General features: G+C 38.1%; 4 protein-coding genes across 7 annotated transcripts; 2 read left to right on the top strand and 2 right to left on the bottom strand.

The window, feature by feature from the left end:
- Window positions 1-2,219: 2,219 nt before the first annotated feature.
- Window positions 2,220-5,602, top strand: nhlh2 (nescient helix loop helix 2). Its single transcript, XM_026913011.3, has 2 exons — window positions 2,220-2,692; window positions 4,111-5,602. The coding sequence occupies exon 2, from the start codon at window positions 4,133-4,135 to the stop codon at window positions 4,505-4,507; it is 375 nt and encodes a 124-aa protein (XP_026768812.1). The 5' UTR covers window positions 2,220-2,692; window positions 4,111-4,132; the 3' UTR covers window positions 4,508-5,602.
- A 6,044-nt stretch (window positions 5,603-11,646) lies between these two features.
- vangl1 (VANGL planar cell polarity protein 1) lies at window positions 11,647-35,682 on the top strand. 3 transcript variants are annotated; one of them, XM_026946463.3, is made up of 9 exons: window positions 11,647-11,748; window positions 18,219-18,400; window positions 19,345-19,477; window positions 27,692-28,126; window positions 29,238-29,413; window positions 30,052-30,185; window positions 32,995-33,130; window positions 33,335-33,569; window positions 34,264-35,682. In XM_026946463.3, the coding sequence occupies exons 2-9, from the start codon at window positions 18,339-18,341 to the stop codon at window positions 34,522-34,524; spliced, it is 1,572 nt and encodes a 523-aa protein (XP_026802264.2). In that variant the 5' UTR covers window positions 11,647-11,748; window positions 18,219-18,338; the 3' UTR covers window positions 34,525-35,682. The 3 variants fall into 3 exon arrangements, with proteins under 3 accessions (XP_026802264.2, XP_053090405.1, XP_026802255.2); XM_026946454.3 differs by having other exon boundaries at window positions 11,731-11,848; XM_053234430.1 differs by lacking the exon at window positions 27,692-28,126 and having other exon boundaries at window positions 11,655-11,748; window positions 34,264-35,681.
- A 2,474-nt stretch (window positions 35,683-38,156) lies between these two features.
- casq2 (calsequestrin 2) lies at window positions 38,157-46,135 on the bottom strand. 2 transcript variants are annotated; one of them, XM_026947779.3, is made up of 12 exons: window positions 45,978-46,135; window positions 45,511-45,878; window positions 43,413-43,497; window positions 42,956-43,056; window positions 42,722-42,833; window positions 42,306-42,379; window positions 41,787-41,917; window positions 41,535-41,580; window positions 40,857-40,911; window positions 40,649-40,749; window positions 40,469-40,543; window positions 38,157-38,665 (listed from the first exon to the last, which is right to left on the bottom strand). In XM_026947779.3, exons 2-12 carry the CDS (start codon window positions 45,745-45,747, stop codon window positions 38,405-38,407), a joined length of 1,278 nt encoding a protein of 425 aa, XP_026803580.2. In that variant the 5' UTR covers window positions 45,748-45,878; window positions 45,978-46,135; the 3' UTR covers window positions 38,157-38,404. The 2 variants fall into 2 exon arrangements, with proteins under 2 accessions (XP_026803580.2, XP_034160246.2); XM_034304355.2 differs by having other exon boundaries at window positions 45,511-45,758; window positions 45,978-46,121.
- Window positions 46,136-48,227: 2,092 nt separating this feature from the next.
- Window positions 48,228-48,599, bottom strand: LOC113526235 (potassium voltage-gated channel subfamily E member 2). The gene has a single exon (XM_026913105.2). The coding sequence runs from the start codon at window positions 48,597-48,599 to the stop codon at window positions 48,228-48,230; it is 372 nt and encodes a 123-aa protein (XP_026768906.1).
- Window positions 48,600-52,126: the final 3,527 nt, after the last annotated feature.

Below are 52,126 nucleotides of genomic sequence, written 5' to 3'. Positions count from 1 at the left end.
GTGTGTGTGTGTGTGTGTGTGTGTGTGTGAGAGAGAGAGAGAGAGAGAGTGCTAGTGTCACTGCTGTGTAAAAATAAAATTGCAAATTGTAAAGCAGCCACCAAATATTCTCTGGTTTGATGAGAATGAATGAATGAATGAAAAAAATAAAGTCAAACATTTGGAATAGCAAACAAAAACATATACAGTAACTGGTCCATTTACAAAGAAAAGAATGATGTTGGATTCTCTCTTTTGGCTGGAGAATTTTATGTTCTTAAGGAATGTCTGTAAAATCTTCTGAATGACCTGAACTAGTGTAACCTCAATTTCATTCAAAACTGATTGTCTGTGTGGGGCAGAACCTTCCTCTTACAGTTCTTTCTCCATCTCCCTCTATCTAACTCAGTCTCTATACTCTCTTCTTCCTCTAACCTTCTCTGTCATAGGGCGTTTTTGTTTTTTTTGTATTTATGTGTGTATTTATGTCGAGTCGTCCTGTTTGGAAGGTAATCAGCTGAACCTTGGCAGGCATTCAATACATTTGATAAATCTGATGTCATTTTTATGCTTAAAAATAATCATTTACAAATGTATGTAATATCATAGACATTTATGTCTTTGAATTATTATCAGTAGAAAAATTCCATTTGGACGTTTTTTTCTCAACTAAAGCAAAAGTTGCGAGAAAAGCTCTGCAGTGTTAGTGAGTGCCGGTGAGGTCAGTGCTTTTGCTTAGTATTCCCAAAATATGAAATAAGAATAGTACAATTTGTCCTTAGAGGTGAAACGCTGTGTAAAGTGTGTAGGGAGTTTAAAAATGAGAGCCGACTTCAGTAAACTGTGTTTAGAGTTTGCACCATTGAGTTTTGGTTATTTAGAAAAGTGCAATATTACTATATTAGCATTGTTCAGTGGTAAATGATCACTCAGGATCCAGCAGATCATATAACCATCACTGCACACTTGCAGGTTATAATGCTTCTGTGAGATGCTTTGGCTGTTATGAGACACTTTTACTAGTGATCTTACTGCTACATTTTCTCCACCCTTTTTCTTTTTTCACTTGCATGATAGGGTAGAGCTGACAGTTTATGCATAATTTATTCGCACAGGTTTATTCCACCCTGTGCTGTTGTCCTGTCTAGCTAGCATGCACTGTCCTTAGGATTTACTGTAGATTTCTGCATATATTTGCACTTTATGTAGTCCTGTGTACAGTACTGATGCATTATTTTGTTTTGTATCATGGTCCTGAAGAAAGAACATTTTGTTGCAATGTGCAGACGTTATATAGAGCAGTGGTTCTCAATATGAGGCCCCCCAGGGGTCTGTGAAGCATTGCCAGGGGTCCTTGATTTCTTTGCCTATTTTACTGGTCACTTCAATGGAATGATTTTAATCCAAACCTTGCTAACTCAAAAGCAAGTAGCTTATAAATAATGCCAAAGGTTTGGGAACAAAAAAGCTCTTTGGCTCCAATGATTAGCCAGAATATTATTATTATTCTTTTTAAAGTGGGTAAATAATGAATCTAATATTTAAATAATTCATAAAATAAATCTGTACTGATGGGGTCTGTGAATTTATTTCACAGCTGAAGGGCTCCCTGGCTACAAAAAGTTCAAGAACACCTCATAAAGAAGAATGTCTTTAATTGAAGACAATATCTTCACAAGATAATGATTAGATGTGGAGTGTTTAACTATTATTATTATTATTATTAATATTATTATTATTATTATTATGTTAAAAACTTAAAGCCTAAGAAAGTTTCAGCGATTTGCACAGGAGCGCAGGTGTAGATGGCCATGACCTGAGCTCAGGTGATGGTGAATGTTGCGGGAGGCTCCTGTAGCTCAGGTGTGCTTCCATATAATTAGGAAGCAGAGGTGCTAAAATAGACTCTGAGGTAGAACATTAAAAAAGTTTCATGAACAGTACTTCGAAAGACCATAAAACCTTTGCATATCCTCAGAGGATCTATTACCCTAGAACGGCTAAATCCGTGCGGATTGTGGCTGCACGAGGTGTGTGTGTATGTGTGCGTGTGTGTGTGTGTGTGTGTGTGTGTGTGTGTGTGTGTGGTGGGGGGGGATAGAAAGGGGTGGGGAAGGAGACAGTGACTCTGTGTGTGTGTGTGTGTGTGTGTGTGTGTGTGTGTGTGTGTATGCGTGCGTGAGCGCGCGCGCCCCAAATGTATTCAAACCCTGCTGTCTCCCCTCACCCCTCACTTTATTTTCTTCTCTCGAACCGTCAACACCAAGTCTGGCACGCGCTGAGTCTGTGTGTGTGTGTGTGTGTGTGTGTGTTCTTCCCCTAACCGGCGTCTCGCGCATCACTCCAGCATCCTGTAGACAGAAGACAGCAGCGTGTGGAGTTGAGGAGACTCCTATCTCACACATCTTTCAGTTTTGCTCTCTACGCGGAAGGGTCAAGCGGCAGAAAAGCATCATCTCTCAGCATGCTCTACAGCTGACAGTGTGCGGCGTCAGGATCTTCCAAATGCGTGACTGCTATAAATAAACGCACCAAACTTTGCTCATAAATATGTTCCTGGCCATATGCTGAATTCAGAAATGTCATATAGGTCCTGAGGAATGGATGGGATGCTGAAGAAGATCCAAATCCACTGACAACACCAGAATAATCCGCCTGCTTTCTCCTGCTCTGCTCACACTCAGCATCATATCACAGCTGCTGGAGGAACAAGGTGAGCACATTCTTCTTATTAATCTGAAAAACTCATTGTTGTAGACAGTCATGAAGAACTGTCATTATGGCACTTAAGGATCTATCGGCTAATTGTGAAATATCGCGTTGTTTTAGGAAATATCACTTGATTCTCAGCGAGACTGAATCGCACATGAACTCAGAGATGCTGTTTTATATGCAAGAGAAAAAATCTCACTACAGACAGAAAAAAATAGCACCTACACTTTCATTCGTGCTTAGAAACACTGATAAGGACTTATCCTGGTCCTGGCGACTTGTCGTGTGTGTAGCCCCGTGTACTGCTTCCTGCACACCGCACACTCCCGCACTCAGCAGCAGGCTTTCCCGCACAGCTGCGTGCTGTTCACAAGAGGAGTATATGCTCAGCTCCTGTGTGCGTGCAGGATGGGACCCACAACGACAGATGGCCAAGTGTGCTTTTCAGCTCGCTGAGACTAATTGGTTTTCCATTAACTTCAGTTAGGTCTGTATTTATAGTGGCTATTAGAAATGTCAAGGAAAAATCTAACTCCTAACAGTAAGTCAGATTTAATGGGGATAAGTGGTCAGAATCATCAAAAACAATAGTGAAAGAACACAAAATGAAAAACAACTGAATCTCATTATTCACTGTGCCTGTCTGAAATAGTTAGCCTAAAGCAACACAAGTTTCCTGAGCTAGGAAAAATAATAATAATAAAATAAAAATAAAATAAAATGAAATGAAAAAGACACTGAATCGAACAAGTGGGTTACTTAGAAGTAGCTTTCCTTTCTTTCTTTCTTTTTTAATTCCTTCCTTCCTTCCTAATATATAAGTGTCAACTTTTCCTCAGTTTCTCCCCTCCTTCCTAATCTATTACTGTTAACTTTTTATCATTTATATATATGTAGCCTAAACCCCTTTCTTTCTTTCTTTCTTTCTTTCAAATCTATTAATGTTAAACTTTCGTTATTTACATATAAGTAGCGTAATGTCTTTCCTTCTTTCCTTCATATTCTCTCTCTCTCTCTTTTCTTTCTTTCTATAATGTTAACCTTTCATCAAGATGTAGCCTAAACATGTCTTTCTTTCTTTCTTTCTTTCTTGATTGATTCCTTCCTTCTTCTTCTCCCCTAATCTGTTAATTTTAACTTTTCATTATTTACATATAAGCAGCCTAAGTGTCTTTCTTTCTTTTTTCTTTATTTCATTCTCTCTCTCTCTCTCTCTCTCTCTCTCTCTCTTTCTGTTTATTCTTTCTTTCTTTAATATGAACCTTTTATCAATATGTAACCTAAACATATGCATTTCTTTCTTTCTTTCTTTTTTAAATATGAACTATTGTTAATTATTAAACTTGTTAAATAGTATTATTATTATTATTATTATTATTATTATTATTATTATTATTATTATTTCACTCGTCCTCGCAGGTGTGATTTAGGGCTGCGCTTGATGAAGATGATGCTGAGTCCGGATCAGACCGATCCTGAGCTGATGTGGACTCAGTCGGACCCGGAAACGGTCCTGAACGTCATTAAAGTGGAGTGCATGCCTGAGCAGTCTCCGCTAGCAGACGGGAAGCAGCGCGCGCTCGCGCCTCCCGCACTGACCCGCGAGGAAAAGCGGCGGCGGAGGCGCGCGACCGCCAAGTACCGACTGGCCCATGCCACGCGCGAGCGCATCCGCGTCGAGGCCTTCAACGTGGCGTTTGCTGAGCTGCGGAAGTTACTCCCTACACTTCCGCCCGACAAGAAGCTCTCGAAGATAGAGATCCTCCGTCTCGCTATATGTTACATATCTTACCTGAATCACGTGTTGGACGTGTGAACGAACTGGAGAACATATTAAACATTAAAAATCATTTTCAATCTGCAAGACTATTCTGAGGACAGGAGTAAGCTCTAGATAAGATCTGTTTATAAGAGTCTAGTTGTCATATGCCAGCTGTTAGATGTAGACTACAGTGTGAGGTACTCAGAGTAGGAATAGCAATATCCACTGAGGATGAGTGCAAGATATTTAAGTGTGAAATGGCCTAAAGTTAATGCTTTAAATAATCACCTCAGATGAATATGGGTTTAGCATCAGGAAGACATGACACAGAGTAGAGCAGCCTGAAGTGCTGGAAGCATGAGGAGTCTTTATTTTAACATGTTATTTATTTTATGTTTGTGTTGTAAACAGATTTATGTGTGGTTGTGTTATAAAGTTGGATAATTTATTTCATTTTTAATTAATTGTTTGATTGTGCTCTTAAACTAGGCCTATGTGAGCTGTTTACTAAATGTACAGTTATTTATCTTGTAAAGTGATTGTGTTTAAGGTTTTGTTGTTGCTCTAAGCTTGCACATTTGGATAGTTAATACTACATTAGGCCTTTGATATCAATGAAGGAAGTGATTACATTGCGGTTGATATCTACATGGCAACAAGATGCACTTCCTCTGTTTACAAAGTGCTTACGGAGACATGATCATTTCTTTATATAACTCTGTGTAATATAGCCTAAGAAAGGTCTCTTTGGGGATTAAGCAACCTATTGTCTAGACAGAATAATTGATTTCGATAATCGATAATGGGCAATGCAAAAGAATGCAATATTATCTAATGCCACAAGACTATGTAAATTCAAAAAGACGCTTTCTCTGCAGCGAGCAAAGGATAAAGTTGTTTATTTATTTTCTTTTACAGACAAGCTATTTTCTATATATTATTTATTTATATTTTCATTGTGAGTCTTAAATTTTATGGTACAAAATGTTTCATATAGGCATTATATCCAAAGATGCCCAATTCAGGGCCTTAAGTGTCATTTTGTATTGCAAAAAAAAATTAGAATTTCATGTCTTGATGGAAAAAAAAAAGATAATTGAAATGAAACATTCAATCCATTGTGTGTGGTTACTGCTAAACTGGGTAAATGGCATAGAAAGATTCCACATATATTATGTATATATATATATATATATATATATATATATATATATATATATATATATATATGATGCATATTCGTGTAGCTTAATTTTACCTGCTTAATTAATTTTAATTGCCTTATAAAACATTAGTTAGTGTCACATGCGATGACATATTGAATATTGAATGAATGATGAATATTTTCTTTTCTGGAATATTTAGAGAAATCCTAAACAGACAGTTGTATAGCAAAAATCCTCTGGCTTTAAAAGTTCATTCAGCACATACAGCATATATTTAAAATAGATATACAAACACTATAATATATGTAAAGACTGGTATAGATAACGTCATTTAGGGTGCTTTGTCAAGATTCCGAACGCAAGGTACTCAAGGTATGACGGTAAACCTTTTAACTAGATAATAAACAGGTGAAAGAAAAAAGAAAGAACGTGTGCTTAAGACTCTTCTCCCCATTCCAATGATTTTAATGTGATAACCTATTGCATTATGAGGAATGAGCAAACTGGAGAGACAGAGACAGATAGTGTGAGAGTGACCTGTTTAATGTTCTGTATGACTCACAGCTCTCCTCCGCCTATTCATTGTTCTGTCTGGACCAACAACCCCCTTAAACCCCCGACACACACGCACTCATGCTTGTTCAACATTACACAAAAAGTCTTGATTTAACATGAAAATCAAACTACCACACTAACTAAAATATGCACATAAAGACAGAGAGCTTGAACGCTAGATTCCCTGTGGAGGTGTGTATAGGCCTGTATGGGGATTGTGCTGAGGCCCAGTGTCCTGCTGTAGCACCATATGCCAGTCAGTCTGTTTAGGCCTCAGCTCATGCAGTGTGCAGGTAGCCAGTGTTCATGACCCCGCATGCAAACAGGCAATCTGTTCCCTCTGTGAGACTGTTAAAACCTACGCATTGCTAATCTTAACATCCATATGTTCCTCAACATTTTCAAAGTAGGAATCCTACAGTGATATGTTTATCTTAATCTCAGTTGGACTACGGCTCCCTATCAGACATGTGCAGAGGTAAGGCATGTACAGCCTATACGAAGTAGGACCTCATCCAGACATAGATACACAGCTGCCTCCTCTGTTCTGTCACTCCTTAAAACGTGGTTGCTCTTTTGATACAGAAGTGTTGAATGTGTGTAGACAGCAGCAAACCTGATAGCACCTGGCAACTCTTTCAGCTGCCTCAGACTACCTAAACCTTTCATCAACTTGAGCGATTCCTTGGGAGCTCCTTTTATCACTTCCTCTCCTCTTTATAGGAAGTAAGCTAGGCTACATGGAAATATCTGTCTAGAAAGAGTTACATGTAGGTAGACCTGCATGACCCATAGGCTAAAGGCAAAGTTTGCTTCAGCACAGTCCCTTTTGATGGAAAATGATGTGGAAAAGTACCAGTGCTCAAAAATAGATGCAATTAAACAACCTAAGAATATGTCTGATTTCTTTATGCATGTGACCCCGTGACAGCTGTACACCTCTGCACTACCCATCTGACAGGAAGTGAAAACATATTTGTTACTTTCTTCCTTTGGAGACTCTGGTCAGAGGACAGCATGGTGATTCAATACATAGCGTTGCTTTCTCACAGCTCTGGGTTCCCCGATTTGATCCTGAGCTCTGGGTTAATGTCTGTATGGAGTTTCTGTGAATGTTTTCTTCATGTCCACATGGATTTCCTCCAGGTTCTCTGGTTACTTCCCATCACCCAAAAACATGCGGGTAGATGGACTGGCTATGCTAATAGTCCTGGGTGTGAATGAGTATGTGCATAGTGCCATGTCCTGGACTGGCATCCCATTAAGAGTGTGTCACCACCTCAAGTCCAGAATTCACAGGATAAACTCCAGATCCACCTCAATCCAGACCAGTATAAAGCAGTTACTGAAGATGAATGAATAAGTATAGTCAGGGAAGTCATTATAATGTATAAGTATAGTCATTGTAATGCCTTTACATTTAAAAATTAGCTATTTGCTAATCCTTGTTTTTTCTGCAAACTGATTAAAATGTAGCCTCATACCCAGTGTTCCTGGGAAAAGTCTCCCTGACCAGGATAAAGCTGTTACTGAAAGTGAGTGACTAAGCTTCAGGGAATGACATACACAGGCAAAATGCAGGCCTTCATATTTTGACATTGTAGAAGAGCAAAATCCCATAATTGCTATTAGATCTAAATAAAAGCATGTATGCACCCATCACTCAGTCACTGCATTGTGCCCTTCGTGTATTATTTTTTATGGAAAACATTGTAGTAGGCTTGTTCTCTAAAACCATCCTTAGTCTGTGCAATGCTGGCATCTGGACCATTTATGGTATTTGGCAGACACCCTTATCCAGAGCAACTCACATTTATATAACCAAGCAGTTGAGGGCCTCGCTCAAGGGCCCAACAGGGGTAACATAGCAGTGCTAGGATTTGATCTCACCACCTTCTAACTAGTAGTCCAATATCATAACCACTAACCTACCACTTCACCAGTAGCAGAAGTGTCATTCATGCTTAGAAGTGACTTAATCTGTAATCAGGTCACCATTTTCCAGCACTATTCATTGTCTTCCCATCCCATCCCATCCCACGCCGCTTCTTCCATCTAAATGCGCATTTTGGAACCAAATTGCCTGAACATCGTTCTATATCAGTGAATGGGCTGTATGAAATTGTATATGGTGAATAAGTAAGGAGGATTGGGAGATCATTTTCCCCCTCAGTCGTCCCGCCGTGAAATATGATTATACAGTAATGAGCTGTCATCAGGGCTGTAATAGAGTGGGCAAGGAGTCAAGAGCTACTGAACACGCGCGTCTATATGGCGCCATCTGCTGGTTATTAGAAGGAACTGGCGTTGATATGTTCTTTCTTTGGACTACCAAAACTGTAGTTACAGCAAACTAAAACAAAATGCCTGTATATAGCCTTATGCAAACTGTGTAAAATAAAACAAAGCACAAAGCAAAATTAATGTTTAGAAGAAGCTGGAAACACGAAAGAAACTTTCATTTAGCTCAGTGATTACTGACCATAAATGCACAAGTGGTGCTTTTGTTTATAAAAAAAAAAATTCAAGAGCAATAAAAACTGAAAAATGGCAGTACCTTGGTTGGATGTGATTTGATGTGTGTGTGTTTGTGTGTGTGTGATCGAGCGGACCATCCAGGGTGTATTCCCACCTACGCAACCCTGACCAGGATAAAGAATGTGTGTGTTTGTGTCTGTCTGTGTGTGTGCGTGTGTGTGTGTGGGTGTGTGTGTGATTGACTGGACTATCCAGGGTGTATTCCCACCTATGCGACCCTGACCAGGATAAAGAATGTGTGTGTGTGTGTGTGTGTGTGCATGCTTGTGTTTAGTTTCTATTAACTCTGACTTAGAACAAGTCAGAGCTTGTCAATAAGTGGACACTTAACAGGATAATTGTTAAACAGCACACAACGATCTCCACAATTTCCAAAGAACTGAATCAGCACTTCTGTAATCCAGTCTCCACCAAATTCTCTTAGAGCATGAAGTTATACCAAAGCCTCTCAAAACCCATCACATAACACACAAAGACACCTGGTGCATAAAGCACAAAATCTGATTGTCAGACTGATCTTTAAGTGTGTTTCACGATACTGATTTAGTTTGGTGTAAATTTGTCCCCTTTTCCTACATCCTGATGCATTTATATTAAGAAAAGGTCAAAGGATTCCTTCTATCCACAGCACCAATATCTACTGACTGTTCATTTAGTGGGTTGTATCGGCATAAAGAAGTGCTGATGCTTGCTTTACACTTAAATGGCTTTAGGTGTGAATGAGTGTGTGCAAGGTGTCCTGTACTGAAATGGAGTCCCATTCAGCATGTGTCACCACCTCGTACCCAGGGTTCCCCGGATAAGCTCTGGATCCTCCATGGCCTGGATAAGCGGTTGGATAAGCAGTTACTGAAGATAAATGAAATGAATGACTATGTTCTGGGAAGAAAATGCTCATTTAATGCCAACACTTTTACAGTTAGCTATTTGAGTGACTGTTATGAAGCCATTTTACAGGACCAGACACACCTAATAATACACTGTAACCTCATGATGAACACCTTCATTCAAGATGTTAACACTCATACAGATGAACACACACACACACACACACACCTTCCTTTGCCTTCTTAGTCACAAGACCTATACATCACTGAACCTAATGGGAAATTCTGAAACTGAGCATGGAGGATGTTTCCACCATGTACATCTCTTTAAAACTGGGGGCTTTTCATGTATGATGACATTCCAGAGAATGTAAAAAAAAAAAAACTAGGTACATCATATTAACTGAAGTTATGCTGATATATTGTTAGATTTTATAAAGTCCTCTATACTCTTTACTTCCACATATAAAAGAGATTTTTTTGATACTTTTAGAGATTTATTTTACCTGCATATAATTAAATAATTTTATAAACATTATAAATTACATAAATCATTAAGTTATATATTATAAATTTTATATAATAAATTTTATATATTATAAATAATAAACTCTTTAGTACTGAGAATATTTGGGAAATGATATTCCATTGTTTCCCTACACCAAGGTTTGCAGTCATCTGTTCCATTTCTACAATCTTTTTTGCGTTTTAGTTTAGGATGAAGTTTAGGATCAGGGCTGGTAGAAGGGGCATGAGGAAGGAAGTGAGAGAGAAAAATGGACCTGATAAGCTTCGCCTTCCCTGCGGATTGTCTGATGTTTAAATACTCTTTGAGTTTGATAGCTAATAATTTATAATTGTTATTAAAAAATGCTAAGAGTCACATAAATAACCCCAACGACCCCACTTCTCCCAGAATCATTCAAACTTCAAACCTAATGCATGTCCAGGTCGATCCAGAAGGAAACCTTTGTTGTATACAGCAATGGCCATAGCGGCTACTCCCTGTGAGAGCATCATGCTTAATTTTTCTATTTAAATGATTCAGTTAAGGCGTAGGGCATTCTCACCCTGTCATTAACCTATTCTCCAACCTGATAAATGTGTGTGTGTGTGTGAGAGAGAGAGAGAAAGAGAGAGAGAGAGAGAGAGAGAGAGAGAGAGAGAGAGAACTACAGTCTTCACTCTCAGAAATAAAGGTACTTTTCCTTGTTGCTGGGGTGGCACTTTCAAGTATACTATCTGTTTTTAACTGTTTTAAGTATACTCTGTTTTAATATGTAATATAATATAATATCTTTTACTTGGGAAGGTGCGTGTGGTGTACATTTAGAGTAAATCTTTAAAAGTACATCAGTGGTCAATAAGGTCCAATTATGTATATTCATATTCACTATATAAGTATAGTATATTCATGTTCCCAGGTCATAGTAAAGGTACAAAAGAGTGCCTATGTTAGCACCATCCCAGTGAAAAGGAAAAGTACAGTTTGGTACCTGCTGAATGTGAGGATAAACAGAGGATAAACAGGCCTAATGGATAGAGAGTCGGCCTTGTAGCCCGAAGGTGAACCTGAAGGTTGTGGGTTCGAGTCTCAGGTCCAGCAGGGATTGTAGGTGGGGGAGTGAATGACCAGCGCTCTCTCCCACCCTCAATAGCACGACTGAGGTGAGACCCTTGAGCAAGGCACCGAACCCCCAACTGCTCCCTGGGCGCCGCAGCAAAAAAGGCTGCTCACTGCTCCGGGTGAGTGTTCACTACTGTGTGTGCACTTGGATGGGTTAAATGCAGAGCACAAATTCCTAGTATGGGTCACCATACTTGGCCACACTTCACTTCACTATTTCTCAATTGCAGAGGATCACACACACACTTAACATTTTTGCTGTAACAGCCAAATGATCAGATAATGATCAAGCCTTTCAGCAGCCAAGGCAGGTGTGTTAGATCACACTAAAACACAGACATCATGTGCAAGTTAAAGGGGTCAGCAGAGGTCATCCCTGGTGTGTGCAACGCTCCAGGCAGTAGCTTCTGTCTCCAGAATATTGAGCAGCAGTGTGTTAAGCTTGCCTACCTGCAGAAACACAGCCACTGCAAAATGAGTCTCACAACGCCTAACTAGTCGTTCATTTCTGCGCGTGCTGTTATCACTCCCTCTAGCGGGAAGTAGAGGTATTACACCGCCCATCTGCTCAGAAAGAAAAAGGTGCGCTGCTTCAGTCCGGTCCGTATGTGTGTGTACAGAGGTGATTTCTGCTTTCAGAGTATTTGTGTTTATTTTACAGGGATGTTCCTGAGGCGAGAAGGTAAGTGTAGCTTTCTTAAATCGTTTCTATGACATTATTCTTTGTAAGCTAGCTTGGTTACAGTCTAGGCTGCAATCACCTCTGGAATATTAAGCAATGAACAGGATGCCTATTGTATCTGTACTGTTATTACAGGCTGCTAATTTAATCTACTAGAGCTGATATCTCACCGTTTGGAGCCTGTAACATGAACTACAGACGCATGTATGGCTTGGCATGAAATCTGCGTTTGGTAATGAACGTGATTTTCACGGCGTCTTATTGTAATTTTTGTGGCCCCGTTTGGCGCGTCTCAAAGCGCATCTATTGCAATAAGTAATGGCAAAACAGCACGCCACTTGAGATGCAATGTGTCATGCAATGGGTTCATAGAAATGCGTTTTCTACCATTCTGGTGCAGGCTAATCTTGCGGCTTTTCCCCGCAGCGGGTGTAGCGCGAGCTGATCGGGTGTTCCCCTCCCGCGCGCGCTGCATCCGCTGTTTATTTCCCTACACAGACATCCATATGATTATTGTGCACAAGAACAATGCTTTCACAGGAGTGCATGGGTTTGGGTGGTGCGCTCTGCGTCTCAGGAAAAAAAAGCTACAGTTCAGGACTGGGAACACCACAGAGATTGATTTATCACTAGATATTTGCTGTGTCTCCTCTTCTGAAAGGCACACTGACTGCTCAGCAGATGTTCAGTTCTGCTCAGGCAGCAAGAGAGGCACCCCAGAGGTTATGAGGTGCAGGTAAACGGGATCAGACTACAGTTTTTTGTGAAGCATTCACAAAAAAAAAAGCATGGGGCAAAGACTTCTTTTGTAAAGATCACAGATTTTTCCAAAAGACAAGTTTTATCAAACTCTGCAGCTGTAAGAAAGGAGTGCACGTGCACACTCTGCAGAGTGATAGTGTATTATCTGCATCTGAAGTAAATGGACCTTACACTTCAAAGGTTGTTGAGCTGTAATTTTCCATCAAGACATGTGTGCTAATTTTGCCCCAAGCAGAGAGCGAGAAAGAGATTGATGTAAGTCATTACCCAGCCGTTGATGGTCTTAGGGGGTTAACAATCTCCGCCATCATGAATTCTGCAATCACGTCTGGTGCAAGTTCACCTTCAAATCAAGTGGCATGTAATCTGATGTGTTCCAGGCTTGGTGAAAGAATTCTTTAGGCTCCACTGTCCATCTCACATCACAGCTAGGTAGATGATTTGATTTAATGATTTAATGGTTGCTAATAAAACTTGAATTTGAAATTATTTCATACTTCAGTTTAGTGAGTCTGGGCATAATATTGTCTGGAAGCCAAGGCTATGGAGGTTATTTGCAAGAGGAATGCTTTTTTTAATGTCACTGGTGAGTTGTATTAATCAGATTTCTCTCTGAATATATATGCACACAAATAGCTGTGTCTGTCCTTGTGCCAGCCTAGTTTATCCTGAATCACCTGTACTGATCACTTAAACCTCAGGCTTCTCCATTATTTGCAGATATTGTGATGGTTTATTAGCAGGATCTGAAGCAGGACTGAAGTATGTGCCTGTGTACTCAAACAACAGATGCATTCTTAATGTGAGCTGAAGTGTAGGCTTGGAAGCCCACATTATTGCACAATTTATCATTCTACCCCGTTTAACACACTTGATTGAACTCATTAGCTCATTATCACTGGCTTCACAGGCTGAATTTGGTGTGTTAGAAGAAAGAGAACACAAATCTCTGTGGACTGTGCTCCAGGACTTCTGTCTATTGGTTCTTTCACTGACCTGTATATACAGAATATGAGCTTTCATGCAGGACAAAAGTGAATTGTTTCCCACTAATTGACAGTAATGTCACATTCTCAGGCACACAGATGGGATTTGGAATGCAGCAGAACACCACATAGCACACAACTGACCTAAATTCCCTTCCCCAGGGAGTGAGTGTTTGCCCTGATCTCAGAACAGTCATGCACAACATCTGTGGAGCTCCACTGTTTAACTTTTCACTTTCTGCTTTAATGTTTGTGTATTGGTATTCCCTCAGTCATCTGAGAGTTGTCTATGGTACTTCTGAGGAAATCCAAGAGGATGTGTAATAAATAATGGCCAATAAAGCAACCTGATATAAGAAAATAATGGATGAGGCGGATGCAAAGTGCACCACAATGCAAAGTAATGTGGTGATGTATGTGTCCAGTTTGTCCAACATCAGAATGCTGCAGAGAGCATTATCTCATTTATACAGGGCAGGACGAACCATAAATTCATTGACTAGCCCACTGGAAGAGTCCAAGCTCCAATGTGTTTGCATGTTATCCGTCCCAGAGCTCCAATTAATAGACTAAAAAGCAGCTACTAATGTACTTTAACTCAAAGGCTTTACAACCTAATTGTGTGTATTAGTTCACACTGAAAAATACAGACTCCATAGGAGGGGTGACTTTATGTAGCTATAGTCTTTATGCTTTCCTGATAATGTCTTGAGTGATCAGAAGGCAGACAATCTTTGGCTAATATTTCAGCCATGAGCTTTGGTGTTCTCTTTTCTCAAATACAGTATCTAATTCTGAAGACTATCTTAATTTTCACTTAATGAAGTGTTCAAACATGAGGTGACTGTTGTGCTAGGATTAGAGTTATATAACATTTTTTATACTGCACTGTGCTATGTTATACTTTTGTCACTGATTCCATGCCCAATTTGTTGTCCTGATTCTGGAAAGATTGTCTAGCATCCCTTCAAGCTAATTAATATGCCTAGTAAAGATAGTTCCTACCAGCAACCAGACCACATCCTCGGTTTGCATGAGTACTGCTGCAGGTGGCAGGATTCCGAAAAGAGTCAATCGATCGAGAAATATGAACCACCAGACATCTCAAAGGAAAACTTTTCTTTGGAAAAGTCAGTATAGAGTATTTTTCTTTTTCTGGTGGTTGGACCAGTGCAGAAAACAAAACAAAAATGCCAGTGACAGTTATATCAACAGCTTACTGAACCTGCTTGTTCACTGGGTAGCTGTGCTTCAAAAACAGATATGTAACCTGCTTGCCCCAGGCACCCTGGCTAGAGATATGTCCACCCCTGCGTATACCATGGCTACTTACCAGCGTTTTAAAGTGAAAGCTTTGTATGCTTCACCTTTTCATAACCGAATAATATATAAATGGCAAATTCTATCATTTTATTTGGCTAACTTTCTAGACCTCCTTACATCAGTAGTCAACCCCACACACTCCCGGCTTCCTTGTCAGAGAACATGAATAATTGATTTCTGCTATGTGCTGGCACTCTCACACATGCTGACATAACACTGATTTTTTTTCCCCAAAAGCCCAGAAAGCTGCTGCATAACAATTTTCTACTCTTACCCCTCATTTTCCTGTACACATGCATACCACTGGTGGGAACTGGAAAATTGTTTAAATGATTATCTGTCACTACAGTGGTTTCCACAGCTATTTTTTTGTACTAAATGTTACAGCAAAGTGACAGATTAACCACATCAAAGCCACATTGTACTTTGCCAAACCCTTACTGAAGTTTGGATTCAGAACTGCTTAGTCAGAGGCCTGGCTTAAGGGGTGTGTTGTCTTTTAACCTAACAGTATTTTGTATATTGTGACACTGTGAAATAGCTAATAAGTAAGCACCAGTTAGAGCTGATGGGCTTACTCTTTTATTTAAAAAAAAAATGCCAAGAAAAAAGTTTAGCATAATTCATGTGATCTACACATGCTAAAGAGATTTTCATTGGCAGTGCGTTCACTCACATTATAATAATTAAAAGCAAATTATTACCAGAGGCTTCATCTGCAACTCTTTGGCTTCCTTAGTTATATCTACCTTTATGTGGAGTACAGTTGCTCAAGTTCAAGTGATAGTTTTTTTTATGTCCATTAAAGAATAAACGACTTTACAAAGGAGTTTAAATGCACATAGTCTCAGTAGGTTCATGCAATGCATGAAAATAACACATGAGATCTCAAGGTAGGAGCCATAAATCAAAAGCAAAACAGACTTTCTAGCAACAAAGCAAAAAAATTATACATTTTCACCACAACAGAGCACCAGATAGAAATGATGAGAAACAACCCCAAGATTATTCACATATATACAGCTATGAGGCAATATCTGAAAGATACATTAGCAACTAATCGTTAGCAACTAATTTATCCTCTTGAGTCTTTTTATTTAAAAAAAGCTTGTTTTTGCCTCAGTGATTACAGGCATAGTATAAAACTGAGTCATCTTACTCACTCTAGACAGTATGATTTGATTCAAGTGTTTTCTTACTTCTGAGTCTTTTCACATCATTATAGGGCATGGTTTAAATGTGGTGATACTTTTAGATATGCAGGATATTTTTTTCACCTAATTTTTTTCTTTTCTTTCTTATGCCCTGGATTGTTGTCCTGGCTTTTCCTAATGGACATTGAAGAAGTTTCTGTAATTACTCTTCATAGCCTCTGGCCATATAAGCCCAACTCAGAGTTTCTATGTGCATGTGCACAGGAGATTTAATATGTTGCTTAGTTCTTTGAACATACGTTCAAATTTCTAATGCTTGAAAGCACTTCTCTCTCTCTCTCTCTCTCTCTATGTGTGTGTGTGCACCTTGACTCTGTAGGTGTAATGCCTGAATAAAGCCAGAGTTTTGAAAGCTAAATGTCATTGCCTGAAGGCCCTTTTCTCTTGCTCCAATTCCCGGTGTACTCTGCTGTAATGGACTCATTATTACAATGCCGTAAATCGGTCAGCTTGACCTCCTTAGCTTGTCAAATCACTGGTTCTACCCACAACTTCCAGTTTGGCTTTTATGTTGGTCTTATCTGGCCTCACAGTGGGCCCATTGGGCATTTTATAAAATACAGTGGAAAGGGATGTACATGTGAACTGTTAGATTGCATGAAGCAGGCATGAGAACAAGAAAAAAGCCTCAGTTACATATTGTTTGTGTTTAAAGTGGATTTAAGGAAAATCCTTATTTCACCCTTCCAGTAGAATTTCACATTCCAGCAGAAAACTGTATCCCTATCCCATTTTAAACCTCAACCTTTTTTTTTTGTATTTTGTCTTCATTTATCATTTGCCAATGTGAAGTGCAAACTAGGATGGTCCAGCCCATCCCTGTTGCTTTAGAGCTCTTGGTTTCTGCAACAGCAGTATGTCACCCCTCCCTCCTTCCGTCTCTCACTCCCTCACACAGGAATCAGCAATGGTGTATCCTTTTGATAATGAGACATCTGGACTGGGCATCTGCTGTAGCTCAGTGTATCTGTTGCCTTTTCTCTAGCTATTCACGATAGCCCATATAGCAGATTTACAGTGGCTTGTATATCTCAACTCCACACATTCTTGCTTGCCGTTTGACATTAGAAATTAGATTTAAGAGGTTTTTTCGCAACAGCTAAGCTTTTAATAGAGAGCTAAAGCAAGACACATTGCTTAAATCACATAGATAAGGAGAAAAATCAGAAAGGCTACTTGTCTTCTCATGCATTTTGTTTGTGGGGTTTTGAGTGTCTGTGATGTAATCCCAATGGAATTATTTGTGTGCGTTTCACCGGAGCATGAGGTAACTCCAGAGGAATTGTGTGTGTGTGTGCAAGTGTATCTCCCAGCTCAGATTTCCCATATTGATGGCAGTGACCATAGGACTGCAGAGGCTATCAGGAGGGGATGATGGAGTATGAATAGGGATGTGTCTGTGTGTGGGTGTGTTTAGGGAGGGAATGTAGGATAAAGATCAAGGTTAGCTGGATTAGTAAGCACCACAAATACCTTAAAATCAATATATGACATTGATGCTGCGAAAATGTATGCTTATAGGTAAGCTCAGATTCTCTTGGTTAACCTTGGCTGTGTACTGTTTCTACTAATTGTGCAGGACTGGGTTCAGAGTAGGTGCTGTGGAATGTAGGAAACGGGCAGGGGTGAGATAAGAATAGCAAATATATAGCTTGATCTGCAGAGGAAAGTCGTGCTGTTAACCCCCACATAGGTTAGATTGTTTTTCACTGTTTTGTTATGAAGTTTGGGGTCATGACCTGGTAAAAGGGGGTGGAGGAGGGGGGTGGTTGGGTACGTAAAGCAGAGCAGCAATCACCTAAGAGAAACCAGCAAGGAAAGAGAAAAACCTACCTGGTAAAACTTATTTTCCCAGTTAGTTGTTTGATGGTAACTACTCTCTGCTGCTAGCAAATAAATTTAAATTGTTTAAAAAAAATCTAAATCTTACATTAATTCCACCCAGTCGCCCCACTCCATCCAAACGTACATAATTGTTATAGTACAATGTATCTTACTGAGAATTTAGTGACAAAAACGGAGTGCAAACAATAGCTCCAGAGCAAGAGCTTCCTGACTAATTTTATATTACTTTGTCTCTCACAGGTTTACAGTAAACTGGTGTAACCATAACTTGGTGCCTGCTTCCTGATTTGTGGCCTTTAACTTTCTGTGGCCAAACCACTCAAAGCCCTGGACCAATCATAGAAAAGACACAACGTCATCATGGACACAGACTCTGTCCACTCTGGCCACTCCCAGCACTCACGAGGGTCAAACAGACACAGGTAAGATACACACACACACACACACACACAAAAGTGAGGAATGTAAGTTTGGAACCACCGGTTATGGGATTTAAAAAGTAATTGAAGATTTCTCAGCAAATGTGGGTGTATTACAATGCTCTTGCTTTTTCAAATGACTCATAATGAATATGGTTATGATCTGTAAGATGAAAGTTATACAGTTCTGTTAAATTTGTGAAAGACAGATCAACAATGCTTAAAATGAACTCTCTTGGTACACTTGCTTTATTTACAAAAGCTTTTAATTTCTCCCTTCCCTCTGTCTGTAAGTGTGTCTGATGACTCTTACTGCTCCAATTACCCAAATAGAGCTGCTAAACCACAGGAGGGAGAGGCAAATTTGTGTCAGTGTGCTTGTTTTAACTGCTTCACTAGAAACTGTGCCATAGGGACAGACACTGTTCCATTTAATGGGAAGATGGCAAGAAGTTTTGCTGCTTTTTTGTCATGAATTTGGCTAAATCTAACATGAGAAACCAGATTGTGCTTCTTATTTTACTGCCTTGATGGGGCATAATGCTTATGAAAATTTTGTATGCATGCATGAAGTGCTGATGTAATACTGTGAGAAATATGTGCTAAAAGAATTCAACCTCAATCAAAATATGCTGTTTTACACTGCCAAACCCTAACACTTATTGTCCTCTTTCCAAAAAAAAAAAAGAATAATGAATTGACCTCAAGAATGATAATGAAGAATATAAGGACCTGCATGGATTAAGGCTGTCACAGCTGGCTTTAACTAACCCAGTTTCCTTCCTACTGCAGAAGGAGGACATGAGGAAAAGTGAATGAGAAATGCTTAAAAAAAAGGCAGAGGGAGATGATAATGAGAAAGGAGTAATGCTCATAGTGTGTGTCTATGCGGTGATGCCAGCAGTATTTCCCTGACCCTTGTCCATGTGTGTGTTCGTGCCATGCAGTGATCGCAGTAAGGACCGGCACAAACCACGCAGTCATGATGGCAGCAATCGCTCCGACAAAAACGTCACCATCAGCAGCCTGTCTGCGCAGACAGGAGCGACAGAACAGACCCCGGCTAGCACAGAGCCTCAGGTCAGTCCACTTTACTCCTGTCTACAGGTGCAATGCTGTAATTAATGTAGTTCTATATAGGCTGTGAGTTTGTTTGTGAAAAGGTGTGTGAATATCTACGTATGTGTATTTCTATACACATGGAATGAGGACCAATGCATTAACAAGTTTAATTATATGGCAGACAAATGCTTGTGGAAAAATGCCTTTGTCACTTTGTCTTGTAAAGAGAGAGAGAGAGAGAGAGAGAGAGAGAAAACCACCAAGATGCAGAGGTCAGCAATAGAAATGCTCAGAGGAAATGCATTTAGTTGTACGCATGGTGAAGGTATGCCCTGTTTGAATTCTGAACAAAGGAAGCAGTAATCAAGCTGATTACTTGTAAATCAGTTTTGTTGGATCATGCCATTGAACACATCAGCACCATGTGCTCTGACATCCTTACAAACTTTATGTAACATTTTGAGAACATATAGCCTAATTATCATGTTAATACAATCAATTTGAATCGATCTACTTAGTGTTTCTATCATGCTATCATAAATCATTCCTTTTTAAAGGCTAGAAGCCGAATCACTGCTGCTGAGGGAGACTGAAGGAAATCTTTTTTTGTTCTTTTGTTAGTCTTTTCTGAGAGAGAGAGAGAGAGAGAGAGAGAGATGCTGCTCTAGGCGTTACACTCCACTCTGACCTAGTTGTTTCTCACAGTGGGAGAAGCCACACAGTTTTTTACAAGTCTTCATGTCTGTTTGAACTCATTTGTGTGTGTGTGTGTGTGTGTGTGTGTGAAATGCAAGACATGCTAAAAATATACAATTAGGTAAATCCCATGCTATGGACTATGCATGTACCATTCAACATGATTTTAACAGAAGTGACATTTCCAGTTTTTGCATTTAATTTTAATATAATGCAAAAAAAATTATTTCTTTCAACTTGTGCTCCGCTCAATGGCATATTTTAAATTATAAGTCTGTTAGGATTTTTTTAGGTTATTTTGACCACAGAGTTATTAAGAAATAAGTGCTGAGTGACAGCCGTTTGTAAATCTGAAACAAAATGGGTTTTTTTAGTCCTTGTCTCTTTCCCTCTGTCTCTTATTTGCACTCCATTAGGAGTGTGTCACCATTAGGAGCACTGTTTTAAATAAAGAAATTGAAAGGTGAGGTATTTTCCTATTTAGAGTTCCTTATGTACTCACGTTTGTTACGTTTAAACCAAGACTTGCTAATAACGGACTTCTGTACAACACTAAAGGAGCTTGTTAGTTGAGCCTCATTATGAGCGTCTATGTTTGGACCTCAGTGCTTTAGTGTCTCGTGTGTTCCCTGGCAGTGCTAGAGGGCTAATGATAATCCATGACTGGTTGTCATGCTGGCTTGAAGATCTATTCTTCTCTGTGTAATGCAGCCTTGTTGACTCACATGTCCTTTATTATATCTGTCATATACTGATGGTGTGTGAAATTCTCTCTACCCTGAAGAAACTGGAGCCAGGCAGAGGAATTCCTTCAAATACTGTGAACATCGTTCCTTAGCTGCCATATTTATACATGCAGAAATGTGTTAATGAGTTTGTTTAGAAGCAGGCAAGGACACTTGGAATACGTAAACCTACATGGGTTGTAACAAAATACTTATTTAGAGAATAAATATGTAATACATGTACCAAACGGAATACCTTTACAAAGTTATCATGATCGCAGTACAGACTCATTTCATAGACATAATAACTAAGAAATAAAACAGTCTGTAAGTTGTTACTATACAAATGGCAGAGCATTTATTTTTTATAGAAAATTATTTCTATGTATTTTTTATATAAATTAGCTCTAGAGCTTGAACGAATGTATTGAACAGCTTTCTGTGAGAAACATTTGGGTGTGAACATTTTTAACCCATTCAGATCAACACAGGCTTAGAACTTTAATACCAAAATAATAACCATAACAATTATAGTGACTATTGATAGTTTAGTGGAATCCTCACCGATTTATCATAATTATAAGTATGCAAGAAAGCAAGCAAGCATTTCAATAAATCAATAAATTAATACAGTTGAATGAAGACTCGGACATAAAGAATATGAAGAAAGAGTTGTGTGAGTGTGTGTGTGTACTCACTGTCCACTTTATTAGGAAAACCTGTACACCTGCACATTCATGCAGTTATCTAATCAGCCAATCATGTGGCAGCAGCACAATGCAAAAAATCAGGCAGATACAGGTCAAGAGCTTCAATTAATGTTCAATTCAAATATCAGAATGAAGAAAACATGTGATCTCTGTGACTTTGATCGTGGCATGAATGTTGGTACCAGAAGGGCTTGTTTGAGTATTTCATAAACTGCTGATCTCCTGGGATTTATACCCACAAGAGACACTAGAGTTTACACAGAATGGTGCAAAAAAAACAAACAAAAAAAAAAATATCCTGTGAGCAGAGGGTCTGGAGGCTGAAACACCTTGTTGATGAGAGAGATCAGAGGAGAATGGCCAGACTGGTCTGCGCTAACTGGAAGTCTATAGTAACTGAAATAAGCACTCTTTACAGCTGTGGCAAGCAGAAAAGCATTTCAGAACACACAACACATCAAACCTTGAGAAGACCACAACAGGTTCCACTTCTGTTAGCCACGAACAAGAATCTATGCTATCATGGGCACAGACTCACCCAAACTGGATAGTTGAAGACTAGAAAAAGACCAGATGATTTTTTTCCCCTCATCTTTAACTGTCCAGTTTGGGCACGAGAACTTCAAAAGATCTCCTGTATGAAGCATTAATTTTACTGAGAAAAGTAGCTAAAAACGTGACTGCAACCAGTGTTTCATTTCTATACTAGCTTCCACATTATTCTATATGTGAACAAAAACTACATAAAAAAAAAAAATCAAAAATTAACATGATAGGATGTCTCGGAGTACTTGATTGAGATTTCTTCTTCTTTTTTTTTTTTTTTTAAAAAAAAAAAACAGTTCTGGCTGGAAACTGATAAGGACTCTCTTTTGTCATCTCTGTAGCTCTGCATGTGCATTAAGCTCACGCCCTCCTTAGGCATGCAGGGCTGACCATCGAGAATGACTCTCAGGTGGAAGATGAGCTGCCTATCCCTGAGTCTAAACAGACACACACACACACACACACACACACACACACACACTGTTGTTGATCCTGTTGCACGCTGGCAATAAGACCGCATTCTCCCCGTGTCCTCGTGGATTTCCTCTGGGTTCTCCGGTTTCTTCCAACTGTCCAGAATCATGCTGGTCTGTGGATTGACTATGATAAATTGCCCTTAGGTGTGTGTGTGTGTGTGCACATGGATTAATACTGAAGATGAATGAATGAATGAATGAATGAATGAATGAATGAATGAATGAATGAAAGACCAATATAACAGTCACTTCATATTTCAAATGAGTTGAATTGTTTTCTTGTTAAAGTTAAAAGGCTCATTTATATCTCCACTGTATCCCTGGTTAAAGCAGCCGTGGTGGGATTTGGAGCATGAAGGGATTTTGATGAATTGTTTGAGCCTGCAGCCTGTTGGGTGCATATATTAATTTATTTTCAAACTTCCTGTGTTAACAATTTTGGTTAAACCTAGGAAATGAGATTAAATCTAATTGACCAGTAAAAAATGTCTGAGACTTCTTTTTAATTTATTGGAAAAATAAATCTAGCTGTAATGGAAAAGGCCCAGATGTTGATGACTGTAATTAGGCACTCATGAGTACTTGTGGTTCTTTATTGTAGCATGCATAAAATTTTTCTTCTATTTAATGTTAGCATTGTCTCTGAGTCTTTCATCGATAAGCCTAACTGGTTAACTCTCAACATACATCTCCCTTGAGTTTACTCTGATGAATCCTATGAAGATACTTTTAGTACATTAGCCATGTATCTTTATCATATTACACACAAACAGAGACAGAGAGAGAGAAAGAGAGAGAGACATATGCAGGCTTACTGCATATACACATACTTCCGAAAGTAATGGAACGGCAAGGCCAGTACTTTTGTTTTTGCTATATACTAAAGACATTTGGATTTGAGATCAAAAGAAGAATATTACGATCAGTATTTCAGCATTCGTTTCCCGATATTTACATCCGGATGTGTTAAACAACTTAGAACATGGTACCTTTGGTGGCAGACCACCCAATTTTTAGTTGAACAAAAGTATAGGAACGGATAGTTTTAAAGTAAATAAATGTAAATAACACTTAATATTTGGTTGCATATCCCTAGCTTGCAATAACTGAATCAAGACGGTGACCCACTGACATCACAAAACTGTTGTATTCTTCTTTTGTGATGCTTTTCCAGGCTTGTATCACAGCTTCTTTCAGTTGTTGTTTGTTTTGGGTGGTTTCTCCCTTCAGTCTCCTCTTCAGGAGGTGAAATGCTGCTCAGCTGGGTTAAGGTCTGATGATTGACTTGGCCAGTCTAAAACCTTCCACTTTTTTCCCCTAATAAAGTCCTGTTGTGTTGGCTCTGTGTTTTTGCTCATTGTCTTGCTGCATGATGAAGTTCATCCCAATTAAATTGGATGCATTTCTCTGTAAATTGGTAGACAGAATGTTTTGTAGGCTTCTGAATTCATTCAGCTACTTCCATGATGAGTTACATCATCAGTAAAGATTAGTGAGTCTGTTCTAGAAGCAGCCATGCAAGCCCAAGCCATGACACTACCTCCACCGTACTTGACCAATGAGTTCCTTTCCACTTTGGCAGCGGTTAATCTTGATTCCAAAATGTTTTGGCTCATCTCTGTATTTCATTGTGAATTCATATCAGACCTTCTGATTCTTACCGCTAATGAATGGTTTGCACCTTGTGGTATGGCCTCTATATTTCTTCTGTCTAAGTCTTCTTCGAATGCTGGATTGTGATAACTTCTCCCCTGCCCTGTGAAGGTTGTTGGTGATGTCACTGGCTGTTGTTTTTGGGTTTTTCTTCACAGCTTTCACAGTGTTTCTGTCATCAACTGCTGTTGTTTTCCTTGGCTGACCTGTTTAATGTCTGGTAGTTAGTACACTAGTGGTGTCTTTCTTTTCAAGATATTCAAATTGTTGTATTGCCCAATGCTTGTGTAATGCTCTGATCGATTTTCTCTCTTTTTCTCAGCTTCAAAATGGCTTGCTTTTCTCCCATAGACAGCTCTATGGTCTTCAGGTTTATCCTTTTTAACAAAAATTCTGTGTTCACAGGCAAAACCTAGGGCTTACACCAAGAGTAGACATTCAGCCATTAATTGTTTAAACAATCAGTCTAACAGGGCACACCTGGGCAGCAAGAAACACCTGTCAGTCACATGTTCCAATATTTTTGATCACTTAAAAAATAGGTGGGTTCAAACAAAAGGTGCTATGTTCTAAATTGTTTAACTCATCTAGATGTAAATATCTGAAATGAATGAATAAAATAGCTGAAATTCTGATCTATCGTCTCATACTGATGTTTTCATATCAAACCCAAATGTCTTCAGCGTATAACAAACAGAAATGATTGTGTTGAATGAAAAGTAGAAGGAGAGAAATGATTCAAAGTTAACAAGCATATTGACTTAGAAGCTTAAAAGTTGTTTTTTTTCCTCAAGGAGAGAAGAAAAACAAAGATTGACAAAATCCAGCTAGTTTTTATAGGGTTGAATAAATTGTTCATTTAGAGTCCCATCTGTCTGTGAACACCTGTTTAATATATCAACTTATTTAATTGTCATTATATGCATTTTACTTTGTTTCTGGCAATAATAGTGATTAAACTGTAATGAAACCTAAGGAAATCCAGGTGTGCAAACACCTGCCATTGTTACACTGGAGTTAGTATGTGTGTTATATATGTGTTAAATGTTCATATACACACATCAGTTGTTAAATTATTATGATAGCTATAGATCTTAGAGATGCTATTGCCCTAGGATGTGTGACACATTCTCATTGCCTTACAGACAGTTACATTGCCAACCTGTTTTTATATTTTCTGCCTGGCCCAAAGTGAACGCCTTGTCGCACAGTATTATTTTGGAAAGAATGAGAGGAAAAGGGATGGAGGGTGGAAAGAGGAGCGGTTCAGGACTTTCACACACTCGTTTATCACTCCCTCTCTTCCTGCTGTTCTCTCTCACTCTGCTGGAGCCCACAGTCTCCTAACCAGGAGGAAATGAGCGTCTGTCTCAGTTAAACAGGACACACACACACACACACACACATGTGCCTAATAACACACACATTTAATTCCTTCTTTCTCACTTAGTTCTCATTTCTGTTCTATAATCAAACTAATGATGACTCTCTTTTGCTTACCATATGACTTTTTTGCACAAGTGCTATTTTCGTGGTTATAAATGAATGTGCTGCGCTGACGTGTGGCGGACAGTGCATAAGGGGGTGTGACATTCAAAATCTGCTGACCCAGTGGGATTTTTTATAACGTATTTTGGTCCAGAAATGTGCCTGTGTTATCACCTGACTTAAAGTTTAGCCTTAAAAGCCTCTTCCCATTACATACAACCATTTTTGTGGATGTTCATTATTTATATCACCCATCTTAAACGTACATAGGAAAAATCACCCAAATACTAACTAAATACCCTCACCGTCCCCTTTAATAGGAACACCTGTGCATGCTGTTATCTGAGCAGACAATCATGTGGCAGTAGTGCAATGCATAAAGTCATGGAGGTCAATAGCTTCAGTTAATCTAGACTAGGTCATATTTTTTTTCTAATCTTCAACTGTCCAGTTTGGCTGACTCTGATAGCTTCAGATTCTTGTTCTCGGCTTACAGGACTAGATCCTGACGTGGTCTTCTGCTGTTGTAGCCCATCTACCTCAAGGTTCGATGTTTTGTTCATGCTGAGATGTTTTTCTGCTCACCAAAGTTGTAAAGAGTGATTATATGTGTTACTATATCCTTCCTGGCAGCTCAAACTAATCTGGCCATTTTCCTCTGACCTCTCTCATCAACGAGACATTTCCACCCACAGAACTGTCGCTCACTCAATGTTCTTTGTATTTCGCACCATTCTGTGTAAACTCTTGTGTGTAAACTTTGGAGACTGTTGTGTGTGAAAATCTCAGGAGATCAGCAGTTTCTGAAATCTTCAAGCCAGCCAGTCCGGTACCAACAACCATGCCATGGTTAAAGTCACAGAGATCACATTTTTCCACCCATGATTGGCTGATTAGATAACTGCATGAATGTGCAGATGTACAAGTGTTTCTAATAAAGTGGACAATGAGTGTACATTTAGTTTATTATTTTATGTGTAATAACATCTCAGTTGTTGCTAATTCACATGAAAAGCTTTGATGAAGTATATTTTAATCACATGTAAGCTTCTGTTTTAACTGGTATTTAATTCCACACCATCTGTGTGATGCAGAATAAAGACGCACACCAAGCTATAAACTCCACAGAAATCCACTAAATGTAGCATCACTCTATTAAAACAGCACATTTATGCTGCACTTTCTTTCATGATGTTTAAGATTTAGGCCTGGTCTGAAAGGAGGATATCAAAATCACTAAAAAATAGATCCAACAAATCTACAAACTCCTACATAAATAAAACTTTAAAACATTTGGTATTTATAATGGTGTGTAGGCAAAAACAATTAAATATAATTCATATACTGCTTTAATAGCACATACAGACAGCACAATATATCATGAATTTTGTATTTTATAGTGTTTATACAGGGAAACCATGCCAGGGGAATGAAAGTGATCTCTGCACCTGACCACACTTTTGGCGAATTTTGATTTTAAATGACTAATGGTTTTAAATTATTGTGGATTTTGGACTGTTGTCATTCAGAATAAAAGCGCATGACACTACCACTAAAATGTGTACATCACACATTTTTCCTGAGATCAGGTCTAGTTAGGACTTGTCCCGGGATTTATTGGTGGGTCCAAATTTACCCTCTCATTCATAACTGCTTATGTTTCCCTAATTTCAGTTTGACTCTAATAACTAAATAATTTATAGTAGATATTGAATAATTTGCTTGAAGACGAATAAGTAAGACAGGTGGTTATGATGCGTCATCCATGCCATTAGACTCAAATTTTTGTGTTCATAAAGTCTTTTTATAGATATGGCTTTGCTCTTTCTACATGACAGTAAGGCATGACGATAAAGTTGAACTGACTTGAAAGAACTTGTTCTGAAACAGTTGTTCATTCATGGTCTCATATCATGGTCTCTCTCCTCCTCCTGCCAGGATGATAACTGGGCTGAGACCACCACAGCGGTGACTGGTACGTCAGACCACAGTCTCTCTCAGGAGGAGCTGGCCAGTTTTGGGAAGGAGACGGTGGGTAGCGTGCATAAGCAGAGCTTTGTGCGTTTGCTGCCCCTGGCCCTGACGCTACTCCTTGGACTGGTGGTTCTTGTCACGCCACTAGCGTTTGTGGTGCTGCCACAGCTGTTGTGGGCTGAGCGTGTGCAGTCGTGTGGCACAGCCTGTGAGGGCCTCTTCCTCTCTCTGGCCTTTAAGCTACTGATCCTAATGCTGGCCGGCTGGGCCCTATTCCTGCGCCCACCCCGGTCCACCCTGCCTCGCCTGGCTGTTTACAGAGCGCTGCTCGCTGTACTCACACTGCTGCTCCTGCTCTCCTACTGGCTCTTCTATGGAGTGCGCATCCTCGACACACAGGTGTGTGTATTTATGTGTGAGATGTTCATATAATTTGTGTTAAAGGTATATACTATAATGGCTTAAATTATTAACATGATCATTAAAATCAACTAAATTAGCAGATTTTTTTTCAACCATAGCTCTCATATATATATATATATATATATATATATATATATATATATATATATATATATATATATATACTGTGTGTATATATATATATATATATATATATATATATATATATATATATATATAATCTCCCACAACCTCTAAGCATGCCCATACTTACACTGCTCACTGTTGTTACTACATCCTTTTCACTGTAGTTACTGAATAATTCTTTGGAGTTGATGAATAATGTGTTAAGATGAATAACTGAGTCACATGCTAATGGGATAATTAACAGACAGATTTAAAAAATCATGACTGCAGTTAAGTAATGAATAAAACATGATGGGAAAATAGTGAACCACAGGCTGGTGTGATGCATTACCACCACAAAGTTGATTATTTTCCTATAACAGCATGTCCCAAAGTGTTCTATTCCTCTTATACCACAGCAATGAGTTCATGTTACCGGCTATGTTATAGCAGATCTAAAAAGCAGCATCTCTTTTTTCCTCACTCTTGAAGTTAATAAGACAAAAAAGCACTGTGATCTGTCCTGAAGACTTTCCTTTGACAGAAAATGTACTGAATGTTATAAAGCACTGGCACTCTTTCCATAAATGTTAAATAAGTCCTTGTGAATGAGCTGTTACTTTAAAAATGATTGAAAATGTATTAGAACTAGTGCATTAATATAAACCTGGGAGTTGAATTACTTCCTGCACTACTCTAAGAGCCATGCTCTTATAGAAAATCAGATATGACAATTGATCAGTGTTGTGGTGTAAAATACACTTCATTTTTCATGAGAATATGGAATGCTTGTGTGTGTGTGTGTGTGAAAATTGGAAAATTGTAATAAAGAAATCAGCTGTTCCTATGCGAGAGCCAGAAAGTGAAATCAATCACATTTAATTCAAATTGAAGGAGTGTGCTCTGAAGAAAGAAAAAATAACTTTGGCAAATATGTATTCATTATTTTTGTTGTTGGTGTGTTTATGTCTGTGGGTGACAGGATGAGAATTATCAGGGGATAGTGCAGTTTGCTGTGTCGCTGGTGGATACTCTGCTGTTTACACACTACCTGGCCGTGGTGCTGTTGGAGGTGCGGCAGCTGCAGCCGTGCTTCTCTCTGTGTGTCACACGCTCGACTGATGGAGAGACACGACACTACAACCTGGGCCAGCTCAGGTAACACACACTGTGTGCAAGAAAGAGTAAGAGAATATCAAAGAATAAACCCTTTCTATGCCAAATCTGTTTCGTTCCTAATCAGAATGATTTTTACTGTATAGTGTGTATTTAGGTAGTCAATCATTTAATTCTAGTCTGCACTTTTATTCTTCTGTTATTGTGTTTGTTTAGCTAATGCTATTTTTCTCTGTCACCGAATCTGTTATTCTATATAAATCCACTGTAGATCTGCAGTAGTGCTATGTGTGTATTTGCTGATCCAGTCATAAATCATTTACTCGATTCAGGCCAAAGATGAATGCAGACATTAATCATGCAGTTATTGTAACTATTTCTCTCTCTCCCCCTCTCTTTCTCTTGCCTCTGTAACTTCTTTGTTCCTCCTCTTTTCAGTGATTTGAATTTTTATTCTCTCTCCATTCACTCTGAGCATACTCACAAGATCAACCTGCCTGTTAGTTCACCAAGCATCTCCTCTCACATTAGGATTCAGGCATTGTAGCATTGGGAGTGCATTCTCATGAGTATTGTGGGCGTGGCTTTGGAGGAAACACTATAGATTGTCACTACAGCTATAGCTACTATGCCACTGAATATACCTTTAGTCTTACATTATTCTCTCTTTCTGTGTGTAGTATTCAGAGGGCAGCTCTGGTGGTCCTGGAGCACTACTATAAGGATTTCTCAGTACATAACGCTGCATTGCTAACTGCTGCTAAATCCCGGACAGCCAAGCACCTGGCTGCTCTAAAGGTCTACAATGTGGATGGTGGGTTCTGCACTTTACTTTCTTCATGCCATTGCATTGTTTTTCTAATTAGGAGAAAATTCTATAATGGTTCAGGCTCAGGTTACAGTTCACGGTTTGGAAGAAACTTTGAGAAAGAATGGAGACATCTTCTCTATTTGAAACTGAAATATGGAATTACAGCAGGAAGAGGGAGATTCAGCTCAAGCAAAGCAAGTATCCTTGAGAGCTTCAGATGCATGAATCAAAGTCTAATGTGATTTCTTACTCAATTTAAAGTTCAGAACATTTGTGTTGTCATATACATAGCAGACTACGGTGGATACACTGCGTTAATAACAATAGAAATATGTGTCTTTAGTGTATAATAACAACAGAATCACAAAAATTCTTTCCATTCCTGTGGTTTGAGGATTACTGAATATTAATAATATTATTATCTAGTCTGTCACTTGATATTTTTGGTGTGTGTGTGTGTGTGTGTTTCTTTCTGTGTTCTCCTCAACATTTAAAGTTAATCCCAAAAGCTTTCTTTTAGACTGTAAGTTAAAACCATGGAATGCACCGAGTGCCCACGGTGTGTGTGTGTGTGTGTGTGTGTTTCTTCTGCCCTAGAGGCAATTTCACCCATCAGGAGTTCTTCCAACATTTACTTCAGTTACAATAGCACATATTCACCTAGAGCATATTCATAGAGCATTCGTGGTGTTCCTATTGAACAGCTTATATTTTGTGATCTAACTGGGGAAACCTGATTTAAAACAAAACAAACAAACAAAAAACAAAACAAAAAAAAAACAGTACTCTGGCCCTAGTACACACACTGTATTCACACGTTTAATCCCACATCATAAAGATACCGAGCTGGTATTTGGCCGCTACACAGGGCATATTTAGCCACTCTGTGCCTGGACCTACCCTACAAAGTGCTGTTTCAGAGAAAGTGTACACACACTCTTGTGTATTTCAGTGTAAATACGTGTGGATAATTGACATTTAATTTTGTATATATGCTACCAGTCAAAAGTTTGTATGCATGCTAACAGTTCTTAATTTATTTCTTATTATTTCCTACTATGTAGAATAATATTGATGCCATGATCACTTTGAAATAACAAATATGGAATTCTGCAGCGACCAAGAAATGTGTAAAACAAATCAAACTATTTTATGTTTTGCTTTCTAAACAGAATTTAAAAGAGATGTCTGAGCTTTGCACACTCTTGACATTTTTCTCAACCAGTTTCATGAGGAAGCGTCACCCAGGAGGATTTTCTTGAAGTCCACAAACAAGCTGAGCACTTGCTGGCTGTTTCTCCTAAATGAAAACCACTTGGTTGGGAGGACACAATTTCATTTTAAGTAAAAACTGATTATTAAAATATATTTTGTTTCAGAAATTAATTTTTACACAGGCATTAACATCACTATTTACATTTGTCTTGATTTTTAAAGTAATTGATTGCTTTCACTATTGTATGCAAAACTCATGATTAATCAATGATCATAATCATGATTAACCAAATTTCACTTTGATTTTTTTAATAAAAAATCTCACAACTAAAGCAGTGTTTATTTTAAGCAATGACTGTGCTCATGGTTTCAGCTTATAGTATATGGCTTGGTTTTGGGATCATTAAGCACTACGCTCATGGTGTGTACATGCACGGTGCTGCCCTCATGTGTTCATCTGATTAAATCCAACTGAACCAGATTGAATAAGCTTTGTTTAGCAGTAGACAACATAACTGCATAATTGGCTCTAATAGTAACCCCCAGAGAGTGAACTTCAAAACCTGGTACAGTAAAACAGTGCCTCTGCTATAGTCATACTAGACTTCCCATCAGCCAAGCTCAATTATCTCCACAGGCTGTTAATGAGATTAGGCTTACTATCTACATATTTAAAGCTATATAACATAACTAAAGCAGGTGGATTGGGTGCTATAGACAGCTATGTAAAAAGAAAATGTATTACAGTATCCAGCAGTAGAGTCTATTTTGATTATGGCATTTTGTATTATTTTATGATATTCATCAATCTTTGTTAGCTGGCTACAGTACCTCATATGTAACTATTATATTTATATCACAGCAGTGTTGAATTCTCAATTCTGATTGGTCAGAAGGTGTGGACTGATTATTTATAATAGCATGGCTTGGACAGTATGTCTGGCTGCAAGACAAATCACAGCTTTCTATTAAAGCACTGTTCTAATATGTTTCTATAGTAACAACTTACACAGCGACTTGTATAACGGACAAATCACAATCATGGATTAAAAAAATGTGTGTAATTGTTGAAGTTTTCACTGAGAAGATGCCAGTGTCAGCGCTTTGTAACAGTCATAGGTAAAGCTGTAACTTTAAGGTTTCTGACACAGGAAAGTCTTCAGAACAGAGGTCTTTGCAGTGTCTTGGTAATATATTGCAGGTTTTTTTTGTTTTGTTTTATTAACTGCAAGAGAGACAAACAGTAGTACTGTAACTCACAAGAACAGGAACTAACTTATTTTGCAGATGAGATAACTATAAACGGATAAAGAGTATGAGATATCTTTCTTGAATTAATAAAAAAATGTTAGAATTGGCAATTTTCTGTGGTACAAGAGAAATAAAACATTTCAGGATGTGCTGTTATAGACAAATGGTGATAACAGCCTGATGTCACAAAACCCCATCATTGATTATTTTCCTGAAACAGAATGCTCTTAAATGTTTTCTTCCTTACAGAGAATACACCTGCTTGAGTTATTATACAGTGTCCAAGTTAAGATTTTTCAGGTTAGAACTCTCTAAGATCCCATCATGCTGTTCTTCATCCTGTCAGGTCCTGGCAGTGATGGTGCAGCGAGTCAGTCTCGTGCCAAGATGGCTCCTGCGGCCCGACACAAAGACACCAGCCACAGTGAGCTTTACTACGAGGAGGCTGACTACGAGAGAAGAGTCCGCAAACGCAGAGCACGGTAAAAGAAAGAGAGGGAGACTTCACAACTGAGTGATAGTGGGATATTTATACTGAGATTATGATACATGCTGCTAAAGCAGAGCAGACAACAAATTAAGTAAATAGAGGACCAGAATTCAGTATATCACTAAATCAGCTCACTAGTTCCATCTGATGGTTGCACTTTGCTACAGGATTAATATCTGTTTAATGTTCTCTCAAGGCTGGTGGTGGCAGTAGAGGAGGCGTTTACGCATGTGCGGCGGTTGCAGGAGGAGGAAAAAAAGAAGCCACCAGGAGACGTGATGGAGGCACGTGAGGCAGCACAGGCTATTTTCCCCTCAATGGCACGTGCACTACAGAAGTACCTGCGCACAACACGTCAGCAGCACTGCCACAGCATGGACAGCATCCAGGGCCACCTCGCTTTCTGTATTACCAACAACATGAGCCCCAAGGTATACACACACACAAATACACAGTGGTAGATTCATTGGAAGGACAATCTCTGCTGTTCATGCAAGCACATCATTTTTAATAGTTTGTAGGTAATATTTCTGCATTTATAAAAAAATGTTACTTCAGAATATGAATGTAATTCTTGCATCTATGGTTAGTGATAATGTGTGTTTTCAAGGTAGTTTGCAAACTAAATCATTTTTGTGCATTGTGATGCTTTTTTGGTACCTTTAATATTTTTTGGTACGTGCCTACCAAAATATTATGTGCCCACAGCATACTAATTCACTCACACTGTCTTGCAAAAAAAAAAAAAAAAGAAAAAGGAAAAAAGTGCAAGCATTTACCAGATTGTTAACGGATTTGATTTGCTTCTCAACACAAAACTGTACGGCTTTTCTGTCAGAAATCAAGAGAAGAAGAAAAGTTCAACAAATTAAGCTACTGTATGTGGCTCACTTTTGGCAGTAGCATAACTCCATAAAGCAAAAAACAAAAACAAACACCTGCTGACAAACATATATTTCTAATGGGGACTGGCACAAAGGTTTTCATTAATCATTAAAATCATTAAACACTGATGGGAAAGCAGTTATACTGCTGGAGAAAATTAGGCCAATTTCCATTAAAAGGTGTTTTTTTTTGGCAAACTGTAGTCTCCTGTTTGTGCTCAGCGCTGTGTTTTGTCAACAGGCATTTCTGGAGAGCTACCTGACTCCTGGTCCCACTCTGCAGTACAACAGTGAGTGCTGGCGGGCTCTGCAGTGGACGCTGGTCAGCGAGGCGTCGGTCACCAGCCCACTGCGTCATGGCACTGAGTTCCAGCTCAAAAACAGCCACTTCTGCCTGGTGGTCAGCAGCAAGGCCATCCCGCAGCTCAGAATCAGCGAGGAGTACGTCCACCCAAAATCACACAAGTTCGTGCTGCAAGTGCAGTCAGAGACCTCCGTCTGACCCTCTGCTGTGTCTGTCGCTTTTATACACAATAAACTCAGAAACAGTGTTTCTTTTTTCACTTTTTTTAGAAATCACGTTTCTCATATTGGACATATTTTGATACGCAGCAGTGTGTTTCTTTTTGAAATGAAAAGTATTTATGTACAAGACAGATACTTGTATTCGCAAGTGGGAGAGTGTGTTTTATGTGTGTAGGTATGTGTGCTGTGCAGTGTTTAAGAAATAAAGGCTGCTGTTTATTAAGGGAGGGATCAAGCAGAAGTGTAAATCCAGAACTGTGATCATTAGGAAGTGTTGTCTGACATGTCATATAACTTGCCTGCCAATCAAACAAAACAGACAGGAAGGAAGGAGGAGGGACCACAGAAACATTGAACTTTTTGAAAATGTATTTGAAATGATGGATGACTTTAATACCCCATTTACATCAAAGATGAGACACAGTGTCGTCTTAGCGCACAAAAACTCCTCAAAACTTTTCTAATGCACCGATTTCTCATTTGTGATTTAGTCACTATGGTAAAACCACAAACCATGTAGGACACACAAGCCCAGGAATGCTGCCTAAACCTTTTTGATAAACCTTTTCATTTAAGAGGGCTTAAAACCTTTTCACCAAAAGGGTCTATTAATAATTCAAATGCAGCAGAAAAACTACCTAGTAAACTTTTTTACAGCCAATAAAAACTCTTTTATACATGTATTTATAGGATTATGAATTTGTTTTGTTCCCTGTGTCCTTTCTGTGTGATGATATATGATCACTTTCAACTTGACATGTTTGTGGCTGCCCATTTGTGAAGTATATGCCATCACCTTATCCTGCCAATTTCTATAACAATAGGAATTTTTTTTTTTTTTGTAAAATCTGAAAAAATGCAAAGTCATCATGTATATTTTATATTGTTTACACTGATATTTTTATGTGTACATATATGTCTGTGTAAATTTAATTTATGAGTATATGTACAACATCTTGTGGACCTTTGCATGTATATATTCATATAAAGGTATTGATTTTTTTCTGCTATTGTAGCCCTTACCCTTGTCATTTTCTCTGAGATCATTAATGTGAACTCCTTTCAGATCTTACACTATTTTCCTTCATCTTACATTTGCTCTTAAAAGAGAACTTCATCCTGGTTTCTAATAAAACTGTATGTCTGAGACAAATAAGTGATATACTCCATAATGTGTTATGTTACACATCTATACCAGTTTCATGTGATTAGAGGGTCAGATGTAATATTTAAGCCATCATTAATCAGATTTCCCATTAACTATTCAACATTGTTTTCGCTGTCTGTATTACTGAGTTTCCTATAGTCATGTTGCTGTTTATATACACTCACTTAGCATTTTATTAGGAACACCTGTACACCTACACATTCATGCAATTATCTAATCAGCCAATCAAGTGGTAGCAGTGCAATGCATAAAATCATGCAGATATGGGCCAGCAGCTTCAGGTAATGTTCACATCAACCATCAGAATGGGGAAAAAAAGGGATCTCTGTGATTTTGACTGTGACATGATTGTTGGTGCCAGACAGGCTGGTTTGAGTATTTCTATGACTGCTTTGGGCTGATAATAACTCAGATAACTACTCTGTACAATTGTGGTGAGCAGAAAAGCATCTCAGAAGCACAACGCTTCAAAGCTGAGGCTACAAAAACTGGACAGTTGAAGAATGGAAAAACTTAGCCTGGTCTGATGAATCTCGATTTCTGCACACAGATGTTAGGGTCAGAATTTGGCATCAACAGCATAAATCCATGGACCCAACCTGCTTGTGTCAACAGTCCAGGCTGGTGGAGGTGGTGTAATGCTGTGGGGAATGTTTTCTTGGCACACTTTCGGCCTGTTAATACCAATCAATCATCGCTTGAATGCCACAGCCTATTTAAGTATTGTTGCTGACCATGTGCATCCCTTCATGGCCACAATTTACCCATCTTCTAAAGGCTACTTCCAGCATGATAATGCACCATTTTACAAAGCAAAAGTTGTCTCAAACTAATTTCATGAACATGACAATGAGTTCAATGTTCTTCATTGGCCTTCCCAGTCACTGGATCTGAATCCAATAGAGCACATTTGGGATGTGGTAGAACAGGAGATTTGCAGCATGAAAAGCACCTGAAAAAAATCTGCAGGAATTGCGTGATGCAATCATGTCAACATGGACCAGATTCTCAAAGGAAGTTTCCAACATCTTGTGTGAATTGTGGCTGTTTTGAGAGCAAAGGGAGGCCCTGTACATCTGCACATTCTTTATATTATCTTTATAATATCTGTATATTATCTGCATATACATTGTATATTATCCATGGATAATCTGGGTACTGTTGTATATACAATATACATACAGTATCTCCTCTTTCGGCTGCTCCCATTAGGGGTCGTCACTGCGGATCATTGGTCCGCGTATTTGATTTGGCATGGTTATAGAGTTTTTCTATTATAACATAGTGTAATTTACCATTCTTACTGTTATCTACTCAACAGTTACTGCACATATTCACTACCCAAAGCCTTGTTCTTTATTTATTTACTGTATATATATTTACATATTCAACCTGCACTTTGTTAGTTTGCACAATGCTACCTTTTGCACTTCTGGTAGCCACTAAACTATATTTCGTTGCTGAGTACCTGTACTGTGCAATGACAATAAAGTTGTAACTGTCTATCTTTATTACAGTAGGAACACCTGTACATCTGCACATTCATGCAGTTATCTAATCAGCCAATCATGTGGCAGCAGCGCAAATGCAAAAATCAAGCAGATACAGCTCAACATTTAAAACACTGAGTGAGCGACAGCTCTGTGGGTGGAAATGCCTTGTTGATTAGAGAGAGGTCAGAGGAAAATGGCCAGATTATTTCGAGCTGCCAGGAAGGATATAGTAATTCAAATAATCACTCTTTACAACCATGGTGAGCAGAAAAGCATTTCAGCGTGCACAAAACATCGAACCATGAGGTGGATGGACAACAACAGTAGACCACATTGGTTTCCACTGCTGTCAGCCAAGAACAGCAATCTGAGTCTCTCATGGGCACACCCAAACTGGATAGTTGAAGATTAGACAAAAAAAAAATCACCTGGTCTTTTTCCAGTCTTCAACTATCCAGTTTCATTGAGTCTATGCCCCAAAATGTTCATCAGAAATGATGTTTATATTGCAAATCATGGAATAAAATGAAACCAGTGTATTTTTAAGACAAATTTTACAACTGGTATGAAATCAAATTAGGGTTACTTTCAACCTTCCATTGTGGGTCTGGATCCACAATGACACGGAACTGGATAAAGCACTTACAGAAGATGAATGAATAAATGAGTGAATGAATGAATGAACATATAGTTTAATGTAAACCTACAGAATTAACAAAGATTTAAAATAAGGGAAAGAGGATAAGGTCAGGAGTTGCTGTATGGACCATATCATAAAATAACAGACAGGTAAACAGGTATAGATAGGCAGCAGGACATGGTTTGATTACCATGAGCAATACATAGAATATCTGTGATTTAATTCGACTAAGATTTTTAAGCTTAAATTACTGATTTTATTTACCATGAAAAATATTTACTGCTCTAAATGAACCCTGAAGCATGGTATTTAATTTGGAATATATTTAATTCAGTCTGAGCAGGTTAAGTTATTTATATGTCAAATAAATTAATGCTGCCAGTAGTTTTACACTGAGTTTTGTTAATTTATAAGGGTGAAAGTTTGACATTTATTGAGATTGTGCACAAAACTGTGCAAAATGATTACGGTATTAAGGTGCTCATACAGGATCTAGATGTCCCTGAGCGAGTAAAATCCGCTTAAGTTTTGGTTCCACAGAATTCAAGTTTATATGTTACTCATCATCATCATCATCGTCGTCATCATCATCATCATCGTCATCGTCATCATTGTCTTCATCGTCGTCATCGTCATCATCATCATCATCATCATCGTCATCATCATCATCATCATCGTCGTCGTCGTCATCATCATCATCATCATCATCATCTTCAGTGTTGACCTTTCCGGAAAGCACATCCTCTATCCAGTCCTCCAGTTCCTCAGCAGAGGGCAAATCCTCATCGCTATCTATCTGCATCCACACACTGTCCGCCTAGCAATGGATTACAAAGCGGTCAAAGGTCACAATCATATTAAAAAAATCTACTGTGTCTTCATACTTCAAGGTATATATACTCAAGGTAAACCTTGAATGTCAATATTTGACTCTGAGCTCTCTGTTGATTTTTGAAGTGAAAAAGTAACCAAACTCTCTAGTTTTTAAATAACATGTCTGCAAATGGTATTTCACAGTTAATATATATTTGGTTAACTTTTAAAAATAGAAAAAAATACTAATTGTTGTGTGTGCAAAAGTTTGGATACCCTACTAACTCAGTATTATTAATACCCTCTTTGGGAGATATCGCAGCAAGCGTATTTTGTAGCCAGCTAGGAACTTTCTGTTGTCGTTTTAGGAGTGTTCACCCACTCTCCCTTGCAGGACATGCCTAGTTCTGAGATATTCTTAGGCCATCTTGCCTGCACAACATATTTAAGCCCTACCCATGGAATTTCAATACATGTTCAAGCCAAGGGACTCTGAGGGCCATTCCAAGAACTTCAGCTTGCATTTCTTGAAGTAGTTCATGGTGGATTTTTTTCAGGTATGTTTTGGATCATTGTCCTGTTGTAAAAGCCAGTTTCTTGACTTACTCTGTCACATTTGCTTTCAGAATTTGCTGATATTTACTGAAGTCAATTCTTCCATCTTACTGAGAAATATTTCCTGTGTCACTGGCTGCCACACAACCCCAAAGCATAATAGATCCATGCTATGCTTAACAGTTGACAGCGTATATTTTTCATTAAATGCTTTTCCTTTTTTTCTCCAAACATACCTTTTGGTGATTGTGGCCAAAGAGTTCCATTCTTACTTCATCAGTTCACAGCATGTGTTTCCAAAATGCTTCTGGCTTATCAAGATTATTGTCTGGCATATCATTTTGCATACTTCAGACATTGATTTTGTGATGCAGTTGCAGGTAAGGATTCCTTCTGATGACTCTTCCATGCAGATCATATTTGTGCAAGCAATGCTGCACAGTACAACAGTGCACTATCACTCCTGTGTCAGCTAAAACGTCCTGCACACCCTTGCTGTCATTTGTGGATTTTGCTTTGCGTTTATGCCCAGCATACATGCAGATCTATCTGAGAGTTTTCTTGGTCTTCCAGATCTTGCCCTGAATTCCACAGTTCCCCTTAACTGCCATTTCTTAATGACATTTTGGACAGTGGAAATTACAACCTCATATCTTTTATAGTCTTTCCCTGCATTGTAGGGGTTTACTTAGATTAATTTTCAGTTCCCCAGTCAGATGTTTTAAGGAGCCAGTAGTTGTTGAGTTTTAGCACAATGTGTGAAGAGGCAGAATTTATTAAACTCTGGAATTGTCATCAGCTGACAATTTCTAATGACAGTCTTGACCTGAGTAATGACAATTAAAGCCTAACTACTGAGACTTTACAACTGGAGGGGTGGAAGGCTGTTGCACACACCTTTTGCACACAACTTTTGCACACACCATAATTAAAATTTTATAGTTTGCTGCAGAGTTTACTTCAAAGATCAACAAAATATGTAATTTGGCCAGGGTGCCCAAAAATTGCATACAACTGTATATAGATTTGATTATTTAAATACATTCTGAAATAGGTAAGTTTCACTCTATACTTACTCAAAATCCAATATGACAATATATTATATAAAGAGTCACAAGATATGAACAATATAAAATATAATACATAAACAATTTATTATAAAAACAAATATTAATGTTGCAATCAAATCAATATACTAGTAAAACATTTTAATGATATATTCTAGTGAACAAGAGTTTGTTGCTCTACTTACATCTGTGACATTAACTATTCCGATCTGAGGCCTGAAGAGGTCGACTTTAAATGTCTTCTCCCAGTATGGAAGTAGCTGAGGAAAGAAAAAAGAAAAAAGAAAAGCAATGGGAACATGTCTCTTAGTTCCACTGCTGTCACACATCTCATTGTTGAATGAGTACGAGTTTGAGGTACTGACCAGAGGGAAGTCATCAGGATCAATCCAGACAATACTTAAGTTAGGGTTCTGCGTATTGTCTCGTGCAACTTCTTTCAGAATCTCCAAGAACTCAAAACCATCTAAAAATAACATGAATAAAAAACGTGACAGCACCTAGAAACTTATACTAGTTAGTATATACTAGTTAAATATCAAACACCGTAAGTTTTTAATTTTTTGTATGTACCTGGGTCCTCCTCTTCTGCAAAGGCTACAATGTGAAAGCCGTTCAGGTCATCTTCCTGCAGAACAACACATTACGATCAATTGATTATATAATCACCTTCGTGGGTCTGCAGCTTTGTGGGTCTGCAGCTGCAGGAAAGTTTTGCTTAAGATTCACTCAGGCTAATCAGAAACTGCTGAATCTCATTCCATGATATATACATAAGGGTTAACCTCTTTGACTGGTCACTTGAATGTTTTTAATCCAAACATTAATAATTCAAAATCAAGTTGGTTTATAAATAATATAAAAATAACTGGACCTAATATGTTCTCTCAGTGCAAAGGAATGAAAGGCTCTATGTCTCCTAATAGTTGAATACTTGGATTATGCTATGTTATTAATAGATCTGTACTGAGGGGTCTGAGGGGTTATTTTACAGTTGAAGGGGTTCCTGGCTGCAAAAAGTTTGAGGACACCTGATTTCAAAATCATCTTTAAAAAATAAAAGTGATGCTGATCACACCAATATGTATGTTTCATAGACTGAGTTCTTTCTTTTCTTTTATATATATAAATTCTTTTGTATATGTATATATATATATATATATATATATATATATATATATATATATATATATATATATATATATATATATGAATTTTCTTCATATATTTAAATATTTGAATAATCCTCACCCAAGTTTCAAACATGTCCTCAGCTCTCAGTTTTCTCAATGTTGGTCTGTGAAAACAAGAAAGACAAGAAAGTCAAGAAAATGTTCTCAGAGGATTGTCCTTCTACCTCAGGACAATCAAACATTCATTTTTAATGAACATCCATCCAGCCAGCCACCCAGCCATTTATCCAGCCATTTATCCATTCACCTTCACGAACATCTACCCATTTTCATTCATTCATCCATCCTTCTAACCAGTCACCCTGGTTACCTCTTGTGCTCAGTGATAAAAGCCACAAGTTCCTCTTCAGTATGAGGTTTATCTGGAATGGTGACTGCTTCCTCCATGAAGGGCTCATAGAAGTCTACTTCATTCATCTTGAGAGTCAACTCTTTTGCTACCTGAAAAAAGACAGAGCAAAAAATAATGCCAGGCACAGCATGGGTGTAAGATCTCAGTGTTCCCTTAGAAATGTTTTCTTATACACAATTCTTCCTAAAATGTTCTCATAGCAAATTTTGATAAACATTTGTCTGTTAGTTTATCACATTAAGGTGTGCATAGTAGTAGGTAATAGGGCCATGCAATGGTAAAGAAAAACACTTTATGGCCTTTTTTCATGGTAACAGGGCCAGAAAAGATCTCTTGCCAGGTAGAAAAGTCATGGAGTATTTAATAGTTAAATATGTTGATATGGGATTGAGCTCCTTTAAAGGGAGACACAGTGGAGCAGGAAGAGAAATTGGTAAAAAAAAAAAAAAAAATTCGTCACGTACATACAGCACTCACAGATTTATCAAAGGTGGCAAAAAATTTTATAAAAGGCTGGAACTGCTCGGCAGCTTCATGGAAAGCCAGAAAATCTGAGAAGAGAAGAGAAGAGAAGAGAGAAGAGAAGAGAAGAGACCAGTTACTTCTAATTGAAATATGCAGAAACTTAGTAAGGCAATTCCTTTGCCATTTCTGTGTGGGTCTCCTGTCACATAATCTTCACCTCGACTTTATAAAGTCTTGTGTTTAAATGACTTTCTGTGTACTTATAATACTGTGTAATTTACTTTCTAGATATTTAGTGTGTAATTACAAGTGGGTATTCATTTGGGAAGTGTGTATGAACCATATGAAACCTTTGTCTTGCCTTACCTAGCATTGTGTTCAACTTCTTCTGTTGCTACACTCACACAAACATAAATGCACACACTCACGCTCTGACTCCAGACTCTTGAAGTAGCCAATTACTCTGATGTCCTCTTCCATCCGGTCAAAAGCCTGCAGCTCCAAAGCATTATCAATGACCTCAACTGGATCATCCAACAGCTGCAAAAAAGTCAGAGTACTGTTACATTGCACATTGCACTCATTCAACATGCAGCATAGAGGGGATAATTAAATGGGCTGATGCAATGAGAGAAACAGTAAGAAGGAAACTGAATCCTTACATCCAGCAGGAACTCCACAAGGATGTCTGCAGAAAGTTGTCCATCATACTCAATTACACGGTCTGCCTTAAAAACATAGACGCTACCTTCTTCGTCAAGACCTGAAAATAAATGCCCATCAGTGTTAATACTTTAACTAATATTGTTGGAGAAAGAGTAATAATTTGTTAATATCTCCACACTTTCACCATGTGATAAACAGATTAAGGTCTGGTTACCTTCATGCAACCTTCCACTTGTGCTTTATCAACATAGCCTTTTTTTTTTCTTGGCTGATAAGGTCAGGCAGAAACTGAATGAACCATCTGACCTTTGTAACCATGAAAACTGGATATTAAAACATGAGCTAACAGTGAACAAAATAAACATTGTGCTAACGTTTTCCTAATTAGCAAGCAATGCAATGCAATCCCTTTGTGAGTTAATTATAGTGCCTGCAGGCTTCTCTCAGTGTTACCTAGTTTCTTAGCGACCTTGGCATCCTTCTCAGAGTCAACCATTCCAAATCCGATGTCTTTTTCCTGCAAGACCTGAGCAGCCATCTGCAGATCAAAAGGACATGTAATTTAGAAAAGTCATTTTAGTACAAGTTTTAAAAAATTGGTTTAGGTGGCTTTCTCTTTTTTATTCTGTAAAGACGTTGCTACCATTTTCAGCGCAAAAAAATGTACTGTAATTGCTCTAAAACAATGCATGCAACTGTCTATTTTACTAACTCTGTTATTTATGCTGTGAATCATTTAGCAACTAGCAAAAAAGAATGATTTATGTTAGCTTCTTCAGCATTAACATTATTTATTTAATTAGGAGATTTATCAGCTGTAGGATTTACTATGTAAAATATTTAACATTAAGATTAAAGATGTATTATGTGCAAATAAACTGATCACGTAAAAAAAATATACTATAATATATGCATTAGGGTTCAAGTCAACTATATTTATTAGGATAAGCTACAGACCAGTTGGCTTGGGTTACATGGTTATGCACTTGCACACCATACTGAACAATAGTCCTGTTACTGAATACATCTGAATACAAATTAAATCTAATATACACTATATGGACAAAAGTATGTAGACACCTGACCATCACACCCTTATGTGATTCTTCCCCAAACTGTTGGTGCAAAGTTGGAAAATTGTATAGAATGTCTTTGTATGCTGCAGTGTTACGATTTCTCTTTATTTGGAACTAAGGGGCCCAAACATGTTCCCATATAACAATGCCCCTGTGCACTAAGCAAGCTCCATGAAGACATGATTTGGCATGTTTGGAGTAGAGGAACTCGAGTGTCCTGCACAGAGCCCTGACCTCAACCCACTGAACACCTCTGGGATGAACTGGAACGCCAACTTTGCACCAGGCCTCCTCATCTGATATCAGTGCCTGACCTCAGTAATGCTCTTGCGGCTGAATGAGCACAAATCCCCAGAGCCACGCTCCAAAATCTAGTGGAAAGCCTTCCCAGAAGAGTAGAGCTTATTATAATAGTGTGTGTCCATATGTTCAGGTGTCCACAAACACAAATTTGTATTGTCAATATAAAAGAAAAGTGCATTGTCAGTATACACCACAGCTGAATTTAATGTAATGAGATTTATTCATTTCTTGTTTTGCTACATGTTGAGTGGATTTTTTTTTATATGTGCCCTGGCACATATTGTTTAGTTCTTACCAGTTTGCCAGTGGAAAATGTCTAGTAAAAACAGTACTATTAAGCCCTGCAGAGAAAACTGGAAGGTAATGCAAAGTACACAAGGTGCAGGCCAGTACATGTTGGTTTAAAATGCTAATTGTGTTTGTGTGTCGGAAAGGACAGACACATGAGTAGCTAGGTACAACATCTACCAACTGAAGCATGTATATAAAAGCATTCATTAGGTCCTAAGAATAAAATATAGCACTCACTGGAATTCCTGATCTGAATAGCAATTAAGAATATCAGAGAACTGTGGTTAGTATTCCTTTCTGCAGCTCAGAGGTGAATAACTTTGGGAGGTAGGAAACAGGGAGCTCTAACACAACTATTTGGCAGCTTCAACATCTTAGGAGAACCTGGATTTTACTAAGCTGCTACAGCATTATGCACTGGAGTGGACAGTTCTGGATAGTTATTTTCTTACATATAGCACACACTTCTATGCTTCAGTTAATTAATAAAAGGTTAGAGTGTAAATAATTGAGTAGGCATGAAATACCTTAAAAATATAATTGCTTAATGACCACCACTAATAGTGACCTTCACAGTCACACACGCAACTTCAATGACATTCTGTACATTTCTGAAAATGACATTATTTTCCACTTGTAACCGAATATACATTCTGTACTAAATATTCCTGATTCTCATAGTTGTAAGTCACATTACCTTATTTGATTGAATTTACATTATATCTTTGTCATGCACTGGATGACTGCTAATGTGTACTGTGCTAATACTCAGAGAAAAGAAATTCCACAATGTACATATTCCCTTTTCCCCCAATTATGCCTACTCTTTTGATACCATTCATTGCTCTCTCTCTCTCTCTCTCTCTCTCTCTCATTCTCACCTCCAGCACAAGCTCAGTCATTTGGAACTGTTTCTGCAGCTCCTTGTTGGTCGGCGGTGGTGCATGGTAGAGTAGGCAGAGCATCTGGTGGTTCTTCAACGCTTTGCGGTAGTTCTTGTTGTCGATGTCCAACACTCGGTCCTTGCCGTCATATCGGGGGAACTCCAGGCCCTTCTTGGCCCAGGCAAGTGCTGCCAAGCTCAGACACACCAGCACTACCAACCAGGATGTCCTCATGGCTAGAACTACTACACAAGTACACAGGTATTAATCTCACACGCACACTGCCAGAATTCTCACACACTCAGGTCCGTCAATTTTCTATCAAGCTGCACGGAGGTCAGAGAAACTGCCCAGGTAGAAAAGAGCTGAAATCCAAAAAAGAAATTAAAAAGAGATCAAAGATATAATTCAAGACAAATCTCTGCAGTAGGTTAAGGTTCAAATATCGTCATAGTCTTATGCACCTTTCCAAAGGAAAATCAGGTCTGTCCAGCCTGTCTCTCTCTTTCTCCCAGTCTTCCTGACTGTTTCCGTCTCTCTGTTGGCTGGAAACAAAGCACAGGGCTTTGAGGGGGGATACCTTACATAGCAGTAGCCCTCTGACTCTCTCCCGGGTCTTTTTTAGGAGCCCAGTTGTTTCATCGCTAAAAATACTCCAGCTAAACTGCAAGGGGCAGGAACAATATGGAGGACTAGCTACACTTATACAATGATATTTTATCAGGAGGTGAACAAGGCTATTTGACAACTTGCAGTATCACTGGAAAGTAGTCAGAATTAAGTGCACACAGCCCTGGCAATGAGCTGCTCAGTGCCAGTGTGTGTGTGTGTGTGTGTGTGTGTGTGTGTGCAATAAGAAAGCATATAAGAATGTTTATCTCAGCATACTTTACAGTAGCCCGATATTCACATACTGGAGGGATTTGATCAGTTTGATAGAACCAAGCAGCGTTTATTTCAAACTGTTAATGACGTTAGTGTTAGTAATGTTAGTGATCCCACTAGGTATTAGCAAACAGGCATTTCTACCAGTGGAGGCCTTCAACTTTATGCATGCATGTGAGAGCATGTAGACAGACAAAGTGACAGAATGAGTTCTCTCTCTATTTCTCTCTGTAAATAGCCATTTAAACAGGACAGCTGGCGAATTAGCTCCTTAAGTGGGAGGTGCAACAAGAGAAGCCACAGATAAATTCATTCCTCAAGAAGCCTACTGCCTTAACCCAATGACCTTCAGAGTCTAGAGAAACCCTCTGAAGAGACTGCCTGATTAGAGCCAGACAGCTGCAACTTAGCAAAACCAACTAAATATTATTGTTCCGCCATGGAGATAGTAGATTTCTGATGTATGATTGATTCATTATTTTCAGAAGTTTGTAAATGTAAAATGATGGTGTTATTACCAGACATCATGACTAATTACTGAAAATCTATAGAAATTTCAATATGAATTAATGTGATAAGGTTTTTTTTTTTTTTTCACTGAAGTGAGTTATGAGGTCTTTCCATCTTAAAATTATATCCATTTTAATGTTTCGTTGATGAATATGGTCAGTGATCATGATGAATATTTCTGAGGTTATTTGTAGCACAGGAAACTTGATACTCAGTGCTTCTCATTGTTATGTAGGTGTTACGGTTGAGCCTACACAGATAACTGTGTGCATATACTGTATTCTGTCATTTAGTCGGATTCCAGTCTAATACTGTGAAAAGTCTCAGACACAAACTGAAGATAATGAAATGAGAAATTTCAAAAATATCAAAAATTAATATGAAGAACAGAAGCAGAACAAAAGCTAAAGCAAATCAATACTTACCTTTAAAACGGCACCAGTTCTCTTGGTTACACTGTAGAGCAGTTTTATAAGGAAATCCACTGTAGGTAAGTATTTTCTTTGCGATTCATTGGCTCTCACTTGCTTCTGTCTCTGCAGGTCTCCATGATACCGTTCTGTGGCGGCTATACCATCTGTTGTAGAACATCTTATTCTTGTTTTTGCTGAAAATAGCTGGAAATCTATTTCTTTTGGGCATTTTTTTGGAAATGTTGCTATTTTTTACTGACATATTAATGCAAAGCAATATTTTATGGGGAGGGAAGAGGGAGAGTTGTTCTATGTTTCAGTTTTCTTTTCATTTAAATGTTGCATTGCATATGTCAATCTTTTTCGGAAAATAATAAAGAGAGGTGCACAAAAACATTTATTATTATTATTATTATTATTATTATTATTATTATTATTATTATTAAAGAGATATATTATTATTATTTTAAAGAGATAAGAGATCTGCACTTGGTTTTTCCTTACCACGAAATCTACATACAGATTCAAGCTGTTTCGTGACAATGTCAATGGTTAAATGTAATATACAATAATAGTGATTCGAATTGAACTTAGTACTTGTAGTAATTGTTCCTGTTTGGATTCAATTCTACTGAGTTAAAAATGCACATTGCCCTGCACATTCAGTGGGTCACAGGGCCTTACTATGATGAAGAAATCAAGCCATGCTGTCTGTAAAACAGTTATTGTTTTTATTTGTTTATGAATATAGGAATGTCAGCCCAAGTGGTGCATTACTTTTGACCATCACCGTATTTTTCCTCATTGAACTTAGTGCTTAATGCCATTGGACATTTATACAATCATAGTAATCACATAGCTAAAGATGTATCATTCCACACATGTTTTTCAAGCAGAGAGTGAAGGTCAGGGTGAGCCGGGTCCATCAAAGGTTCTGGTGCTTGAGTTGGAGATGATGTAGCTCTGGTTGTATGCTTGAATCTGAGGTTGAGAGTTCCATTCTCCCTCAATGTATTTATGATAGGGGTCATTGGAGTGCTCCCTGCGTTTAGACTTTACAGTGCTCACTAGAATGGCCACCACAATGAAGGCGAATATCCCAATCATTACCACTAGGTACCAGATAACATTGTCGAAGTTTTCTTCAGCCAGTCTGGCATTTAGGTAACGTTCAGACTGTGTGCTGTTCCATTGCCATTGCTTCAGGAAATCATTCAGAGCATGAGTTAATGAATCCTGCAGGTGGAGGGTCAGGTTGGACCAATCAGATGATGTCATCTAATTAGTGAAGAAGACAGCAGAGCGGTAAGAAAAAAACAAGGTTTTTCTCAGTGAAGTGAGTTGTTGCTTTCAATTTTGGAGGAACAGTTCAATGAATATAAAATGGAGTCTCTGGAGTTTTCTCCTTTTGTTTTTGCCCTGGAGCTACAGCACTAGTATTGCTAACAAGTAAGGCAATCTTGTAGTTTCTAGTTTATTATTGTGCAAACAGCATACATGCATGGAATGTGTGACATTACTAAAGCTTTGTGAGAGTGTTTAATATGAAAAAACTATCATTATTAAGTCAAGGGGAAAAAAAAGTACCCTAAAATATGTGCCTCTGAGCTACTGTGACTTAGCTTGTAATAGTAATTTACAGTGGGAGCTGTTAGTTTCAGACGTTATTATACTCCAGTTTTCAGACACAACAGTGTGCTGAACTAGCAGTGTAGCTCGTTTAAACCTGTGCCTGTGCGTCCGATCTCCCCTTATCACTCGCCACTTACTCTTTTATGAACTAATTTATACTCATCTGGACATCAAAAACAAGCTATAAGAAAATATTTATATATATCTATATATGTATATATGTATATATAAATATATATATATATATATATATATATATATATATATATATATATATATATATATATATATATTTTTTTTTAATGTAAAATACTACCCAATTATGGGTGATATATTTTTGGCCTTATTAAATACGTCATATCATAGATATATATTATTAGCAGACATTAATTCATATGTCACTCTGACAGTATGATACATTATAACATCATACCATCTCTGGAGAAAACAGGTTTTTCCAACATCATCCTTTGAAAACATAAGTAGGTCTAACTACAATGACCACATATAGTACTACTGAGTAAAATCCTAACGAACATCCTAACGAAACATAATAATTAAAGAATTTTTTGTCCTCGTAGCTGTAATACTAAAAAAACAGTGATTAAAACTTCAATTAATTAATAATTACAAAGACCAAATCTTAAATATTTAGGCCTCTTCTCAAACCTAGCATAATATACTGTATATTATGCCAGTATACTTATAAGTGGATTTAGACATAAACTTCAGTGTGTATTATACAGTTTGGGATGCAGGGTTGAATAGGTCCTTAATGTCTGCTGACCATTTACAACCAACATTTGCAATGTGTGTATTTAATCCACGTGATGGAACAATGCTATGAAATGTTCTTTCACAAGTAAGCTGCAATAGCATTTTTCTGCCAAAGAGGGTAGAAAAATACCATCACAACCCCCAAACACTATGGTCAACAGTCTCAGGTGATCTCAAATAAACATGACTGTGTAGTTTCTAACCTATATAAAAAAAAATTGCACCAACAGCTTGCAAAACAGCTAACAAGAACTTATCATTCCACACAAACATCAGACTCATGTGGACTTGAAGGTGGACCTGTATGTTAGAAGTCACTCAGGTAATAATATATTCTGCTGGTTTAACTTGCGCTAACTGCACTAATGGTATTATTGATACCTTTTCAGGTGATCGAGCAAAAGTTTAATCTTGCAGTTTGCACAGTGTTAAACTGGTACTTTTAAGATCTACTTTTTAGCTCCAGTTTAGTATCTGTATTTAACCTTAAAGTTGATAAGATTTTACTTGGAAAATTGTGAGTTATGCAGCAGTAGTACACTGAAATGGCATATTTTATATAAATATGCACATTAGATTATGCTAAACATGTCAGTCCATATTTAAACAAACCACGCAGTGATAATATAGTAGTTATTATAAGTTAATTAATAATAATAATAATAATAATAAATAATAAATAATAAATCCTTATTTTACATGACTTGTTTGTTACAAGGTAGACTGCACTTTGTGGCATCAGAATGCAAATCGTTGAGCTAGGCAGGAGATCATTTTATTATTACTTTAATGATAAAATGATCCAGGTTTAGTACAGTGTAGGTACAAACAACTGCCATCTGGTTATTTTATTAAAATGCATCCCACAGGTTCCTTACTAAACTACAGTTCTACCAGAATTTGCTAGGTGAATACCAGAAAGCAGTATTCAACAGAAAAATTAAACAATACAATTTAATACGAAACCTTGAGTTTTGAGATGTTAGATATCTTTAGATTCAACACTAGACTTGGTTAAGACATTCTTGACTAATCTTTTTACAATTAAGATATGCGATAAGTCCTTTCTGTAATCACAGGACATGGAATGAATCACATTATAGAGAAAGTGATGTTAAACTTACACTAGCTTTAGCTCCAGTGCTGTTTTCATGTGCAAGAGAAAGTAATCAACTGTACCAGTGCTCGGAAGTACCAGGCACTACCTCTCACATCTTACACTATTTAACTAAATTGTGTGTGTGTGTCCTACTTTCCCATATCAGCTCCTTGCTGCTCCATTATAACAAATCTCATTCCTCAAGGGCAAGTTTGCTCAAGGGCATCAGTATTTTCTCTGAACGCAAATTACAAATCACATTTTAGGTTACAAACTCAGATAGACCACACAGCCAAGTGCTGATGATTAAGTCTTCATGCGCTGTATTCTGGTTGAGTTATTCCATACAGCTGAGGTTTTACACATTTTCACATCTACACAATTGTAACAAGCATTTTCAAAACTCTATTGCACAACAATACTCTTTGTGTACCAAATGGTAAATATGTTTCTCATGGCTTTGATGCAAGATGTATCACATTCGTTTCTTACTCGAATGCTACCATGTGCAAGAGCATATACTCCTACAGCCCAATTTGCAAATGTTTTCATACATTCATACTGATTAGACTCAAGTTCAAAAGCAACTTAAAGCTACTACCAATTTGTTCAGTACAAAGTTTTTTTTCTTCAAAACTCATCAGACATCTCTCTGTACAAGCAGATAGCTTAGTACATTGATTCACTCAAGTACCTGTTCACAAGTACCAGCGCACTTCAAATACACACATCAAATTCCAGTTCTTTGTGAAGTCTCACTCCTACTTTGTGCCAGTGATTATTCCAAGTCTTTGTTCTGCTATTGCCAGTCTGGTTTCACCATAGGTTGTTTTAGTGTACAATTTAGCTCTTGTCTAGTTAAGTGTGTTTGCAGATTTGCAGAATAAGTCTGGCTTTCCCTTTGGTTTATATATATATATGTAAACCCTGAGTTTGCATCCAAACCCAGGCAATTTCATGACAGGATCAGGGATACATATCAGGGATGCAGAGCAGTCTTCTGCAAAAAGATAAAAGCCCAGAACACTTGCATATCAGACATGCTTGACTTACCCCTGAAGAGCACTTAAGACTGTGGAGAAGCCACTCATGACATGCACAATGCCCAACATGTCCTCCAGAACTTGTGCCTTGTCAGCTAGGATAGCATGTGGGAGGCCAACCAAATGCTAATATGGTGAGTCAGCCACAATATCCTTCTGTTAAGCTAGTTATATTGATAGTGATCCTGCACCATTCAGACACAGTCTGTCTTTCTAGCTTTTCTCAACACAGGAGCCACAGGAAACTTCACCAA

The sequence above is a fragment of the Pangasianodon hypophthalmus genome, chromosome 5 (assembly GCF_027358585.1).
Source record: "Pangasianodon hypophthalmus isolate fPanHyp1 chromosome 5, fPanHyp1.pri, whole genome shotgun sequence".
NCBI lineage: Eukaryota > Metazoa > Chordata > Actinopteri > Siluriformes > Pangasiidae > Pangasianodon > Pangasianodon hypophthalmus.
The sequence above is the reverse complement of the archived record's forward strand: the minus strand, read 5'-3'. Positions and strand labels throughout refer to the sequence as shown.

What these genes read in the sequence shown, in the direction of transcription:
- vangl1 (XM_026946463.3), top strand. Translation starts at nt 18,339, where the DNA reads ATGGACACAGACTCTGTCCACTCTGGCCACTCCCAGCACTCACGAGGG. An exon ending in CGAGGGTCAAACAGACACAG is followed by an intron (nt 18,401 to 19,344) that starts GTAAGATACACA and finishes CGTGCCATGCAG; the next exon opens with TGATCGCAGTAAGGACCGGC. An exon ending in TGCGCATCCTCGACACACAG is followed by an intron (nt 28,127 to 29,237) that starts GTGTGTGTATTT and finishes TGTGGGTGACAG; the next exon opens with GATGAGAATTATCAGGGGAT.
- LOC113526235 (XM_026913105.2), bottom strand. Translation starts at nt 48,599, where the DNA reads ATGACATCATCTGATTGGTCCAACCTGACCCTCCACCTGCAGGATTCA.
- nhlh2 (XM_026913011.3), top strand. Translation starts at nt 4,133, where the DNA reads ATGAAGATGATGCTGAGTCCGGATCAGACCGATCCTGAGCTGATGTGG.
- casq2 (XM_026947779.3), bottom strand. Translation starts at nt 45,747, where the DNA reads ATGAGGACATCCTGGTTGGTAGTGCTGGTGTGTCTGAGCTTGGCAGCA. An exon ending in TGACTGAGCTTGTGCTGGAG is followed by an intron (nt 43,498 to 45,510) that starts GTGAGAATGAGA and finishes TTTGATCTGCAG; the next exon opens with ATGGCTGCTCAGGTCTTGCA. An exon ending in TTGCCACCTTTGATAAATCT is followed by an intron (nt 41,918 to 42,305) that starts GTGAGTGCTGTA and finishes GTCTTTTTTCAG; the next exon opens with GTAGCAAAAGAGTTGACTCT.